General features: G+C 48.8%; 4 protein-coding genes across 7 annotated transcripts; all 4 read right to left on the bottom strand.

Moving 5' to 3' along the window:
- Positions 1–21,135: 21,135 nt before the first annotated feature.
- On the bottom strand, positions 21,136–25,353 carry LOC135806425 (uncharacterized protein K02A2.6-like). Its single transcript, XM_065320607.1, has one exon. It carries the CDS (start codon positions 25,351–25,353, stop codon positions 21,136–21,138), a length of 4,218 nt encoding a protein of 1,405 aa, XP_065176679.1.
- Positions 25,354–27,147: 1,794 nt separating this feature from the next.
- On the bottom strand, positions 27,148–29,112 carry LOC135804856 (homeobox protein Nkx-2.2-like). Of its 2 annotated transcripts, none has more exons than XM_065318825.1 (2): positions 28,768–29,112; positions 27,148–28,468 (listed from the first exon to the last, which is right to left on the bottom strand). In XM_065318825.1, the coding sequence occupies exons 1-2, from the start codon at positions 29,060–29,062 to the stop codon at positions 27,726–27,728; spliced, it is 1,038 nt and encodes a 345-aa protein (XP_065174897.1). In that variant the 5' UTR covers positions 29,063–29,112; the 3' UTR covers positions 27,148–27,725. The 2 variants fall into 2 exon arrangements, with proteins under 2 accessions (XP_065174897.1, XP_065174898.1); XM_065318826.1 differs by having other exon boundaries at positions 27,148–28,465.
- Positions 29,113–45,915: 16,803 nt separating this feature from the next.
- On the bottom strand, positions 45,916–47,841 carry LOC135804854 (homeobox protein Nkx-2.2-like). 2 transcript variants are annotated; one of them, XM_065318821.1, is made up of 2 exons: positions 47,496–47,841; positions 45,916–47,196 (listed from the first exon to the last, which is right to left on the bottom strand). In XM_065318821.1, exons 1-2 carry the CDS (start codon positions 47,788–47,790, stop codon positions 46,454–46,456), a joined length of 1,038 nt encoding a protein of 345 aa, XP_065174893.1. In that variant the 5' UTR covers positions 47,791–47,841; the 3' UTR covers positions 45,916–46,453. The 2 variants fall into 2 exon arrangements, with proteins under 2 accessions (XP_065174893.1, XP_065174894.1); XM_065318822.1 differs by having other exon boundaries at positions 45,916–47,193.
- Positions 47,842–61,724: 13,883 nt separating this feature from the next.
- LOC135804852 (homeobox protein Nkx-2.2-like) lies at positions 61,725–63,693 on the bottom strand. 2 transcript variants are annotated; one of them, XM_065318816.1, is made up of 2 exons: positions 63,342–63,693; positions 61,725–63,042 (listed from the first exon to the last, which is right to left on the bottom strand). In XM_065318816.1, exons 1-2 carry the CDS (start codon positions 63,637–63,639, stop codon positions 62,300–62,302), a joined length of 1,041 nt encoding a protein of 346 aa, XP_065174888.1. In that variant the 5' UTR covers positions 63,640–63,693; the 3' UTR covers positions 61,725–62,299. The 2 variants fall into 2 exon arrangements, with proteins under 2 accessions (XP_065174888.1, XP_065174889.1); XM_065318817.1 differs by having other exon boundaries at positions 61,725–63,039.
- Positions 63,694–71,545: the final 7,852 nt, after the last annotated feature.

The raw sequence follows: 71,545 nt of genomic DNA, 5'->3' as shown, positions 1-71,545 counted from the left end.
AAGGTTTTTACTGCTCTAGATCGTCACGCCCCCTTACAACCTCCTCGTAAGCCGAGGCGCCGACCTTGCCCATGGTTGTATCCTGAACTTGTATCTGCTGTGCGTCAACGAAACAAGGCCCACCGACTTCTTTCACGCTCTCCAAACGATGTCCGCCTGCGAGAGCAACACCGCACTCTCCGCGCAGCCGCGCGCAAGCTAGATCGGAGGCTAAGGGATCAGTATTTTCAAGCTCGCCTACAGTCGGCCGGAAAGGATGGACGGAAGCTCTGGAATACGATAAACGTGGTGACTGGACGAGCGAAAAGTTCAAGCCCACCACAAGTACCTGTTGGAATCCTCTCCCGAACTTTTGGCGAAGTTGTACATGACCCTGGACGACCAGACGCGCTGTGCGCCAACGCACCAGCCGAACGTGAAGCACCAGCATTCACGGAATTTGCGCCTGTTTCGACGGAGGACATTACGGCCCTTCTCCAGTCCGTTTACGCGTCAAAAGCAACTGGACATGATGACTTGCCGGGTATTGTCCTTAGAAACTCGGCATCAATACTGGCTCCCTCACTCAGCATCATTTTCAGTACTTCGTTATGTCAGGGGTGTGTTCCCCGTCAGTTTAAAATTGCTAATGTGTCGCCGCTATTCAAAGGTGGCGGCCTTGACCCTTGTCAGCCTACTGCGTATCGACCTATTTCTCTACTACCAGTCGTTTCTCGCCTCCTCGAGAAGATCGTCAAAGCTCAGCTTACATCCTTTCTGACCGATCACAGTATTCTCCCTGACTCGCAGTTCGCGTACAGGAAGAACCACAGTATGGAGGACGCTCTTGTGCTAGCTGTCAATCGCTGGCTGAAAGCGAAGTATGAGCGCAAACTCACAGGTGTGATATTCGTGGATATGTCGAAGGCTTTCGACTGTGTCAAACACACCATCTTGGCACAGGAGCTATCCGACATTGGGGTCGGCGGTACTGTCCAGCTATGGTTCACTAGTTACCTGAGTGAGCGGCTTCAACGCGTTGTCGTGGGCGGAAATTGCTCGGAATACGTCGCATGCAGTCGAGGGGTGCCGGAAGGATCCGTCCTGGGCCCCCTTCTGTTCACACTATACATCCATACATCGATAGCCTGCGTCCCAGGATATCGCCAAGACCTGCCATACTGAATATTGGAGGGACAGCCTACACGACTGTCGATATGTCCATACCTTGCGAAACAGCATACATGGACGACGTTAACCTGTACTCCACGGACCGTCAACATCTAGCGTGCGCACTAACAGAGGCAGAGGTAGTGTTCAAAGAGTGGAACCTCAACATCAACCCTACCAAGACCGAGTGGACCCATCTATACCAAGAAGAGGATGTTGCAAGAAGAGGTGAGGAACGATGGAGGTCCACCCGGTTGCTTGGTTCACTGTACGGAGTCACAGAAGACCTCAAGCGCCGGCGCCAGCAAGCCGCAGCTGCCTTCAACACACTTGTCAACCTGTGGATGCGGAGACAAGTTATCTCTGAAGCAACCCGCCTGAGGTTGTTTGATGCATTTGTGCTATCTATTTTGACCTACAACTGCGGCGTGTGGGTGCTTTCATCCCGGGATGCTACAGCAATGGATGCGTTCCACAGAAAGCAGCTCCGCCGTCTATTAGGGATATCTTACCCGGAAATTATCTCCAACACAGACCTATATGCCCGCTGCAATGCCGAGCCAATATCCGTACTAAGCAGAAGAGCACGGTGGAAACTGTTTGGTCATATTCTACGCCTCCCTGAAGCAACTCCAGCGCAGGTGAGCATGACAGCGTATTTCCAGCGACAGAATCGGGGCTGGATCGGACGCCCGCGCATCACCCTACCAGTGGTGATAGACAACGAATTAGCTAAGGCAACGTCCATGCGTCTCCGGAGTCTGAAGGACCTGGAGACACTGCGTTTGGTGGCTCGGAACAGGCAATCATTCAACGATATAATCGCACAGGTCACATTGTAGAGTGCAGATCACCTAGTGCTTTCAACAATAATAACGTACTTCCACATTATGGGAATTTGGTATAACCCCACACCCGTCATTGTTGAATATTCGATAATAGCGTGGATTTCCCAAACAATAATTATATTTTCATTTTTTGTTATCCTCTCCCATGCCGTTGTACATAAGCGGCTTGCCGCGGATATGTCAATACTACTACTACTATACATCCATAACCTTCGATGCTGCTTGCCCCAGCAGGTCACAAACCAGGAATTTGCAGACGACATTGCAATTGAAGCCTCGGGCAGTTGCGAACAAGTGTGCTCTTCTCTAAGCACAGCCATCACTGGCCTGTCGCAGTGGTTGGAGGACCGCGGACTAATGCTGAACCAAAAGAAAACGCAAGTTCTGTTGATTACACCAAGAGGCCCAGCCCCTGACACAGATAACATTCGAATTCGCTGTGGGAATGCAGCCCTTGCAGTTGTGGAACAAGCGCGGTACCTGGGCGTAATGGTAGATGGGCAGCTCTCCTGGGAGCCTCACGTCAATCACACAATCCAGCAGGTGCGGAAGTCAGTAGGTGCGCTGTGGCGGAGCCGCCGAAGCCTCACCCTGGCGTCAAAGATCCTGTTCTACAGGTCGATGATCCAGGGTAGGTTGTCGTACGCTTCCAACGCCTTTTATCCGTCACTTCGAATTGGCAACATGGAGCCCCTCACACGTCTAACGAAGTGCGCTATCCGCGGCTTCTTCGGTCTGCCACCGTGGTCGCGCACGAGCCCGATCTTTGAACAGCTCTGCCTCACCACCCTGGAGGACATGTTTAACATTAAGCTCCTCATCTTTGTCCGTCGTTGTCTGTTCTCCCGAGCTAGCTCCCTCTTCACCAGCTTCTTCGTGAGAGTTACTGGTGACCGCACTCGGGGAGCAGCACATCACCTCGTTCGAGTACCATTTTGGCCCGGTCCTGCGGGTCGAGCGACCATGCAGTTCATCGGCGCAGTCCTGTGGAACCAGCTCCCGCCTGATCTCCGTTCCGAGCCCAGCCACCTTCAGTTCTGTGCCCTGCTAAAAGCACATCATGGCTCCGCTTAAATGCTTTTCGGCTAGTGTGTTTCTGTGGTATAGCGGACTGAAGAATAGTAAACGTGTTTTGCAATATATGTATGAAGCTATTTTGTATATAGTATGTTCCCATTCCGTTTTTGCTTTGGTGTAGCCCTGAGGTTGATTGCTTATTTATTTCTACCCTTCCTCTCTCCATACTTCTGCCCCCCCCCTCTCTCTCTCATTCCTTCTGTCGTCCACATGTATCAAAGGAGGCGAAATCGCCTGTTTGTGGTGCGACGTTAAATAAACTTCTACAACAACAACAACAACAACATGTTATCAAGAAAGTCGTAAACCTACGACTTCCTGGTGCATCTACTTGTACATGTAGTTTTACTTATACCGTAAAGTACCGCCAGAGCGCCCCGTCTCGCGAGAGCGCCCCACCTTGATTTTACAGCCAGAGAAAGGAAAATCGTATGGCAGAGTGCAACGAAGTTTTAAGAAGCTTAGTGTACTAAGGTCACACTTGGCAGGTTTTTGTGTGGAGCTTGTATCCGCTCGAAGGTACGGATTGACTGCAAAACGTGCGTGTACAAGGTTCATGTCGTATGACCTACAGACAGCAGACCACCTCCACAACACGACCACGAAAGGATGAGATGGTGGGGCGCTCTGGCGGTACTTTACGGCACGGTACTAGTTATAGAACATGTACAACTGTATAGAATTATTTGATGCGAACAGGCAGATTATTCCGGCGTAGTAACCACATGTATGATAGTTTCAATAGTTTGTGTATATGTCAGTTATAGTAGTCCGCAATGGTTCTTTTCTAATTCTCATTATGATTAGCATGCAATGTACTACCCGAAGTACTGAATTTACTTCTTTTGTACTCTATAATTCTAATGTACCTTCTACCTCTTCTCCCCTACGAACATACTTTCTCATTTTCCATACTTACTTAGGAGACTCCCTTCGATAGGCATCTATTTGCCTCTGGAGGATCCGTGAAATAAAAATCAATCAATAAAAATCAATCAATTTATGCGATTCGTATGCAATTTGCCTCGAATTATGCGATTATTCGATTTTGTTAGGAATTATGTGAAAAATTATGCTAGCATAATCCGTCAATGAAGAAGGAAGGGAGCATCTCAACTTCACTACACATTCCGTACGCGCGGGGAGTGGAAGCAAACTTTTGAGCTCCGATAGTGATAATAATAATTATTATCTTTTTCTGCAGAGTGCGTGTAGAATTGTTATAACGATGTCTAGAATCTGTTCCATTCAGCTGAATGAAGGGTGGTCCTGGAAGGATCATGCATTTTTCATCAGACTTCTTCTGTCAGGTGGTGTAAGACCTGATGATATCAAGCAGGTGGATCTGAGTGGAAGGCGCGGATTCTGTAAAGTTTCGTTTTCCTGCACTGCCGTTAGGGACGAGGTGTTGTCCAGAGGGTTAGAAGTTGAAGGAAAACAACTAGTATTAGTAGTTGGTGATGGAGCAGTTGTGTCCGTGCATATATTTGGTGTGGCGGATGACACCCCACTGTCCGTCATTACGTCCGCGATGGAGAAATTTGGATCCGTCATTGGTGTTCCGAAGCGGGAAACAAAGGCTGTGGAAGGCTGCACCTTCACAACTGGTACTACATTCGTAAACTTAGTACCCACAGCTATCGTACCCTCCACCATCATGTTGTCTGAGTCCCGTCAGAAACTGCGCGTTTGGCACAGGGGGCAAGTTCCCACGTGCTACAAGTGTGGCTCCAGTACTCATATCGCCAAACTCTGCACCCACAACCAGGCCAGGAGGCCCAGTCCGTACGCTGATGCAGCAGCCAGTGCGCTGAAGGGTACTCAGGGCCAGGCCCAGGGGACACTGGATGACACAGTGGGTGCAAATTCAAAACCAACAGTGAGTACAAGCCAGTCAGCAAGCAGTACAGCTTCAGCACCTGAAACTGGGACACCTCAAGTTTCTTCACCTAGTCAGGAATCAGCCAAACCAGACCAGCTTAACAAGGAGCTGGGAACTGCTCACTGCCCTCCAGATGACAAGGGAGGCTTTATGGTGGCCAAGGGACGGAAAACCTTCAGAGTGCCAAAAAAACTTGTTGACTTTTCAGGAAATGAGCTACTGACCGACTCGGACATGGAACAGGAGGACATGGGTAACAACGAGAGCAACGTGACCTCGAGTGTGAGCTGGAGATGCTGTGGCTGGAGATTCTAGCCCCAGGTCGACCAGGCAATGAGACGGTCTTACTGGGCTGCTGCTATCGACCACCTGGTGAATCTGCGGGCTACTGGGATGGGCTGGAGTCAAACCTAGAGACTGCCTGCAGTGGACCGCAGACCACAACTGTGCTAGTAGGAGACTTCAACGTAATGCTGTGACTCCTTTGCATCATGTACTCAACCAGTTTAACCTTCGCAACCACGTCACGTCTCCTACCCGAGTGACCAGCAGTACTGCCACACTACTGGATCTATTCTTGTCTACCACCCCGATCCAGGGTGTTTGCGAGACTATACATTTGGATATCAGTGACCACTTTGCAATACTTGCCAGGCTGCCAATTTCAGCAAGTCACCACTTGCAGGGACAGCATCAGCGCAAGACTCGCTGTTTGCACAAAGTGGATTGGAATATGTTTACATGTGACCTGGAGAAGACGCTAACTACCTGTGACTCTGTCTGTGTGGATATGCTTGCGTCGTCACTCACTGCGGGAATCCAGACCACTCTGGATAAACATGCTCCACTTCGGGAACGGCGCCGCAAATCTCGACGTCCTTGCCCCTGGATTACAGATGAGTTAGTGGCAAGTGTTCGTGAACGGAACCGGGCGCATCGTCTCTGGCTCCGAGACAAAACCGATCAGAACCTTCAAGAAGCACACCGATCAGCTCGCTCCAAAGCACGGAAGTTGGACAGGAGTCTGCGCAACTTGTACTTCACTAAGAGATGTGATACATCAGATCAACGGCAACTTTGGGCTGTCATGAATGATGTCACAGGCCGACAGAAGACACAGAAAGAACCTGAAGCGCGGCTTGAGTCACTCAGTAAATTGTTTGGAGACATTGTGCATGACCCTATGCGGCCACCTGAGCTGCATATACCACATGGTCCAGCCTCTGCATCTAGCTTCTCAACATTTCAGCTGGTAAGCGTGTCTGATGTTGCACAATGCTTGCAAACTGTGAGTCCTCACCAGGGAGTCGTACTCAAACTAGGGAGGTGACACGGCACAGAAATCCGTGTCACAGGGGTTGACTCGCACCCGTGACCCCTCGTTGTTATTTTTGGAATAGTTCAGTCGAGTCCAGTCCGAAAGGTCATACTCGGATCGACTCGCCTTCTGTACTTCACCTCCCTAGTTTGAGTACGACTCCCTGGTCCTCACAAAGCATCTGGGAGTGAAAACTTTCCTGGAATTGTACTGCAGCAGTGTTCAGACGTCCTGGCACCTCCATTTACCACCCTAGTCAATGCATCCTTGACATCAGGTACTGTGCCAGTGTGTTTTAAAACATCACACATTAGTCCACTGTTCAAGAGTGGCGATGCAACATCCCCTACTAACTATAGACCAGTGTCATTGCTCCCTATTCTGTCCCGGATTTTGGAGTTCTTTGTAAAGAAGCAACTCACAGCATACCTCACGCAACATAGCATATTACCTAGCAGTCAGTTTGCCTACAGGAAAATGCACTCTACCGAAGATGCATTAGTTCTAGCCGCCAACCGTTGGCCGTTGGCCAAACAAGAGCGAAAATACACAGGTATTGTGATGGTTGACATATCAAAAGCGTTTGACCGTGTCCAACATCAACGTCTGATTGATAAACTATTCACCCTGGGAGTCAATGGCAGAGTATTGTTTTGGTTGGCTAGCTATCTGTCTGGTCTTACTCAGCGTGTCAAGGTGTGTGAGGCTCTCTCTGATGCAGTCCTATGCTCAAGAGGTGTGCCCCAAGGCAGTGTTCTTGAGCCGCTTCTCTTTGTCCTTTACACGAGTGACATTTCCGACGTCATACCTTGCACTGTTGTTCATCAGGAGTTCGCGGACGACATCATCCTAGATTATTCTGATTCAGATCTGGACACTGTTTGCAAGACGTTGACTACGGCTGTGACGCGTCTGTCTGACTGGCTCTCCGAAATTGGGCTTCTGCTGAATACCGGCAAAACCCAAGTCATGGTAATTCAACCTCGGGGACTCACTGGCGACATACCAGTCGTGAAATGTAAGGATCAAGCCTTAACTGTTACCTCCACTGCCAAATACCTTGGCGTAACCATTGATGACCAGCTATCCTGGCAGCCACATGTCTCCAGTGTTGTGCAGAAGGCGTCAGTCGCCATCAGCCAGCCATGGTGCCATGGGCGATCTCTGCCCATAAGAGCCCGCAGACTTTGGTACATTGGCATTGTGCAAGCACGACTAACGTACGCATCCAATGCATTCTTCTCGTCGCTGACACAGCAGCTGCAGAGTCGTTTAATCAAATCCAGCAAATCCGGAATTCGTGCAATTTTCCGACTCTCCAGCCGTGCATCCACAGCCCCCCTCCTCGTGCGCTTATCTATTCGATCCCTAACTCACATTTTTAACTACAAGGTTTTGTTTTCCGTTGCCTACATGATCTTGCAAGTCCTCTTTTCTGCACCTACTTTCAGTTGATGGCTAATACAGGCCAAGCATCCCGGGATGATCGCCGAATTACTCGAGGACAGGAACAGTGGCTACTGCAAGTGCCTTTCCTTCCTGGACCTTCCGGTCGTCAGTCATTGACATTTGTGGGAAGCACTCTTTGGAATGCCCTTCCCAGCGATATTCGCCTCCACAGTGCGGCGGTTATTAAGGTGGCAGACTACCCAAAAATTCGCTGAAAAATCGAATTTGTAAATTCATATTGAGTGCTACGTTAGTTGAAAGAGCATGAATAGCTGCAAATTCTCTGAAAAATGTGTCCCTATCTGACCAGCCGTTCAAGAGTTATGGCCGAAAATGTGCCCTTGCAAGGAAAGATTTTTTTGTTGCATGCTGTCATTTGTTGGCAGCACTGTATTTGAATGTGAGCAGACCGTGCGCAACTTGTCGTATAGGGCTTGAAAGTGCTACGTCACAGCATAGCAACAATTTCAAAAATTCAAAAATTGGATCCACTTGGATCCAGTTTTTGTATGGATCCAAGCACATTTCAAGCCGTCTTACTCACAGCAAGGTGATGTAACCAGTGAAACTGACTGATTTGGCTACTGGGGGCGGGGTTACAACTGGTGGCGAAGTAAAAGTCACCCCTGCATACGACATGAGTGGGTTGCTATGCACCCACATACTGAGGCAATAGCAAAGTCACACCTTAGTGGATCCAAAATAGAAATCTGATAGTGTATGGAATCCATCGTGAACCGCAGCCTGTCCAACTTCCTGAAGAAGAATGACATCCTTTCTCACAGGCAGTTTCGCCTTCGCACTGGACTGGGAACCTTTGATCTGCTGATTGCTCTTCAGCATGAGTGAAGCCTTGCAGCTGCCGGTGGAGGCCTCGTCGGGGTACTCGCAGTAGATATTGCCGGGGCCTTCGACAAGGTCTCGCACAACGGCGTCCTCCACAAGGCTGAGCGGTGCGGCATAAGTGGCCCCCTCCTTGCCTGGCTCCGGAGTTACCTGACAGACCGCCACATCCGTGTCGTCATAGGCGGCCAGTCTTCACTCACCCACCGAATCCAATCTGGCGTGCCGCAGGGCAGCATCCTCGGCCCCACCCTCTTCCTTCTGTACGTCAACGACGCAGAAGACCACCTGCCTGATGGGTCGAAGCTGGCTGTATACGCCGACGACACAACTCTCTACAAGTGCATTACCACCCGACTCAGACTGCCAGAAGAGACAGCAATCCTCCAGCAGGCAGTAGACTCACTGGCAGCATGGGGAAGCAGGTGGAGGATCAAGTTCGAGCCCACAAAGTCGCAGGCATTGACCATCAGCAACCACCGCTCGCCAACCCTCCCCCCGAAAGCAACACGCTTCCAAGGAGCAGTCGTGCCAGGAGTAGAAGAGCTCAAGCTTCTTGGCGTCACCTTCGACAGGCAGCTGGCATTCCGCAGCCATATCCGACAGCTTGCAGTATGCGGAGCCCAGCGGCTCGGCTTCCTCCGTAAGGCATTGGCTGTGCTAGAACCAAAGCACCGGGCAATCGTGTACCGTGGCTTTGTCCGCCCTGTGTTAGAGTATGGCATGCTGGTGTGGATGAGCGCAGCCCCCACCACCTTGGCCCGCCTCACTGCCATCCAGCGCTGTGCCCTGCACATAATTGGAGATGGATCATACCTCCCGAGCCTCGACATTCGCCGTACCGTAGCAGGGCTCTGCTTTCTGTACAAGCTGCACTTTGTGGAGGGTCCGGAAATGGTGAAAGCCATTCTGCCACCATCAGCAGCCGCACCGCAATGCCGCATGTCTACTCGTGAGACAACCAGATCTGCAACACATCATCCATCACAACTCACCAGTATTCTTCCTGCTCAGTCACGAAACAGCACGCTCCGCTCATTTCCCCACTCCCTCGTCGCAACGTGGAATCAGCTCCCAACTACCCTTCTGCAGTCTCCCCCTTCTCGCAGAGGTATGCACACGTTCAAGAAAAATATCAACGACCACTTGCGGTGCAGCAAGTGGGAGTGGGCCACAGACAGGCTATGATCTCTCCATCGCAGCCAACACACCAGCCTAATTATACTGACCGCACTCCAGCTCCCTTCTACCCCTCTTCGATCCCCTTCGCTCAGCCTTAAAATCCGATTATCAGTTCTCTCCATCTTCCTATGGTGCACTGCTTTTACTATTGTTTTGTCCTATCTCAATCTCAAATTCTCCCCATTATCGTTTGCAAAGCCGGTGCTTCCCTCTTGGATGCACATGTTTCTTTTCTCCTATGTATCGACGTTCAGAAGTAAGGATGATTCCAAGACCTTGGTCGGAGGAGTTACTTTTGCCCCCCCCCCCACTTCCATCCAATATGCAACCGCCCCCGCTGTGCAGCATCTGATGGTAATGTGGTATTCAGTAAACAAAAAAAAACAAAAAAATGAACTGTCTCACAAAAATATGCGGAAATATGCGCGAGCATATTTCCGCATATTTTGTGAGACAGTTCACATATGGCAAAATGCGCTCAAAAATGCCTTTTATACTACGTTACTTGTTTGACATGTATTTACTGTGTATTTTATAACAAAAATATTATTGAAAACCCATAATCGATTTTCTTGTTCCTATCATCAGTGGGAAAAATACGGAACTAAGGATACAACCAAAGAAACTGAAGTTAAGTACTGTAAATAGAAAGGTGTTAGAAATAACAACAAGATACAAGTGCAATAAAACCACTAGAGGAAACGCAAAAGGTAACAAGATTACGTAACCAAAGGCGAGAAGGCGCTAAACGAAGTGTCAACCTACGAATACAACTTCAGTGCAACAACGTGCTCCTTCTGCTTACACAAAACAGGCTTATGAATACGTATACAAACTGCCTCAAGGACTTTCAACTGTTGGACATAACGCGCACGACACAGTACAGAAAAATGAGAGTCATCATACCCACTAAGACAGTCAGGACGAGATAACAAGTGTAGATACACAGCTGACTTCTTACGATCAACACATTCATCCGCCTCATCTCGCTCCTTCCCACCCGACTCCTCCTCGTCCATCTCATCATCCTCTTCCTCGTTCCGCTCGTCATCCTCACGATCATCATCACTACCATCATCTGCCTCGTCCTCTGTCTCCTCACCAACCGTTTCGTCATCCAATTGCTCTTCCATCCTCTGATCACCTGTCTCATCCTCCGTTTCTGTACAGACCACTTGTCTCCCATTTGCTAGCTGCTCTTCCCGTGAGCGGAGTTGTTCCTCCAGATCCGCTTCACTCACTGACTCATGATCCTGCTCGACCTTCCTTCTGTTGGTATTGTCCACAAAGCGCGGTCCTCAAATTATCATGTTCATCTGTCTTCGTAATCGTCATACTCGTCCAACCGATGTCACCCTCACCCTGCGAAAAATCAGCTCATCTCTCCCGTAGCTCCACCTCTCCTTCCACCATGACCGAACATCAACTATACCTCATTTTTTTAAATAATTAGAACAATAACCATAGCTTGCACAGTCGATGGTCTCGATCCAGCGCGCTTCTCTGCACGCCTTTTCGGAAAAGTCGCCAAGTAGTTTGTGAAAATGAAGAAAGTTGCGATTTCTTGCAAAAGTTGCGATTTCTTGCAAAACAACGGAAAGTTGCGAAAAAGTGGCGAGCATCTTTGGAAAAGGGATACTCTGAACCCTTTACTATGCGGACCACCAGCACTGATCAGGTGCATTATACACAATTGTGTAGCCTACATAAAGGAATTGTGGTAAAACCATGTAGTTATGCTCCTACCTCCGAAAGTATGCCTCATTATGCTCCAAATTTTCAACCTCCAAATTATGCCAATATTAATAATTATGCCAGCCCTCTGGCAAAGCTATTCACCCAGTGTTTCCGGGACGGGGTGCAACCTGCATCCTGGAAGATCGCGAACGTTGTCCCTATTTTCAAGAAAGGCTCCAAGTCTACCCCGAAGAACTACCGTCCGATTTCCCTCCTCTCTATACTCTCTAAGGTGATGGAGGCCATCATCAATCGCAGCATCACTAACTTCCTGGAAAGCAATCAGGTTCTCTCCGGACGGCAATTCGGGTTCCGACGCGGCCTGGGCACGACTGATCTTCTCCTCTCACTTCAGCATGAGTGGAGTCGGACGTCCAATGCTGGGGGTGTGACCCCAGTCCTTGCTGTCGACGTGGCCGGCGCATTTGACAAAGTGTCGCACCGCGGTGTAGTTCACAAGGCCAGATGTCTTGGGCTAACTGGCCACCTGCTCTCATGGTTGAAAAACTACCTAGAGCCGCCAGATCCGGGCCGTAGTTGGTGGACAAACATCAGTCACACACGCCATCCGAGCAGGTGTGCCTCAAGGAAGCATCCTGGGGCCCACTCTCTTCTTGATCTACATTAATGCCGCTGAGGACCACCTTCCCCAATCGACCAGCCTTGCCACGTAGACCTACGCAGACGACACAGCGCTCTACATGACTGTGTATTCGGTATCTCGGCAACCTCGCAGCTGACTGCGATGATCTCCAGACCACCGTCAATGCCCTTGCTGCCTGGGGTGCGACCTGGCGAGTGACATTCGAGCCCGCCAAGTCATACCTACTCCACGTCAGCCACCACCGTCGGCCCTGGGACTGCCCTCCGGTCACATTCCAAGGTGAAATGGTTCCTGAAACCCAGTGCCTGAAGCTACTTGGGATAGCCTTCGACAGTCAAATGACATTCTGCCAGCAGATTCGACAGTCAGCCCTGCGCGCCACACAGCGACTGGGCTTCCTGAAGAAGGCCTCAGCAGTGCTTGACCCTGGCTGCCGACTCACGGTCTACAACGACTTTGTTCGCCCAGTCTTAGAGCATGGCATGCTAGTCTGGATGGGTGCTTCTCAGACGGTGCTGGCCCAACTCGATGCTGTACAGCGGAGAGCCCTGCATCCGATCGGCGAAGGCGCATATCTGCCAAGCCTCGAACTCCGGCGCAAAGTGGCTGCTCTCTGCTATCTCTACAAAATCCACTACCTGAGAGGCCCACAGATGCTAACCCGAATGCTGCCCCCCTCCCAAGCAGTACCAGACCACGACCAACATCCTGCCAACAACAGGCAGCAGGCACGGGTGGCGGCCGGCCACCGCTACCAGCTGCAGTCTGATATCCCAGCCAATTCTCGCAACAACGTCCGCCGGTCGTTCCTTGAAGGAGTGCTGGACACCTGGAACCAGTTGCCTCGCCAACACCTCCTGGATCAGCCCGACCAGAAGAGGTTGCAGTCCTTCAAGTGCAGCGTCCACCGATTCCTGCGCTCGAGCCACTGGGACTGGGCGACCGACCGGCTGTAGGGACTCTGCGTGGTGGTTTTCTGGACGTTACTGTGAGAGAGTGAGTCTGTGCACAAATATTATGTATGATTATGCGTCTGCGTGAGTGTGCACGTGTGTGTGTGTGTGTGTGTGTGTGTGTGTTTGTATGTGTGTGGTGTGTGTGTGTGGTGTGTATGTGTGTGTGTGTGTGTATGTTTGTGTGTGGTGTGTGTATGTGTGTGTGTGTGTGTGTGTGTGTGTGTGTGTGTGTGTGTGTGTGTGTGCGTGTGTGCGTGCATGCGAGCATGTGTGTGTGTGTGCGCGCGTGCGCGCACGTGTGTGTGTGTGGGGGTGGGGGGTGGGTAGGTAGCAGGTGCACATGGTTGGTATGTGGTGTTTATGTGAGTGTATGATAATAATCTCTTCAATAATATTAATATCTTTATTTCAAGATTACCCAACGCCGGTGAACGCCTATCAGGTTGATCTCCTATTTGAACTTGCGCATATGTGTGTGTATGATGTGCCCTAGCTCACTTATAATTATTATTATGTTATACACGTAGATCATGTCCATGATGCCTTTCCTCTGCGCAGGTCGACCGCACTATTGTTTTTAAGATTAACATAATTATTTCTTCTGCATATGCATTACATACTATGATCATGCTGGCTCCATCCCCTATCTCCTGAGCTACCACCCCCCCCCACCCCCCCCCCCCCGGTGCGTCTGCCCAGTGTTGACTCCGAGACCCACGGTCGGATGAGCTGCCCAGGCCTCACCACTACTGCCGTTTCCGTGCTGCCTTCTCGATACATACGTATGTACACTGTATATCATGTGCACATTCACATGTCTGAAGGTTTGTGGTTTTTCAATAAAAAATAAATAAAATAAAAAAGGAACATGTAGGTGTAGGGTTTGAGGAAATGCTCGCCCTCCAGCTATGTAGCACGGGAACGTGTAGTGTATCGCTTGATAGCTCCGAGGCCATTCTGAAATTGGCCACAAACGGGATTCTGGTTCGTGGGAACCGAAATTTCCCAATTCCTGTGGAAAGCCCTACTCTGCAGTTACATATCCATGACACACCTGTCTGGGTGGCAGACTCCGCCATCACTATCTCGACATCAAGTCGGTCAGTTACACTCCGTGTTTTTGGTTTTTCAACAGGGATCTTTTTCCCGCAGATCTATCTGTAACATATTCAGTTACCTTCAGTGACTTCCTTCACTTGTGATTTTTTCTCCTCTCCTCCCCATTACTATTATTATTAAATTTGTCATGTCGCTCGCATGTATAAAAGAAGGCGCCATTGCCTGTTTGTGTTGCGACGTTAAATAAAATTCGACAACAACAACAACAACAACAACAACAACAACAAAAACAACATAATATGTTGTAGTCTTTTGGACACTGAGTCAACTGGGTTTGATCCGAAAAGGATGCGATGCAGCGTTCGGCCCTTATTCCCAATCGAACAGGGTTGAACAAGCGGTCACGTGCTCCTGCGTACACCAGTCACCTGGTCACCACGCCAGCAGGCGACAACTACATACTGTAAAAGCAGAAAGTTTCGGTGGTGTTTTATTTTCGGTAACCTCGGCACCGACAATTCTTACCGAAAATAAAACGCACCGAAAATTTCGGTACAACCGGTACTGTATACATGTAGAGTCAAATCTGTCATAAGCGACCGTCCCGTGGTGCAAGAAAAAGCGGTGTCTTACGGCAGATGCATGGTAAATCTGGCATACCTGGCTGAAGGTAGTTCCGAACTGCATGGATGCAAATTCCGTTGCTCCTCATTAATCGGACTTTCAGAGCATGACTAAGCTGTTGTTTTTCCACTAGTTTCCACGTATGGTAATTCCGAAGTAGTGGACATAGTATGTCTGAGGATCTATCTAATGCCGACCTTGCCATCCTCGGCTTTGACGAACTTCGTGACCTGGCCAAGAAAAATGAAATCTCGGTCACCAGCAATATTAACCGTGCTGCCATGGTCCGCCTGCTACGCCAACACGGGATCGGTAATGCAGGTCAGTCACATGTACATACTAGTAGTAATAGTCAAGCAAGTGCTGGCATTGATGAGTTGGCCAAGACAGTGCAGGAACTAGTTCGCCAGATGTCCGCCATTGTAGACCTGAAAGCGGAAGTTGAGTCTCTCCGTTGCCAGCTAGCAGACGTTAGTTTAAAATCACAAACCCATGCACCTATCCCGCCCACCCAACCTACCGGTATGCCTTTTGATCACCATGAACCTACATGTACGAGTAGTTCCCCATCCGATCCACAGCATTTGAATTCCACCGTAGCACCAGCCCCACGTTCACAGCAGCAGCATTTGAATCCCAACGCACCCGTACAGTTTGAACAGAGGCTCACAAACACTCGTCCGCTCTACAGCGCCCAACTGATGAGCCTGCCACACCGTAGTACTCCACCGCCATCATTCCAACGTCCAGCTGACCAAACACCCACACCGTACACGCACAGTTCAGTCACATCATACTTCCACAAGACAAAGAAGTCAACACAGGGTCTCCTACGCGGTGGTTCCCGTGTAAGGTGCAAAGCGCTCCACGTCAGCAACATAGACAGCGGCTGCCATGCTGAGGCAATAGCTAAGTGGTGCGCAAACAAAGATGTTCACATCATCAAATGCTCCGTGGCTGAAACACGCTATTTTGGACTGGCTTATGCCCATGTTGTGATTCCTGAAGAGCACTTCACCACGGTCCAACGTGATGATTTCTGGCCTGCCTCCGTACGTGTTCGCGAATGGCGCTTCTCCTCTGACAGTGTAGGTAAATGAGCAGTACTTGCATCCTAAATCCCAACGCTCTCCCCTTCAACCCACACCCTCCAACTACTTCAACCGTTTCCTCGAGCCTGGACTCTACACTAAATGTTTTTGCACAGCCCTTCCAACCTAACTCCAGCTCCTCTAACCATTCTACTCAATCTTCTTCCCACGTGTCTGTTGCGGTGATAAATGCACGCTCAATAAACAACAAACTCGGTGAACTCTCCATCCTTTGTAATGCCAAGAAGCCTGACATTATCTGCATCACCGAAACTTGGCTCACCACCAACCATACCTTACACTTGCCGAACTATGCAGTATTCCGCCGTGACCGACCGCAAACTCCCTCTAACCCTGACCCCTTCAGAGGCTATGGGGGTGTTGCCATCCTGGTGCTCACTACCGCCTTCAGCAAATTGAGAGAGATTCACTCATTTCGGCAACAGAACTTTGAAGCAATTGCTATTGAAGCTACTCCCATAGGTTCATCCCAACCACTGTCGTTTGCCTGCTTGTATAGACCCCCTAACCAGCCCGCTGCTGACCTACAATATTTTGTAGATACTCTGCGGACTGCTCTCATTAAGCTACCTGATCCATCATCTACCATTGTAACTGGTGATTTTAATGCCCATTGCCAGAGCTGGTGTGCCTCCGACTCAACATCTGCTGCAGGCTCTGCCTTGTGTAACCTTTTTCGCTCCATAGCACTGTCTCAACTTTTTACGTTCCCCACCCATCTTACATCCAATGGGCCCCGTGGCTGCCTGGACCTAGTCGCCACAAACATTCCCGAGAGGTTCACATCCATTGAATCCCTGAGCCCCCTGGGTGCCTCCGATCACTTAATCGTCCTCGGCAGGCTCTCCATAGCTAAAGACATAGCACAGTCTCGAGAGTCCACATCTGACACTGCACCGCCTCGCTTCAGCCATCACTTGCTCACTCAATCGCAATGGGAAGGCGTCAATGCTGAAATTGCCGCAACTCACTGGAGTGACCTTTTATGCGGCCTTGACATTGATACAGCCGTTTCTAACTTCTCGTCTGTCCTCGAATCGTCTCTCTCAGTCTGCTCTTCTCACCGCGATCACCAGTCAACCACCAGAAACCGAAGCCGCCCTTCACGCCAGGATCCACCATGGATGACACCAGTGCTCAGGGCAGGCATTAAGAGAAAGCATGACCTCTACAGCATCTATAAAAAATACCCTACCCCGTCCAATGCAACGCAGTACAAACGTCAGCGGAATATAGCAAAAACGTTATCACGTGTAGCCCATAAAGAATACATCCAGTCCATTACTACTTCTCTCACCGACAGCCAGCGTCCATCACTTCACTCATTTATAAGAACTCTTCGTAAATCAGCATCGTCATTGGGCTCTAGTCCAACAGCAATCACACGGTCTGACCAAAGTTCCGCCACTGCGCCTCTTGATATCGCGGATGCTCTGAATGAGCAGTTTACCAGCTTCTGCGTTAAGGATAGACCTGAATGGTTAGTTCCTCCTATCCACCAAATACCTGTAGAGTCAACGTTTACATCGCTGACGATTTCATCCCGTACTGTAACCAGATATATACGTAGTCTCCCCAATAAGAAGTCTCCTGGTTACGGCGAGGGGACTCCACAGCTCTGCACCTAGTCCACCTAATCCAAAACATCATGCAGTCCCGACATTTGAAAGAACATACTGGCATGTGCTTCTTTGACCTGGCGAAAGCCTTTGACACTGTTTGGCATAGAGGCCTGATTGCCAAGTTGGGTGCCTATGGCATTGGTGGCAACCTGCTTTGTTTCTTTGAAAGCTACCTAACTGACAGGCTACAGGCTGTACGCGTCGGCAACACCCTCTCGTCTCCCCAGGCAATTAATTCTGGTGTGCCACAGGGGTCAATCCTGGGGCCACTATTCTTTTTAGTCTACGTCAATGATCTACCGATGTCTGTCCCTAATGTTTCACTGTTCGCCGATGACACCACAGTTTCCGCTTCAAGTAGTTGCAAGCAATTGCTAGTCAATGACCTCCAGAAAAAGATAAACTCCACCATTTCTTGGATGTCGACTTGGAAGCTGAGACCGAACACTAGTAAGACCAAAGTGATGTTCTTCTGTAGCGGTGCTAGTGATCAGTTCTGCAATGTGTCTTTATCATGTCCTGGCAGCTCATCGACCATAGAAATTGTCCATGAACATAAGCACCTTGGTATAATTATTGACGACTGTCTAACATGGGCTCCTCATGTAGACTATATTTGCAAGAAAACTAGTAGTGTTCTCGGCATACTATATCCTCATCGTTCTCATTTGCCAAATACATGCCGTTCTATGTTTTATCGCTCGTATCTATTACCTATTTTCCAGTATGCATGTCAGTCTTGGTGTAGTCTAAGTCAACATCTTGTGAACAAACTTGAAATCCAACATAAATCTCTTCTTAAAATATTGTTTAACAAGCAGCGTTTATTTCCTAGTCTTGAGCTCTATTGTATCAGCAATACTCAGCCACTGCAAGATAATCGCAAACAGCAGCTTTGCGTTTTGATCCACAGAATTCGCCTAGGTAAAATTCCCATTCATCTCTCCGTATTCAATTGGTTTTCTCTGTCCCGGTCCACTCGTAATAGTCTCTCACTTCCCTGTGCTAATTCAGCCGCATTTACCAACTCTCCTCTGTTTTTGTCCTACAGCCTTTGGCTGCAACTTCCCCAGCATGTTAAGACATCAAAATGTCTTTCCAGCTTTAAAAATGCACTCCGATCGCATAATGTAGTACGATAGGATCTCATTGCTGGATTCTTGTCTATCCTTCTTTCTTCTCTTTTTCTATATTCCTTTCTTTTCTTTTCTTGCCGTGGTTGGCTATCACCCCTCTCTCGCACTTTGCGTGCCAATTGGTCATGAACCACGAGTTGAGTGAAATAAATAAATAAATAAAATACCGGGCATGCATATATGCTTCCATGTACTTAAATCGACGAGTATAATTATTGTAATTTTTAATATTATTTTATTGGATATTCAATAGAATATAGGGGTGCACAAACCCAAGAATAGTGCCCATACCAGGGCTAATCTTTTACATGTTCAGCCAGCTGTCAAGGCTTCCCTGCTCAAGTTCGGACTTGCGACGCATCTCCTCCTTGTAAATAATGTCAGTCGCCTGTGTGACCAGATCCAGTATGTTGTCAAGGCCTCTCTGCAAGGCATACTTCTTGAGTCCGTCAATGTGCTGAACTGCCTGCTTACCAGAGATGGCGGTAGCGACCACTCCATCCTCTGTGTCGCTTTTGTCACCAACATCATCGTCATCATCTTGCTGCGCTACATCCTTCAATGTACTACTACATGTAGTACATGTATACTGGAAAACGGGTTTTACCGAAAATTTCCCTCTACCGAACCGCCGATTTTGGAGAATACCGAAAAGTTCTGCTTTTGCAGTAGTTACTTTCACACCAAGGTTCAACTCAAAGGTTCAAAGGTTCAACTCAAGGGACAGAAACTCACCCAAACATGCTGTAAGTTAGTTGTAGCCTGCAGGCACGGTGACCTGGTGACTGGTGTACGCAGAAGCACGTGACCGCTTGTTCAGCCATGTTCGATTGGAATAAGGCCCGAACGCTACATCGCAGCCTTTTCGGACCAAAACCAGTCGACTCAGCGTCCAAAAGTCTACAAAATATGGGCCAATCGCGGTCATCGGTGCTTTTATAAGAACGATATGGCGCTTTTAGTGACTTTTTGCATACAAACCCCCATCTAGTAGGGCGCAGTCACCTAGTTTCGTTGCAAGAGCGCGAGTTCGATTGGGAATGAAGAAGGAAGGGAGCGTCTCAACTTCCTCGGAGCAAGACCATTCGACTCAGCACCCCGAAGACTACAACTGGTGAAAAATTGATTTTAGTCTTAACTTCCCCTTCATAAGTAGGCCTTGACGGATTATGCTAATATTTTCGTGAAATTATGCTTTTCGCATTGCTGAAAAAATTGCAGAATTATGCTATTTTTATGCTAAAAGTTATCATACTATGCCGCATATGTATGCTCACATATGCTGCTAATGTACATGTATATGATGGTTATGTGCAAAATAACAGGGGAATTTTTTTGTAAAGGGCGTTGTACTGTAGTAGCAAAAGTTCACCGGGGTCAACTCACCGTCCGACCTAGCTTCGACCGTCACTGATTGTAGCGGACTGGACATGTTATCAAGGGAGTCGTAAACCTACGACTTCCTGGTGCATCTACTTTTACTTGTACCTGTAGAACATGTACAACCAAGAGTACATAACCCCCCAGAGTGTGCAACTCCACTATGGGTGCTGTCCCGACAGAATTTCAAGTTGACGTCATTTTGATGATGCAATGCGCACTGTACACGGATTATCAGACGAATCCGGAACCTGTGGTTGACCGAAGCCGATCGATCCTGTACAAATTATTGCAAAGAAAAACGTGTGATGCGTTGACACCCGTACACATGTTGTAAATCACTGCTGCAAGGAGCATTGCGTCATAAATAATGACGTCAACTTGAAATTCTGTCGGGACAACAGGGTATGTGGGAGTTGCACACTCTGGGGGGTTATGTACTCTTGGTACAACTAACTGTATGGAATTTGATGCGAACAGGCGGATTATTCCAATTTATGCGATTCGTATACAATTTGCCTCGAATTATGCGATTATTCGATTTTGGTAGGAATTACGCGGGAAATTATGCTAGCATAATCCGTCAAGGCCTATTCATAAGAAAGGGTTCTCTCCCCACACTGGGGCTCGCGCTATTCCGCCGACTTGACTTCTTCAGCCTACTCAAGCTCAACTGATGAGGGGTGAATTCCCCGAAACACTGTGTATTGAGCAGGGAGTTGTGGTGTCAGATAGAGTTTATTCACAACTAGCCAGGAGGACAACAAGCGAAGAACAACATTCCAAGCAGTGTGCGAACACAAAAGGGAAGTGTGTACGAACACCAAGGAAAGTGTGTACAAGCGCATATGGAAGCAGGAGCTCTAGGCGGGTGCATACGGTACGGGGTGAGGGAGCTGCACCATATACGGAAGTATGCCATATACATCATGCCCCTCCTAAGATAAAAACGTACAAGTGTTTATCTAATCAACAAAAAATAATGTGAAAATTGCATGTGCGTAGCAAATGACATGTCGCGGAGCAGCAGCAACTTCCAACAGACTTGTAAAAGGGATAATTGCAAAAATTATATACATGAAGGTTTTCAACTGCGAAACAATGGGAATGACAATTGAATAGGTACAATGGACATCAACAACTGAACAGAGCGAGTGTTAATTGTACGATTGTCCACGCGTTGAAATAATGTTAAAGGGGACATTCTGTCGCCGGGGACGTTGGCTTGTTCGAGGTGGTACCTGAACAGTTGACTGTGGCGACGACTGAGTCACAGGGACTGCTTGTGGTGCAGCGTCGGGTGCGGGAGACGATGTAGGCATGGCTGTTGAAGCTGGAGTAGGAGGACGGTACGGGCGGAGGTAGCGACGGTTGCGCCAATATACGCGTCCACTCGGTAGCTTGACGTAGTAGTCGCGGTGGTCACCGATAGCCACGACAACGCCGCGGGAAGACCACCGTTTTGTCTTCGGGTGCTGAATGTCAACGTGCGTCCCGATAGACAAGTGGGGAAGCTCTCGGTGAGGCTGACTGGGAGGCTGGTCTACTCGATCAACATCATCCATGTCAGATGCGGTGTCTTGCCAGTGGGAGTCGAACTGGCTCCATTGGGCGAGAACGAAGGAGACGAGTGGGCGACCATACAGTAACTGGGCAGGACTCTTTCCCGAAGTGCCAGGAGTATTGCGCCACTCGAGAAGGCCACGCTGGAAAGCATCGGTGTCTAGATTACCGTCATTGGTAGTCTTTTCCACCAGGTACTTCATTGCCTTTACGGCTGCTTCCGCATGTCCGTTCGACTGTGGGTAGTGAGGGGACGACTTGATATGACGGATTCCCCAGCGCTCGCAAAATTCAGCAAATCTGTGAGACGCAAACTGAGGACCGCCGTCCGTTGAAATGACCTGTGGTACGCCTACATCTGGGAACCACCTGCGGAAATGACGAATGACGTCAGCTGACGTGGCTGAGTGACCAAGCTTGGCTATGCATGGCCATCCGGTTAAGCGGTCGACGAATACCAAATACTCGCAACCTTGGCAACTGAAAAGGTCAGCACTAACACTTTCGAATGGCAAAGTGGGCTTGCGGTCAGAAATGGGCGGTTCGGCAGACTGAGACGGCTGAAATTCACGGCATGCATCACAGCTGCGGACTAGCGTGTCTAACTCACTGTTCATTCCGGGCCAATACACGGTCTGACGAGCACGTCGTTTGGTACGGGTCAGACCTTGGTGGGCTGCGTGAAGGTCGATCAGCGTTGACGCACGCAGAGAGGCTGGGACGACTATGCGTAGACCTTTCAGGACTATGCCATTGTCGGTGGACAAATGTTCACGCACGTTCCAATACGCACGAAGGGGCTCGGGCAGCTGCTTTTGTGCTGAGGGAAATCCGTTCTGGATATACCCGAGTAGCATCTGGTAGTCAGGATCAGATGCTGCTGCGGCACGGAGCTTAGCGAACTGGAGACTCTGGGGACCATCTTGGAGTAGACAGATGCGGATACTGCGGCAGGACAGTGCTGGATCTTCTCCAAGTTCATCATCACTAGTCGGGATTGATACAGGATGTCGTGAGAGGGCGTCTGCGAATACGTGCTCTGAACCCTTACGCCACGATGCTTTCACTTGATACGGACGAAGTTTCATGATCAATCGGAGTAGACGAGAGTTCTCAATCTGGTCAAGGGTGTAGCTGTTGATAATCGGTACAAGCGGACGATGGTCGGTGATTAGTGAGAACTGTGCACCAGATAGATACAAGCGGCACTTGTGCACTGCCCAGACGACTGCGAGGCACTCGAGCTCGATTACAGCGTACCTTGTTTCAGCGTCAGATAAGAAACGACTTCCACACTGGATGAGGTGCCATTTCTGGTCATCATGCTGTTGCCATAGGGCAAATCCGAGGCCATTCTTCACAGGTGCATCAGTCTCGAGACGGAGAGGCTTGCCAGGTTGGAAGAAAGCTAACACTGGTGACTCAGTCAGGATGGCTTTGACGGCTTCGAATGCTATGGTGTGCTGCTGATCCCAGGCGAACTCATTGCTGGTTTTCAGGAGTGGGCGAAGCGGCTCACTTAGTTCAGCAATGCGTGGTGTGAAGTCGCTGCATTGGTTGACCAAACCGAAGAACGAGCGGAGGTCAGTGCGGTTGCAGGGCACTTCGAACTGGCGAATGGCAGATGTCTTGCCACCATCAACGGCATAACCATCAGCGTTGATAACGAATCCGCAGAACTGTACTTCACTAGCACCGAATACAAACTTGTGTGGGCTGAGCGTAATGTGATGCTCACGGGCACGGTGAAGGACGTCACGAACGTGGGTGACGTGGTCTTGAAAATCGACGTCATGTACTAGGCCGTCATCAACGACTTTGACGAAGTTAGCGAGGCGGTCAAATGCTGCGTCTGTGCGGCAGTTGAATTCGTCACCTGCTGAGGACAGACCTTGAGGGTTGCGGCAATAGCGATACCGACCCCAGGGCGTGATGAATGTCGTGAGCGGCTTCGAGTCGTCGGACAGGGGTATTTGCCAGTACCCATGACGAGCGTCGAGTGTGGTGAAGAAACGGGCTTTACCAATAGCTGTCACGGCGTCACGCTGAGTACGAGCTGGGTGTGTTGGTCGGCAGACTTGGTCGTTGAGTTTACGCAAATCAACGGTGAGGCGCTTCTCGTTAGAAGACTTCTTATCTGCGATGACGATCGGGTGGCACCAGTCTGACGGTTCAGTGACTGGCTCAATAATTCCATTGATCACCATATCGTCCAGTTGAGATTTTATCTGGTCTCGGAATGCGAATGGGATTGCGCGGGCACCATTAACACGAGTTGGTGTGGCGTCAGATTGAAGCTTTATCTCCATGGGAGGACCAGCCATGGGCTTCAATTGGGAGTCGTCGAATACATCAGCAAACTCTTGCATCAGCTGAGCCTTAACATCAGCAATATCTGCACTACTGGGTTCGGACTTCACACGGGAGATCCGCGGCCAGGACTCAGGGAGAATGCCAAGAGCACGGAGAGATTGGCATGACAGCAACGCCTCATCGAGGTCTTCATAAACATGAAGTACCGTGGTGTGCTGGGCTGAGCCAATGGAGAGCGTGGCAGAAATCTTTCCCAGGCTAACCAGAGAGGTGCCGTTTGCTGCTGAAACAGTGTCGGAATCGACGGCAAGGTTCTCAGGGAAGCCACCTAGCTGGGAAAGATGTGCTGGCCCAATGGCGTCAACATCGCTGCCGGTGTCTGGAATCCATGTCATGGCTTCGGCGGTCGGTTCTGTGTTGAGCTGCGTGTGGACACTGAGTTCTAGACCATGTCGAACAGAGGCACGTTGCAACTTAAGTTGGCCGACTTTGCCGGATGCTGTTGGTTTGCCTTTGTGCGGGCACATGGACTGGAAATGTCCGACACGTTGACATCCGTTACATTTGCGTGACTTCGCAGGACATGTGCCTTTGGTGTGGGGACTGCGACCACAGCTGGGACACTTGTCACCTGCGGGCTTGTCTGGTGTAGACTTCACGGGTGCGGGCCGGCTCTCCTTCTGCTGTTTATAAGATGATTTCTTAGCTGCGTGCACGTGACCACTGGAGGGAATGCCAGAGGAAGTTTGGCAGGCTGCTTCCTCAGCACGGCAGAGCTTCACGGTTGCCTCCAGATCCAAGTTCTGGAGGGCCAGCAGCTTGTGACGCACGTCGTCCTCAAATACGCCTGTCACAATGCGGTCACGTAGTATGTCGTTGTTGAATTTCAACAGGCCTGCCTTGCAGGGGTTGCACATCGCCTGGTTGCAGTTATGACATACTGAACACCCAGAAAAGTCACACGCGTGAAACAGTTCACGGAGGGCCATATAAAAGGAGTCAAATGATTCCCCACGCTGCTGCCGTCTCTTGTAAAATTCGATTCGGTCGAGCAGCGGGTTCGTCTGCCGCCGGATGTACTGCTGGAGGACCGGGATGGCATAAGCAATGTCAGCGTCTTCCGGGAAGGCGATAATGCCTTCTCGAATGAAACGGCGCAGGTCCTCATCTAGGGCCTGGCGGAACGCTGACATACGTGTATGGCGGTCGTGGCTGGCGAGACATTGGCATTGCGCATAGTCACGCCAGGCCTCCTCCCAAGCGGTAAATTCTGCCATTGTGGCAGTAGATAACAATACTGGTCGTTCTGCGGACACAGACTTGGGTGCAGGTGGGGTTGTAGAACTAGTACTGGTCTGGTTGGACATCCTTTCCATCAGGGTCTGAAACTGTTGATCTCGCAGTGCAGACGCCTGTGCCTGAGTTGTCAGGAGCTGCAGGAGCGTGGCGACGTCAGGCACTCCATTACCAGAAGGTGCTGCGGGATCGCTGCTCGCCATGCTGATCACAAATGCTCGTTGTGACAGCTCACACGACTACGTCCTACGAAATAAATTGAACAACACTCTAATCTAAAACGAACTAACAAACTAACTGCAGGGTAATCTAATCCAAATCCAACGGAGTGCTACACTGCTACTGGGCCAGGTAAGACACTACAAACTAGGTTGGTGTGGACAGAATGGAAACTACAGGACGAAATGTTCACTGCGCCATGTGGTGTCAGATAGAGTTTATTCACAACTAGCCAGGAGGACAACAAGCGAAGAACAACATTCCAAGCAGTGTGCGAACACAAAAGGGAAGTGTGTACGAACACCAAGGAAAGTGTGTACAAGCGCATATGGAAGCAGGAGCTCTAGGCGGGTGCATACGGTACGGGGTGAGGGAGCTGCACCATATACGGAAGTATGCCATATACATCAGGAGTGGTGCTTTCTTGCAGGTTTGCGGAGTCGAAAGTTCGATGGAGTTCTCGTGTTCTCTGGATGGCAGTCGTGAGTCAGTCATGTGTCAAGTCAAGTCGGCGGAATAGCGCGAGCTCCGGTGTGGGGAGCGAACCCGTTCTTACAAATCATCGCCGAAGTCCAACCACTATTTTAGCCAACCACGGCAAGGAAGGGAGAAGGGGAGGAGAAGAAAAAAAGGAACCGGCATGGATAAGTAGTGATTGCAACAAAATGAGAAACACAAAATCAAAGCTTTCTGTACAAGCTGCACTTTGTGGAGGGTCCGGAAATGGTGAAAGCCATTCTGCCACCATCAGCAGCCGCACCGCAATGCCGCATGTCTACTCGTGAGACAACCAGATCTGCAACACATCATTAAACATACCTACACCAAGTAGGTATGTTTAAGTCAGGTGGAGTCATATGATGCCTCCAGTAGTTCTAGGGTAAAAAAATTGAGGTATAGTTGATGTTCGGTCATAATGGAAGAAGAGGTGGAGCTACGGGAGAGATGAGCTGATTATTCGCAGGGTGAGGGTGAGATCGGTGGGACGAGTATGACGATTACGAAGACAGTTGTTGAACATGATAATTTTCAAAGGTAACTCGAACTAATTTGGCAATGAAAAATCTTTTTACAAACGAAGTCAACGAATGAATAGAAGAAGTGATGTTTTCTCTTTTCCATGTTGATCTCTAGCATGCATGGACACCTTGATATCGGGATACTCATGTAACATTTTGTTGTACTTATGGTTACTTTCAAGTACGAAAAAGGCCTAATTTTCCGAACTTTGAGGCTCCATAAGTTTTTGAAGTACAACAAAGTGAATATGTATCCCCGCGTGCCCAAGTATAATAATTATGAGGATTTTGTGAGCATATTGCGAGAATCCATGAAAGCATAATTCCATATCGCGAGCATAATCCGCCGGAGCCTATCTCGGGTGTGTATTCCCTGGGTCTATAGGCTCCTGGGTGTGTATTCCCTGGCTCTCTTCGCTAGTTATGCAATCCATTTCTCACCCTCTACGAGGCAGCTTCAGTAAATGTCCATCTACTTCGATGTACAAAAAATAGCTTACCTATGCTTGCATGTGTGTACATATTGCAAATAAAGGCTAGGCGTACATTGTTTTTAGACCTGTATCATTCTGCCATAGGAGGGTGACTTATTAAAAGTCACAAGATTTTTTGGAATAGGTACTCAAAATTGTAGGGTGCTGGTCTCGCTAACCCATCCCCCGCGCTCCCAGTATTGAGAATGTAACCAAGCTTACGAGCGCCAGTGAAGCATAATCTCATCCAGTCTTCACTGGCCGCCAGGCACAATAACCAAATTGATTTATATTTAGAATCTTTTCCACTTTGGGCTCAAAGGAAATGATCATGAAAGCAGCGTAGGGGTTTGTAAAGCTTTTCAACAGCATGTAAATCAAGACAAACAATCATTATGTACATCAAGGCACACATTATGTAGACTGACTTGAACAAGAAGGATAAATTAATACTACTTCAACGGCTAAGAAATCAGAGAGCACCAAGAATATACACAGCCATTGGATGCCTGGCTATGCAGCAAGAAAGCGATGAAGTATTCCATAATCAACAATTGTATACAGCTTTGAATTTGAAAAAATAAGGACTGCACAAGACCTGCCATCGTGTATCTCCATGGCAATACTTCTAACGTAACAAAATTTGTGTTTTGTACTACAGCAGCTATTGCACCGTTTTAGTTTGTGTTGCAGAAAGTTAGTTACTACCGACTGTACATATGGACGAGACAGACAACATGACAAGTACCTTCGTAACTGACACATAGTGACGCAGTGCCAGAGACTTGATGCCCAGATTCTATTTCAGCATAACTACTTCTAGTACTTTTCTTTTCTTACATGTAGTGATGTACTGCTGCGACGCTAGTAGTACGGAGCAGAGTACCAAGAGGGACCTTGCATGGGTGGTGGTGCACCAGGCGTTCTTGGAGCTTGCATCTGCATGGCCTGCTGCTGTTGCTGCATTGTGGTAGAGGGTGGAGCGCCGCTAGCGGCAGCCATAGCTGATGCCTGGAACTGCATTAGCTGCTGTTCTGGCATTTGCATTTGCGGGATTGCTCCTGCCATAGAGACGCCAGTCTGTCCTTGAGCTACAGCAGCTTGTGCTGCTTGCAGTTGCGCCTGGCTGAACTGGTCCCCATAGAACATAGGATTTAGTCCATATGGTGCAACTGGCCGGGGCACCAGCGGTTGTCCATGATACGGGTTGGCAAGAGCAGCTGATCCGCCCATTCCTGTTGTAGGGGCAATGTGCTGACCATTGGCTGCAGCCTCCGTGGAGATTCGCTTCCACTTGTATCGTCGATTCTGGAACCAGACCTTGATCTGGGTCTCAGTCAGTCTCAGTATGGCTGACAATTCCTGTCGCTCCGGTGCGGATACATATGGATTGACTCTGAAGCGTCGCTCCAACTCGATGACTTGTTGGCGTGTGAACACAGCTCTTTGTTTCCGCTTTTTCATGTTACCCGCATCGCCATTGGGTCCATCCTCTGTGGGAGTGGATGCAGTCGAATGGCTCTGTCCACCCTCCACCTTGACATCAGTTCCGGGTGTGACTGGCGTTGCCAGGGGAGTTTCTGTGGCATTGACAGGAGGGGAAGCTGCTGGACACAGAGAATTAAGAGGGAAAAACATGAAATCAAAAAATCGGATAAGCGTTTCTGCTACAGAAAAACCTGTTAAATTCAATCTCATGATTTTATCACCTTCCGCTTGGCAATATCTCATGTTTGAACATATAGTTCGTTACCACAACAACAACATCACCACCAATAATACCGACAGAGTGAACCATGCATCGGTGCAGCTGGTAGTGCTCGCCTACAGAAGGCAAAGTACTAGTAGTTTGCATCTAAACAACTAGAGACGAAACACGGAAACAGAAGTCAAAGCGATGCCTCACCAGCTAGTTGAAACCCATTCCTGGCGGCGTCGGCACTAATGGGCGTCTCAGCATCGCCATTGGACGGGGAGGGCAGCTCCGGTGCGGAACCAAGCGGGTATGGCGGCGGAAGGAAGGTGCCCTTGTTGTCCGTAATCGGCGTTAAGCTAGTAATGCCTTGGGAAGGTGGAGCAATGTTCATGACGGGCGGCATTGACATGGTAGACGGGGGCTGGGCTATCCGGCCAGCGTTTCTGATACTAGACATGTGGAATGAAGTGCTGTTCTCCATATTGGACAGATCAAACAATGCCATGGCTGAAAAGTGAAGTCAAGACGCACTTGATCAAATTCAGCTTCAGGACTTAGGGCCTCTTGGAAGGAAGTGAGTGGTTCGAAAAGGACTTCTACATTATATAATTATGTTAGACCTGCAACTCTGATCTGGTCGTAGAAGGGGCTATCGGCGTAAGCGAATTGACATCAGCGTGGCGAAAGGCTGCCTAGAAAGGAGGCAGGCTGCCCTCAAACACATCTAGCACGTGCTTACCTATACCCGCTAGGCTGGCTTTATCGCGCGGCTGCCTTATACTAGTTATAGCCTACCAATGATCGCGCGCTCGGGCTGCCACGTCCACGGGGTAGGTTATTGCCCGGTGTTTGTGCCACGCGGCGTACGTAGAGTGAATTGCGAATACGTGTAGCTAAGTAAGTAGGGGATAGACAGAGCACAACACTTACATGTAGGGCCACATACTGCGAGGTAGCAAAAGTTCAACGGGGTCAACGCACCGTCCGACCTAGCTAGGAATGTCACTGATTGTAGTGGACTGGACATGTTCTCATTGGTCCGCCATCACACGGCAAGATCAGCTTCGAAGGCACGCGAGCGACCATGCATCATCGGCGCAGTCTTGTGGAACCAGCTCCCGCCTGATCTCCGTTCCGAGCCCAGCCACCTTCAGTTCTGTGCCCTGCTAAAAGCGCATCATGGCTCCGTTTAAATGCTTTTCGGCTAGTGTGTTTCTGTGGTATAGCGGACTGAAGAATAGTAAACGTGTTTTGCAATATATGTATGAAGCTATTTTGTATATAGTATGTTCCCATTCCATTTTTGCTTTGGTGTAGCCCTGAGGTTGATTGCTTATTTATTTCTACCCTTCCTCTCTCCATACTTCTGTCCCCCCCCTCTCTCTCATTCCTTCTGTCGTCCACATGTATCAAAGGAGGCGAAATCGCCTGTTTGTGGTGCGACGTTAAATAAAGTTCTACAACAACAACACGTCCTTCAAGACAGGAATCAGGTACGTCAATATCGTACTGTCTAAACCCGTACCGTCGTGTGTGACCGTTGGGAAGAGAAAGTTGCGGGTGTGGCACAGGGGGCAGACCCAGACGTGCTGGCGCTGTGGCACAACGGGTCATGAAGCACGAGAGTGTAAAGTAAGGGCGGGCAGAGAGCCTGAAAGTTCAAGTCGTACTAACAGTAACTCTAGTTCTGAACCTTCAGATTCTGTACCTCAGTTGACCTGCGAACGTGGGAGTACCCGTACGAATTGCGTAGGTTCGAACTCTGAAGTGAACTCCAACACATCCCAGCACGGTGACAGTGTATCTAGCATACCCACTACACGCACAAAAGCACAGCAACCTACATCTACGCTGAGTATGGCCAGTGCTACTGCGGGCCCAAGCACGGAGGACGTCATCCAGGTACCTGAGGCAGTGACAGTACGAGCTTCAGAACACCATGACACCGCCGTACCAGTCCCACCTGCCGCGGGACACGTAACTGAACCCGGTGGTAAAGGAGACAACACAACTCCCCGGAAACCTTTTGTGGCTGCATCTTCTAACGACCACGTGCAACACAACAATAGCCTTGCGTCCAATACAAATGCAGTACATGTAACCGGTACTGAAGCAGCTGTAACTTCCACTCCAGCTCCTGGATCTTCTGTCCCTACCCCGGTGCAAGATTGGCACGTCGCAGCGGTGGAAAGTGTTCTACTTTTTCTCCAATAGTCTTGCAACAAACCGCCTCCGCTTTTCCCTCTGTCGCCAACCGCTTTAGTGCGCTGGAGCACTCCATGGAGAGGAAGCGTCAGCGAGGAGCCAGGAGTGACGCATCATCCAGTGCCGACTTGTCCGCGAAGGCTGTCTGCCCGACCACCAAGACAGACGACTTCTATAGTACCGGGTCGGACTGGGAGGAAGAGTGTGAGGGTGACGACGGCCGCGGTAGGAGCCGTCATGAAGTGGTGCAGTTAACTGCACCTTGAAATAGTATGCTTGAACTGCCTGTGTATTTTTTGTTTTAGGTTTTGGATTAATTTCTAGATGTAGTTCTTCCTTATAGATCTATTAAATGAATCCACAATTACATAGAGCTACTGTCGGTCGACAGAAGTCTTGTAAACTTGCTTTTCTGAATGTATGCAGCCTTAGAAAGAAGTTAGGAGAAATCCAAAACTTCATAAACAACCACAATGTAGATATCTTCGGCATTGCTGAAACTTGGCTTGATTGTTCGATTTCTGACTCATCCATTCATATACCTCATTATAGACTCTTTAGGCGCGATCGCGGGCACAGACCTGGTGGCGGTATAGCTGTATACAGTCGAGATACCCTGGCTGTTTCTAGACACGCTGAACTCGAGAGTGACACAATCGAAAATCTGATACTCACCTTGAAGACAGAATCCGGTGAACCCATCACCCTCGCTACGTTCTACCTTCCGCCTTCCACTACTGCTGCAGTATGCCAAGACCTAGAAACGAAACAACCGCGTGGTCGCCATTGGTGACTTCAATGTGGACATGTGCTCGGGACACAGCCGGATGCACACCATGCTCCAGCGGTTTGATCTGGAAAACCACATCCGGACACCGACAAGAGTAACGGCATCAACTTCCACCCTAATAAATCTGCTCCTCGCCCCTAACTCTCTAGTTGGAACATGCACGGTCATCAAGTGTGACATCAGCGACCACTACGAATTTGTGGCCAACATTATCGTCGCCACCCGGCAGTCCGAACGAGTCGTATCTCGAAAGAGGCGAGTGTGGAGGATAAACTGGGAGCACTTTAACGCTGACTTGCAGGACTGCAATCTTGAGATTTTCAGCAAGTCGAATGATGTTGATGCAATGATAAGCGAATGGTACGCAAAGGTTTTTACTGCTCTAGATCGTCACGCCCCCTTACAACCTCCTCGTAAGCCGAGGCGCCGACCTTGCCCATGGTTGTATCCTGAACTTGTATCTGCTGTGCGTCAACGAAACAAGGCCCACCGACTTCTTTCACGCTCTCCAAACGATGTCCGCCTGCGAGAGCAACACCGCACTCTCCGCGCAGCCGCGCGCAAGCTAGATCGGAGGCTAAGGGATCAGTATTTTCAAGCTCGCCTACAGTCGGGCGGAAAGGATGGACGGAAGCTCTGGAATACGATAAACGTGGTGACTGGACGAGCGAAAAGTTCAAGCCCACCACAAGTACCTGTTGGAATCCTCTCCCGAACTTTTGGCGAAGTTGTACATGACCCTGGACGACCAGACGCGCTGTGCGCCAACGCACCAGCCGAACGTGAAGCACCAGCATTCACGGAATTTGCGCCTGTTTCGACGGAGGACATTACGGCCCTTCTCCAGTCCGTTGACGCGTCAAAAGCAACTGGACATGATGACTTGCCGGGTATTGTCCTTAGAAACTCGGCATCAATACTGGCTCCCTCGCTCAGCATCATTTTCAGTACTTCGTTATGTCAGGGGTGTGTTCCCCGTCAGTTTAAAATTGCTAATGTGTCGCCGCTATTCGAAGGTGGCGGCCTTGACCCTTGTCAGCCTACTGCGTATCGACCTATTTCTCTACTACCAGTCGTTTCTCGCCTCCTCGAGAAGATCGTCAAAGCTCAGCTTACATCCTTTCTGACCGATCACAGTATTCTCCCTGACTCGCAGCTCGCGTACAGGAAGAACCACAGTACGGAGGACGCTCTTGTGCTAGCTGTCAATCGCTGGCTGAAAGCGAAGTATGAGCGCAAACTCACAGGTGTGATATTCGTGGATATGTCGAAGGCTTTCGACTGTGTCAAACACACCATCTTGGCACAGGAGCTATCCGACATTGGGGTCGGCGGTACTGTCCAGCTATGGTTCACTAGTTACCTGAGTGAGCGGCTTCAACGCGTTGTCGTGGGCGGAAATTGCTCGGAATACGTCGCATGCAGTCGAGGGGTGCCGCAAGGATCCATCCTGGGCCCCCTTCTGTTCACACTATACATCCGTAACCTTTGATGCTGCTTGCCCCAGCAGGTCACAAACCAGGAATTTGCAGACGACATTGCAATTGAAGCCTCGGGCAGTTGCGAACAAGTGTGCTCTTCTCTAAGCACAGCCATCACTGGCCTGTCGCAGTGGTTGGAGGACCGCGGACTAATGCTGAACCAAAAGAAAACGCAAGTTCTGTTGATTACACCAAGAGGCCCAGCCCCTGACACAGATAACATTCGAATTCGCTGTGGGAATGCCGGCCTCGCAGTTGTGGAACAAGCGCGGTACCTGGGCGTAATGGTAGATGGGCAGCTCTCCTGGGAGCCTCACGTCAATCACACAATCCAGCAGGTGCGGAAGTTAGTAGGTGCGCTGTGGCGGAGCCGCCGAAGCCTCACCCTGGCGTCAAAGATCCTGTTTTACAGGTCGATGATCCAGGGTAGGTTGTCGTACGCTTCCAACGCCTTTTATCCGTCACTTCGAATTGGCAACATGGAGCCCCTCACACGTCTAACGAAGTGCGCTATCCGCGGCTTCTTCGGTCTGCCACCGTGGTCGCGCACGAGCCCAATCTTTGAACAGCTCTGCCTCACCACCCTGGAGGACATGTTTAACATTAAGCTCCTCATCTTTGTCCGTCGTTGTCTGTTCTCCCGAGCTAGCTCCCTCTTCACCAGCTTCTTCGTGAGAGTTACTGGTGACCGCACTCGGGGAGCAGCACATCACCTCGTTCGAGTACCATTTTGGCCCGGTCCTGCGGGTCGAGCGACCATGCAGTTCATCGGCGCAGTCCTGTGGAACCAGCTCCCGCCTGATCTCCGTTCCGAGCCCAGCCACCTTCAGTTCTGTGCCCTGCTAAAAGCACATCATGGCTCCGCTTAAATGCTTTTCGGCTAGTGTGTTTCTGTGGTATAGCGGACTGAAGAATAGTAAACGTGTTTTGCAATATATGTATGAAGCTATTTTGTATATAGTATGTTCCCATTCCGTTTTTGCTTTGGTGTAGCCCTGAGGTTGATTGCTTATTTATTTCTACCCTTCCTCTCTCCATACTTCTGCCCCCCCCCCCCCCTCTCTCTCATTCCTTCTGTCGTCCACATGTATCAAAGGAGGCGGAATCGCCTGTTTGTGGTGCGACGTTAAATAAACTTCTACAACAACAACAACAACAACAACATGTTATCAAGAAAGTCGTAAACCTACGACTTCCTGGTGCATCTACTTGTACATGTAGTTTTACTTATACCGTAAAGTACCGCCAGAGTGCCCCGTCTCGCGAGAGCGCCCCACCTTGATTTTACAGCCAGAGAAAGGAAAATCGTATATATATATGGCAGAGTGCAACGAAGTTTATGTAAGAAGCGTACTAAGGTCACACTTGGCAGGTTTTTATGTGGAGCTTGTGTCCGCTCGAAGGTACGGATTGACTGCAAAACGTGCTATATGTGTACAAGGTTCATGTCGTATGACCTACAGACAGCAGACCACCTCCACAATACGACCACGAAAGGATGAGATGGTGGGGCGCTCTGGCGGTACTTTACGGCACGGTACTAGTTATAGAACATGTACAACCAAGAGTACATAAACCAGAGTGTGCAACTGTGCATATCAGATCTGAAACAGCGCAGTTCGTGCACTACGTCACCCTGATGAGATCAGCCAAGCCGCGACTTGCGTAGAGCTCATATTTTCATGTTTCATAGCCCGGAAATCAGCCAAATTTGCTTGATTTTAGACGTCCTGTTTCAGGATTTCGGTGTTTTGTGTGACTGTGTACGCTGCGTACATCCACCGACAAGTAAAGTCACCAGGCTATCCGTCTCAAAAAACCGAAATCAGGACAAACTCAGTGAACTGCACCACCGCGACTGGTTACGCAACTTTTCACCGTACCTGTGGCTTACCATGCCGTCAGAAATGACGTAGTGCACGAATTACGCTCCCACAGGAACCATCCCGAGTTGCACACTCTGGTTTATGTACTCTTGGTACAACTGTATAGAATTATTTGATGCGAACAGGCGGATTATTCCAATTTATGTGGCGTAGTAACCACATGTATGATAGTTTCAATAGTTTGTGTATATGTCAGTTATAGTAGTCCGCAATGGTTCTTTTCTAATTCTCATTATGAGTAGCATGCAATGTACTACCCGAAGTACTGAATTTACTTCTTTTGTACTCTATAATTCTAATGTACCTTCTACCTCTTCTCCCCTACGAACATACTTTCTCATTTTCCATACTTACTTAGGAGACTCCCTTCGATAGGCATCTATTTGCCTCTGGAGGATCCGTGAAATAAAAATCAATCAATAAAAATCAATCAATTTATGCGATTCGTATGCAATTTGCCTCGAATTATGCGATTATTCGATTTTGTTAGGAATTATGTGAAAAATTATGCTAGCATAATCCGTCAATGAAGAAGGAAGGGAGCATCTCAACTTCACTACACATTCCGTACGCGCGGGGAGTGGAAGCAAACTTTTGAGCTCCGATAGTGATAATAATAATTATTATCTTTTTCTGCAGAGTGCGTGTAGAATTGTTATAACGATGTCTAGAATCTGTTCCATTCAGCTGAATGAAGGGTGGTCCTGGAAGGATCATGCATTTTTCATCAGACTTCTTCTGTCAGGTGGTGTAAGACCTGATGATATCAAGCAGGTGGATCTGAGTGGAAGGCGCGGATTCTGTAAAGTTTCGTTTTCCTGCACTGCCGTTAGGGACGAGGTGTTGTCCAGAGGGTTAGAAGTTGAAGGAAAACAACTAGTATTAGTAGTTGGTGATGGAGCAGTTGTGTCCGTGCATATATTTGGTGTGGCGGATGACACCCCACTGTCCGTCATTACGTCCGCGATGGAGAAATTTGGATCCGTCATTGGTGTTCCGAAGCGGGAAACAAAGGCTGTGGAAGGCTGCACCTTCACAACTGGTACTACATTCGTAAACTTAGTACCCACAGCTATCGTACCCTCCACCATCATGTTGTCTGAGTCCCGTCAGAAACTGCGCGTTTGGCACAGGGGGCAAGTTCCCACGTGCTACAAGTGTGGCTCCAGTACTCATATCGCCAAACTCTGCACCCACAACCAGGCCAGGAGGCCCAGTCCGTAGGCTAATGCAGCAGCCAGTGCGCTGAAGGGTACTCAGGGCCAGGCCCAGGGGACACTGGATGACACAGTGGGTGCAAATTCAGAACCAACAGTGAGTACAAGCCAGTCAGCAAGCAGTACAGCTTCAGCACCTGAAACTGGGACACCTCAAGTTTCTTCACCTAGTCAGGAATCAGCCAAACCAGACCAGCTTAACAAGGAGCTGGGAACTGCTCACTGCCCTCCAGATGACAAGGGAGGCTTTATGGTGGCCAAGGGACGGAAAACCTTCAGAGTGCCAAAAAAACTTGTTGACTTTTCAGGAAATGAGCTACTGACCGACTCGGACATGGAACATGAGGACATGGGTAACAACGAGAGCAACGTGACCTCGAGTGTGAGCTGGAGATGCTGTGGCTGGAGATTCTAGCCCCAGGTCGACCAGGCAATGAGACGGTCTTACTGGGCTGCTGCTATCGACCACCTTGTGAATCTGCGGGCTACTGGGATGGGCTGGAGTCAAACCTAGAGACTGCCTGCAGTGGACCGCAGACCACAACTGTGCTAGTAGGAGACTTCAACGTAATGCTGTGACTCCTTTGCATCATGTACTCAACCAGTTTAACCTTCGCAACCACGTCACGTCTCCTACCCGAGTGACCAGCAGTACTGCCACACTACTGGATCTATTCTTGTCTACCACCCCGATCCAGGGTGTTTGCGAGACTATACATTTGGATATCAGTGACCACTTTGCAATACTTGCCAGGCTGCCAATTTCAGCAAGTCACCACTTGCAGGGACAGCATCAGCGCAAGACTCGCTGTTTGCACAAAGTGGATTGGAATATGTTTACATGTGACCTGGAGAAGACGCTAACTACCTGTGACTCTGTCTGTGTGGATATGCTTGCGTCGTCACTCACTGCGGGAATCCAGACCACTCTGGACAAACATGCTCCACTTCGGAAACGGCGCCGCAAATCTCGACGTCCTTGCCCCTGGATTACAGATGAGTTAGTGGCAAGTGTTCGTGAACGGACCGGGCGCATCGTCTCTGGCTCCGAGACAAAACCGATCAGAACCTTCAAGAAGCACACCGATCAGCTCGCTCCAAAGCACGGAAGTTGGACAGGAGTCTGCGCAACTTGTACTTCACTAAGAGATGTGATACATCAGATCAACGGCAACTTTGGGCTGTCATGAACGATGTCACAGGCCGACAGAAGACACAGAAAGAACCTGAAGCGCGGCTTGAGTCACTCAGTAAATTGTTTGGAGACATTGTGCATGACCCTTTGCGGCCACCTGAGCTGCATATACCACATGGTCCAGCCTCTGCATCTAGCTTCTCAACATTTCAGCTGGTAAGCGTGTCTGATGTTGCACAATGCTTGCAAACTGTGAGTCCTCACCAGGGAGTCGTACTCAAACTAGGGAGGTGACACGGCACAGAAATCCGTGTCACAGGGGTTGACTCGCACCCGTGACCCCTCGTTGTTATTTTTGGAATAGTTCAGTCGAGTCCAGTCCGAAAGGTCATACTCGGATCGACTCGCCTTCTGTACTTCACCTCCAAGCATGCCGCATGGGTGTCTAGTTTTTGAAATTATTGAGGCAGCACATTTCGTTTACAGCCCATCACTCGCCAGTATTCTTTGAAAGACTACCAGCAATTGTTTTAGCTCCTGCCATGTCCCAACTACTTGATAGCAGTGATGGCAACAGCAGCAGTTATGAGACGGCGTGTAGTGTTGCGGTAACTGTTCAGAACTGTTCAGAGTCGTATCCTAGGTTAATCCGAATACTAAAAATTGACCCAACTATTAATTAATTGCACATAACACGAAGCTGGTTTTTGAAAATTGCAAGTCGTGTATCTGCCCCATTTCTTCTTTATTACTTGCACAATACACCAGTCTTCCTAAACAACACATTCATAGCACGTACAGCCAGTGATATTGTCATGTTGAAATACTACAATTTAAGTCAATTTTGACACAAATTAGGCATAACACGAAGCCAGGTTTTGAAAAATGTAAGTCGTGTATCTGCCCCATTTCTTCTTTATGACTTGCACAATACACCAGTCTTCCTAAACAACACATTTATAGCAGGGGTTAAGTACCATACAAGAGAGCTACATTGTACATCTAGTCATAATGTCATAAACAGCCAGCATTTTTCCTGCAGCAGTCACATCACCATCATCATTATTTCCAGGGAAATCCTCTTACATTGTCAGCTCCTACGTCGTTAGATACAATGTAGGGGGCTGTAGGACCGGCTCGTCAAAAATAGCGAACCTGAACAAGCGTGCTCGGGACGTCTCAGCAATCGTAGTATGCCTGAGCACTCCAATAAAAACTTGATCAATGGCAAAATCGTTCGCCACAGAAAAATCATACTTTGCGGGTCTTGCGTTGCACGCTTGGAGGTGAAGTACAGAAGGCGAGTCGATCCGAGTATGACCTTTCGGACTGGACTGGACTGAACTATTCCAAAAATAACAACGAGGGGTCACGGGTGCGAGTCAACCCCTGCGGCACGGATTTCTGTGCCGTGTTACCTCCCTAGTTTGAGTACGACTCCCTGGTCCTCACAAAGCATCTGGGAGTGAAAACTTTCCTGGAATTGTACTGCAGCAGTGTTCAGACGTCCTAGCACCTCCATTTACCACCCTAGTCAATGCATCCTTGACATCAGGTACTGTGCCAGTGTGTTTTAAAACATCACACATTAGTCCACTGTTCAAGAGTGGCGATGCAACATCCCCTACTAACTATAGACCAGTGTCATTGCTCCCTATTCTGTCCCGGATTTTGGAGTTCTTTGTAAAGAAGCAACTCACAGCATACCTCACGCAACATAGCATATTACCTAGCAGTCAGTTTGCCTACAGGAAAATGCACTCTACCGAAGATGCATTAGTTCTAGCCGCCAACCGTTGGCTGTTGGCCAAACAAGAGCGAAAATACACAGGTATTGTGATGGTTGACATATCAAAAGCGTTTGACCGTGTCCAACATCAACGTCTGATTGATAAACTATTCACCCTGGGAGTCAATGGCAGAGTATTGTTTTGGTTGGCTAGCTATCTGTCTGGTCTTACTCAGCGTGTCAAGGTGTGTGAGGCTCTCTCTGATGCAGTCCTATGCTCAAGAGGTGTGCCCCAAGGCAGTGTTCTTGAGCCGCTTCTCTTTGTCCTTTACACGAGTGACATTTCCGACGTCATACCTTGCACTGTTGTTCATCAGGAGTTCGCGGACGACATCATCCTAGATTATTCTGATTCAGATCTGGACACTGTTTGCAAGACGACTACGGCTGTGACACGTCTGTCTGACTGGCTCTCCGAAATTGGGCTTCTGCTGAATACCGGCAAAACCCAAGTCATGGTAATTCAACCTCGGGGACTCACTGGCGACATACCAGTCGTGAAATGTAAGGATCAAGCCTTAACTGTTACCTCCACTGCCAAATACCTTGGCGTAACCATTGATGACCAGCTATCCTGGCAGCCACATGTCTCCAGTGTTGTGCAGAAGGCGTCAGTCGCCATCAGCCAGCTATGGTGCCATGGGCGATCTCTGCCCATAAGAGCCCGCAGACTTTGGTACATTGGCATTGTGCAAGCACGACTAACGTACGCATCCAATGCATTCTTCTCGTCGCTGACACAGCAGCTGCAGAGTGGTTTAATCAAATCCAGCAAATCCGGAATTCGTGCAATTTTCCGACTCTCCAGCCGTGCATCCACAGCCCCCCCTCCTCGTGCGCTTATCTATTCGATCCCTAACTCACATTTTTAACTACAATGTTTTGTTTTTTTGTTTTCCGTTGCCTACATGATCTTGCAAGTCCTCTTTTCTGCACCTACTTTCAGTTGATGGCTAATACAGGCCAAGCATCCCGGGATGATCGCCGAATTACTCGAGGACAGGAACAGCAGCTACTGCAAGTGCCTTTCCTTCCTGGACCTTCCGGTCGTCAGTCATTGACATTAATTTGTGGGAAGCACTCTTTGGAATGCCCTTCCCAGCGATATTCGCCTTCACAGTGCGGCGGTTGCCTTTAAGGTGGCAGACTACCCAAAAATTCGCTGAAAAATCGAATTTGTAAATTCATATTGAGTGCTACGTCAGTTGAAAGAGCATGAATAGCTGAAAATTCTCTGAAAAATGTGTCCCTATCTGACCAGCCGTTCAAAAGTTATGGCCGAAAATGTGCCCTTGCAAGGAAAGATTTTTTTGTTGCATGCTGTCATTTGTTGGCAGCACTGTATTTGACTGTGAGCAGACCGTGCGCAACTTGTCGTATAGGGCTTGAAAGTGCTACGTTACAGCATAGCAACAATTTCAAAAATTCAAAAATTGGATCCACTTGGATCCAGTTTTTGTATGGATCCAAGCACATTTCAAGCCGTCTTACTCACAGCAAGGTGATGTAACCAGTGAAACTGACTGATTTGGCTACTGGGGGCGGGGTTACAACTGGTGGCGAAGTAAAAGTCACCCCTGCATACGACATGAGTGGGTTGCTATGCACCCACATACTGAGGCAATAGCAAAGTCACGCCTTAGTGGATCCAAAATAGAAATCTGATAGTGTATGGAATCCATCCTGATTCGCAGCCTGTCAAACTTCCTGAAGAAGAATGACATCCTTTCTCACAGGCAGTTTCGCCTTCGCACTGAACTGGGAACCTCTGATTTGCTGATTGCTCTTCAGCATGAGTGAAGCCTTGCAGCTGCCGGTGGAGGCCTCGTCAGGGTACTCGCAGTAGATATTGCCGGGGCCTTCGACAAGGTCTCGCACAACGGCGTCCTCCACAAGGCTGAGCGGTGCGGCATAAGTGGCCCCCTCCTTGCCTGGCTCCGGAGTTACCTGACAGACCGCCACATCCGTGTCGTCATAAGCGGCCAGTCTTCACTCACCCACCGAATCCAATCTGGCGTGCCGCAGGGCAGCATCCTCGGCCCCACCCTCTTCCTTCTGTACGTCAACGACGCAGAAGACCACCTGCCTGATGGGGCGAAGCTGGCTGTATACGCCGACGACACAACTCTCTACAAGTGCATCACCACCCGACTCAGACTGCCAGAAGAGACAGCAATCCTCCAGCAGGCAGTAGACTCACTGGCAGCATGGGGAAGCAGGTGGAGGATCAAGTTCGAGCCCACAAAGTCGCAGGCATTGACCATCAGCAACCACCGCTCACCAACCCCCCCACCCCCCCCCCCCCCCCCCCCCGAAAGCAACACGCTTCCAAGGAGCAGTCGTGCCAGAGGTAGAGGAGCTCAAGCTTCCTGGCGTCACCTTCGACAGGCAGCTGGCATTCCGCAGCCATATCCGACAGCTTGCAGTATGCGGAGCCCAGCGGCTCGGCTTCCTCCGTAAGGCATTGGCTGTGCTAGAACCAAAGCACCGGGCAATCGTGTACCGTGGCTTTGTCCGCCCTGTGTTAGAGTATGGCATGCTGGTGTGGATGAGCGCAGCCCCCACCACCTTGGCCCGCCTCACTGCCATCCAGCGCCGTGCCCTGCACATAATTGGAGATGGATCATACCTCCCGAGCCTCGACATTCGCCGTACCGTAGCAGGGCTCTGCTTTCTGTACAAGCTGCACTTTGTGGAGGGTCCGAAATGGTGAAAGCCATTCTGCCACCATCAGCAGCCGCACCGCAATGCCGCATGTCTACTCGTGAGACAACCAGATCTGCAACACATCATCCATCACAACTCACCAGTATTCTTCCTCCTCAGTCACGAAACAACACGCTCCGCTCATTTCCCCACTCCCTCATCACAACGTGGAATCAGCTCCCAACTACCCTTCTGCAGTCTCCCCCTTCTCGCAGAGGTATGCACACGTTCAAGAAAAATATCAACGACCACTTGCGGTGCAGCAAGTGGGAGTGGGCCACAGACAGGCTATGATCTCTCCATCGCAGCCAACACACCAGCCTAATTATACTGACCGCACTCCAGCTCCCTTCTACCCCTCTTCGATCCCCTTCGCTCAGCCTTAAAATCCGATTATCAGTTCTCTCCATCTTCCTATGGTGCACTGCTTTTACTATTGTTTTGTCCTATCTCAATCTCAAATTCTCCCCATTATCGTTTGCAAAGCCGGTGCTTCCCTCTTGGATGCACATGTTTCTTTTCTCCTATGTATCGACGTTCAGAAGTAAGGATGATTCAAGACCTTGGTCGGAGGAGTTACTTTTGCCCCCCCCCCCCCCACTTCCATCCAATATGCCACCGCCCCCGCTGTGCAGCATCTGATGGTACTGTGGTATTCAGTAAACAAAAAAAACAAAAAAATGAACTGTCTCACAAAAATATGCGGAAATATGCGCGAGCATATTTCCGCATATTTTGTGAGACAGTTCACATATGGCATATTGAGCGACAAAGGGAATATTGGAATGAAGCCAGCATATAATTCAAATATTCTGAAGAAAATGAGGACAAAACATTCATATTATGGACAAAATGCGTTCAAAAATGTCTTTTATGGATGAATTTGGAATGGTTGAGGCGTTTGCTACATTTCCCATGGATGAAGACTATCGCTACGGTTGCTGGGGACACGCTGCAGCCATACTATTCCGGATATGTTTTGATTTGCACCATAAGCATGATAGCCGTGAAGCCAATGAATATTCCAAGGTTGTAATTTCACTGAAATGATCTACACTTTCTGTTTATGTCGAGCATATTTTGGCATATCTTTTTGCATATCTTGCTAAGCCTTTGGCATATTATGGACGTTTTCTCTGATATGCGACGAGCATAATATGCTCTTTTTTTAGCATATTTGGTCGAGGCCTAGCCGAGGCCTACTACAAAAGCTCAACTGATGAGGGGTGAATTCCCCGAAACACTATGTATTGAGCAGGGTGTGGTGCTTTCTTACAGGTTTGCCGACTCGAAGGTTTGATGGACTTCTCGTGTTCTCTGGATGGCAGTCGTGAGAAGGTGCTCCTGACTTTTGTGTCTAGGCTAACCATATCTATGATAGTTTCAATAGTTTGTGTATATGTCAGTTATAGTAGTCCGCAATGCTGCTTTTCTAATTCTCATTATGATTAGCATGCAATGTACTACCTGAAGTACTGAATTTACTTCTTTTGTATCCTATAGTCTAATGTATCTTCTACCTCTTCTCCCTTACGAACATACTTTCTCATTTTCCATACTTACTTAGGAGACTCCCTTCGATAGGCATCTATTTGCCTCTGGAGGATCCGTGAAATAAAAATCAATCAAAATCAATCAAGTGAGTCAGTCAAGTGTCAAGTCAAGTCGGCGGAATAGCGCGAGCTCTGGTGTGGGGAGCGAAACCTTTCTTACAAATCATCGCCGAAGTCGCAACCACTATTTCGTACTGTTGTGGCCAGCGCGGGCTTGCGACCAGCTGGTTTGGAGGTGACAGCGTTGTGAATGACCGAGGGTCCTTGACGTCTGTTCTCACCGTCCACGAGCGACACTGACTCACGCTGCTATCTGGTGTTCCCGAGGTGTTTGTCGCGCTGGAAACGGAGCGTCTCTGTAAGTTTGTATCCCTGGAGAGCACTATATAAGTGGTGCTCTTCAGGCACGATCTTCCTCAGCCTACTCAAGCTCAACTGATGAGGGGTGAATTCCCCGAAACACTGTGTATTGACAAGGGAGTGGTGCTTTCTTGCAGGTTTGCGGAGTCGAAGGTTCGATGGACTTCTCGTGTTCTCTGGATGGCAGTCGTGAGTCAGTCAAGTGTCAAGTCAAGTCGGCGGAATAGCGCGAGCACCGGTGTGGAGAGCGAACCCGTTCTTACAAATCATCGCCGGAGTCGCAACCACTATTTTAACTTCCCCTTTAATTATCCCTAGAACTACCGGAGGGTGGAGGCATCATATGATGCATTTGCGAATTTCAAAATGGGATTGCTGTGATATGGTGGGTTAGAATCTCCCCACATTTTGTGACTTACATTATTTTATTTTGTATTTTGTCAGTGGCAGTGGGCTGTATCTGCAAAATCTTAGTTGAGTTCCGAAATGCCATGGAGGGGGTGCTACCTAGAACTACCGCGCGGCATCATATGACTCCACATTCTACAGGCATCAATAAGAGGACGAATTTGGCTTTGGACCACACATGAATAACGTACAAACTCCAAAACTCGGGCAGGACTTCCTTCATGAAATTGTGTTCTCTGGCAAAGTTGGTAGACAGTGGGAAATGTGTTGCGGCACCAAGCCGCAAGCCCGAACACATGCAACCGGTTGTTGCTTCGGAAGTTTGCGGGCTTTACCGGGATATTCACAATTTTGAAGATGGGGCAGATGCATTATTCGCACTTATTGACCAGAATCGGAATGTGATCCATGTCATTATTAAGTGGCCAAGACAGGAAGAAAAACAGAAAATTGGAGAGGACTCTACTTTGAGTGAAGGCAATATCATTTCGCAAGAGGCGTCCTCTGTACCCGCAATAATCTGCTGACGGCCCTTGGGCTGGATAGGAATCGACGCCATTTCATATAATCAGGTAGTATCCCTAGAAATTGTTTCCAAGAACTACTCTGCTACTTGAGGTTTGATCACAAAGGTGGTCCCCGCTCACGACGGCGAACGGAAATTATATATTTGCTATGAGTCGCGACACCACTTTCTACTTTCGCTCGTAGAATCGTAGATGTATTTATCACATCAGTGACAGAATGACCAACCTTGCTCAAAAATATCCAGCAAGATGGCGAATCAGCAGCCATTTCATATAATCAGGTAATATCCCTAGAAATTGTTTCCAAGAACTACTCTGCAACTTGACGTTTGATCACAAAGGTGGTCCCCGCTCACGACGGCGAACGGAAATTATATATTTGCTATGAGTCGCGACACCTCTTTCTACTTTCACTCGTAGAATCGTAGATGTATTTATCACATCAGTGACAGAATGACCAACCTTGCTCAAATATATCCAGCAAGATGGCGAATCAGCAGCCATTTCCGGGGTAATAGACTGAAATGTAGAGTTTGCAGGAGGATCATGGCAAACAAATCCTCTTTTATTTTTCCATAAACCGACAAGAGGTCGCCCTTTCGCTGCACGCAATGCCAGTTGCTGGCCTCCAAGGTAGTGCACCTGTAATTGGTTCTTCCTTAAGGAACCCTTTACACCAAGGACTTCCATTTCCACACATATTGCCAAAAATAATACCAAGTAGGTATGTTTAAGTCCGGTGGAGTCATATGATGCCTCCAGTAGTTTTATTGTCGTTGAAAAATTTTGGTAGTTCTGAGGGTAAAACTCTATGTCTCTTAGCTCCCGGGCGTGTATCCCTGGGTTTCTTTGCTCTCGGGGCGGGTGTGTATTCCCTGGGTCTATAGGCTCCTGGGTGTGTATTCCCTGGCTCTCTTCGCTAGTTATGCAATCCATTTCTCACCCTCTACGAGGCAGCTTCAGTAAATGTCCATCTACTTCGATGTACAAAAAATAGCTTACCTATGCTTGCATGTGTGTACATATTGCAAATAAAGGCTAGGCGTACATTGTTTTTAGACCTGTATCATTCTGACATAGGAGGGTGACTTATTAAACTGAGTCACAAGATTTTTTGGAATAGGTGCTCAAAATTGTAGGGTGCTGGTCTCGCTAACCCATCCCCACGCTCTCAGTATTGAGAATGTAACCAAGCTTACGAGCGCCAGTGAAGCATAATCTCATCCAGTCTTCACTGGCCGCCAGGCACAATAACCAAATTGATTTAGATTTAGAATCTTTTCCACTTTGGGCTCAAAGGAAATGATCATGAAAGCAGCGTAGGGGTTTGTAAAGCCTTTTCAACAGCATGTAAATCAAGACAAACAATCATTATGTACATCAAAGCACACATTATGTAGACTGACTTGAACAAGAAGGATATTAATACTACTTCAACGGCTAAGAAATCAGAGAGCACCAAGAATGTACACAGCCATTGGATGCCTGGCTATGCAGCAAGAAAGCGATGAAGTATTCCATAATCAAAAATTGTATACAGCTTTGAATTTGACAAATAAGGACTGCACAAGACCTGCCATCGTGTATCTCCATGGCAATACTTCTAACGTAACAAAATTTGTGTTTTGTACTACAGCAGCTATTGCACCGTTTTAGTTTGTGTTGCAGAAAGTTAGTTACTACCGACTGTACATATGGACGACACAGACAACATGACAAGGACCTTCGTAACTGACACATAGTGACGCAGTGCCAGAGACTTGATGCCCAGATTCTATTTCAGCATAACTACTTCTAGTACTTTTCTTTTCTTACATGTAGTGATGTACTGCTGCGACGCTAGTAGTACGGAGCAGAGTACCAAGAGGAACCTTGCATGGGTGGTGGTGCACCAGGCGTTCTTGGAGCTTGCATCTGCATGGCCTGCTGCTGTTGCTGCATTGTGGTAGAGGGTGGAGCGCCGCTAGCGGCAGCCATAGCTGATGCCTGGAACTGCATTAGCTGCTGTTCTGGCATTTGCATTTGCGGGATTGCTCCTGCCATAGAGACGCCAGTCTGTCCTTGAGCTACAGCAGCTTGTGCTGCTTGCAGTTGCGCCTGGCTGAACTGGTCCCCATAGAACATAGGATTTAGTCCATATGGTGCAACTGGCCGGGGCACCAGCGGTTGTCCATGATACGGGTTGGCAAGAGCAGCTGATCCGCCCATTCCTGTTGTAGGGGCAATGTGCTGACCATTGGCTGCAGCCTCCGTGGAGATTCGCTTCCACTTGTATCGTCGATTCTGGAACCAGACCTTGATCTGGGTCTCAGTCAGTCTCAGTATGGCTGACAATTCCTGTCGCTCCGGTGCGGATACATATGGATTGACTCTGAAGCGTCGCTCCAACTCGATGACTTGTTGGCGTGTGAACACAGCTCTTTGTTTCCGCTTTTTCATGTTACCCGCATCGCCATTGGGTCCATCCTCTGTGGGAGTGGATGCAGTCGAATGGCTCTGTCCACCCTCCACCTTGACATCAGTTCCGGGTGTGACTGGCGTTGCCAGGGGAGTTTCTGTGGCATTGACAGGAGGGGAAGCTGCTGGACACAGAGAATTAAGAGGGAAAAACATGAAATCAAAAAATCGGATAAGCGTTTCTGCTACAGAAAAACCTGTTAAATTCAATCTCATGATTTTATCACCTTCCGCTTGGCAATATCTCATGTTTGAACATATAGTTCGTTACCACAACAACAACATCACCACCAATAATACCGACAGAGTGAACCATGCATCGGTGCAGCTGGTAGTGCTCGCCTACAGAAGGCAAAGTACTAGTAGTTTGCATCTAAACAACTAGAGACGAAACACGGAAACAGAAGTCAAAGCGATGCCTCACCAGCTAGTTGAAACCCATTCCTGGCGGCGTCGGCACTAACGGGCGTCTCAGCATCGCCATTGGACGGGGAGGGCAGCTCCGGTGCGGAACCAAGCGGGTATGGCGGCGGAAGGAAGGTGCCCTTGTTGTCCGTAATCGGCGTTAAGCTAGTAATGCCTTGGGAAGGTGGAGCAATGTTCATGACGGGCGGCATTGACATGGTAGACGGGGGCTGGGCTATCCGGCCAGCGTTTCTGATACTAGACATGTGGAACGAAGTGCTGTTCTCCATATTGGACAGATCAAACAATGCCATGGCTGAAAAGTGAAGTCAAGACGCACTTGATCAAATTCAGCTTCAGGACTTAGGGCCTCTTGGAAGGAAGTGAGTGGTTCGAAAAGGACTTCTACATTATATAATTATGTTAGACCTGCAACTCTGATCTGGTCGTAGAAGGGGCTATCGGCGTAAGCGAATTGACATCAGCGTGGCGAAAGGCTGCCTAGAAAGGAGGCAGGCTGCCCTCAAACACATCTAGCACGTGCTTACCTATACCGTGCTCGCTAGGCTGGCTAGGCTGGCTCTATCGCGCCGCTGCCTTATACTTTATAGCCTACCAATGATCGCGCGCTCGGGCTGCCACGTCCACGGGGAAGGTTATTGCCCGGTGTTTGTGCCACGCGGCGTACGTAGAGTGAATTGCGTATACGTGTAGCTAAGTAAGTAGGGGATAGACAGAGCACAACACTTACATGTAGGGCCACATACTGCGAGGTAGCAAAAGTTCAACGGGGTCAACGCACCGTCCGACCTAGCTAGGACCGTCACTGATTGTAGTGGACTGGACATGTTCTCATTGGTCCGCCATCACACGGCAAGATCAGCTTCGAAGGCACGTCCTTCAAGACAGGAATCAGGTACGTCAATATCGTACTGTCTAAACCCGTACCGTCGTGTGTGACCGTTGTTGTTGTTGTTGTTGTAGAAGTTTATTTAACGTCGCACCACAAACAGGCGATTTCGCCTCCTTTGATACATGTGGACGACAGAAGGAATGAGAAAGAGGGGGGGGGGGGACAGAAGTATGGAGAGAGGAAGGGTAGAAATAAATAAGCAATCAACCTCAGGGCTACACCAAAGCAAAAACGGAATGGGAACATACTATATACAAAATAGCTTCATACATATATTGCAAAACACGTTTACTGTTCTTCAGTCCGCTACACCACAGAAACACACTAGCCGAAAAGCATTTAAACGGAGCCATGATGCGCTTTTAGCAGGGCACAGAACTGAAGGTGGCAGGGCTCGGAACGGAGATCAGGCGGGAGCTGGTTGGGAAGAGAAAGTTGCGGGTGTGGCACAGGGGGCAGACCCAGACGTGCTGGCGCTGTGGCACAACGGGTCATGAAGCACGAGAGTGTAAAGTAAGGGCGGGCAGAGAGCCTGAAAGTTCAAGTCGTACTAAGTATAGGATATTACCCAAGTACGAGGGTGTTACCTCCCGAATACGCAGGAGGGATGATATGAGGGTACGGTAACACCCGAGTACGCGGGTCAATATCCTACTTATCCCAGGTACATCTACGCATTTTGGAGATCGACGCAACTGCGTTCTGAATACAATAACCAAGGTACAGCTATACCAAAAACAAGATGCTGCCTTTCTTTTCAATCCAGTCAAGGTTTGAGAGCAATGGAGCTCGGGAGACAAGTTGCATTTTAGTAGTTGGACTAGAGAATTGACGAAGATTGCACTGTTATGATACATAGTCATTTGGTTCAAAGTAAGGGCCATACTTCAAGTCACGGCGAGATACCACGTCATTATGGAGGCTGGTGCTGACTTCCTTGTCATTGGATCGGCGTGGAACTTTCAACGGTTTGGGATCCTTGCTGAACACTGTCCGTGCAGGCAGTAACCACATTGCACATATCGTCGGACATTGGCACCAGTGAGTAAAGTGCATTTCGTTGTACCAAGACTCTTCGTTGTATCACTCTCGGACACTATGCAATCAGAAGAACGTTGATCTTGTTATATTATAGGCATACTGGATGTGTAGCAGCATCTACGTTTTAGATTGTCTTGTGGTAATCGTACTGGATACAATGTCATGAAAATCACTGCGGGTCGCATCTTGCATCCATATCTTATCTACATCATACATGGATTGCTGACCTCTTCTTCTTTCACACTGTTGAATATTCTGTACAAGATTTTTCCTCTCACTTTCACGTCTTGTACTTTTCGAGTTGTTACGGTATCTCTCCTTGCAATTAGTAATTTTCACTCGGATGTTGATACTTTGTGTAGTTTTTGTGATTTTACAAAGAGTGAATGAGAACAGATGCACTTCGAAGGTCTCCTTTGTGTCGTAGTGTTGAGTTGAATAGTGATTGGAGTTCGTTGTTTGTTTGTGTGGAATCTGGTTTTGGACGTAGTCGCGGAGGTAAGTTCTCTCCGTTCACTTTTACTGTACTGACGGTGCACTCTGCATTGGCATGCTCCCACCCTCTCACGGTTCTGTGTAGTGCATTTTGTCGCTGGGTTCTGATCGAAAGGCTCCAGTGGCAAGATGCATTGCATCGAATCGAGAGGGGGTGGGGGCATGCCAATACAGGGTGCACCGTAGTAGGTACGGTAAAAGTGAACCCAGTTAATAATGAATATCATCCCGCGCGGGATTGTATTGGCTATTATTTCCCGGTCAGCAAGGCTCCTGATTGGCTGAAACAGGCCTATAGTACCGTACCATGGGATAACAGTAACTCTAGTTCTGAACCTTCAGATTCTGTACCTCAGTTGACCTGCGAACGTGGGAGTACCCGTACGAATTGCGTAGGTTCGAACTCTGAAGTGAACTCCAACACATCCCAGCACGGTGACAGTGTATCTAGCATACCCACTACACGCACAAAAGCACAGCAACCTACATCTACGCTGAGTATGGCCAGTGCTACTGCGGGCCCAAGCACGGAGGACGTCATCCAGGTACCTGAGGCAGTGACAGTACGAGCTTCAGAACACCATGACACCGCCGTACCAGTCCCACCTGCCGCGGGACACGTAACTGAACCAGGTGGTAAAGGAGACAACACAACTCCCCGGAAACCTTTTGTGGCTGCATCTTCTAACGACCACGTGCAACACAACAATAGCCTTGCGTCCAATACAAATGCAGTACATGTAACCGGTACTGAAGCAGCTGTAACTTCCACTCCAGCTCCTGGATCTTCTGTCCCTACCCCGGTGCAAGATTGGCACGTCGCAGCGGTGGAAAGTGTTCTACTTTTTCTCCAATAGTCTTGCAACAAACCGCCTCCGCTTTTCCCTCTGTCGCCAACCGCTTTAGTGCGCTGGAGCACTCCATGGAGAGGAAGCGTCAGCGAGGAGCCAGGAGTGACGCATCATCCAGTGCCGACTTGTCCGCGAAGGCTGTCTGCCCGACCACCAAGACAGACGACTTCTATAGTACCGGGTCGGACTGGGAGGAAGAGTGTGAGGGTGACGACGGCCGCGGTAGGAGCCGTCATGAAGTGGTGCAGTGAACTGCACCTTGAAATAGTATGCATGAACTGCCTGTGTATTTTTTGTTTTAGGTTTTGGATTAATTTCTAGATGTAGTTCTTCCTTATAGATCTATTAAATGAATCCACAATTACATAGAGCTACTGTCGGTCGACAGAAGTCTTGTAAACTTGCTTTTCTGAATGTATGCAGCCTTAGAAAGAAGTTAGGAGAAATCCAAAACTTCATAAACAACCACAATGTAGATATCTTCGGCATTGCTGAAACTTGGCTTGATTGTTCGATTTCTGACTCATCCATTCATATACCTCATTATAGACTCTTTAGGCGCGATCGCGGGCACAGACCTGGTGGCGGTATAGCTGTATACAGTCGAGATACCCTGGCTGTTTCTAGACACGCTGAACTCGAGAGTGACACAATCGAAAATCTGATACTCACCTTGAAGACAGAATCCGGTGAACCCATCACCCTCGCTACGTTCTACCTTCCGCCTTCCACTACTGCTGCAGTATGGCAAGACCTAGAAATCAGTCTGAACAATCTAACCTTGCGACGAAACAACCGCGTGGTCGCCATTGGTGACATCAATGTGGACATGTGCTCGGGACACAGCCGGATGCACACCAGGCTCCAGCGGTTTGATCTGGAAAACCACATCCGGACACCGACAAGAGTAACGGCATCAACTTCCACCCTAATAGATCTGCTCCTCGCCCCTAACTCTCTAGTTGGAACATGCACGGTCATCAAGTTTGACATCAGCGACCACTACGCATTTGTGGCCAACATTATCGTCGCCACCCGGCAGTCCGAACGAGTCGTATCTCGAAAGAGGCGAGTGTGGAGGATAAACTGGGAGCACTTTAACGCTGACTTGCAGGACTGCAATCTTGAGATTTTCAGCAAGTCGAATGATGTTGATGCAGTGATAAGCGAATGGTACGCAAAGGTTTTTACTGCTCTAGATCGTCACGCCCCCTTACAACCTCCTCGTAAGCCGAAGCGCCGACCTTGCCCATGGTTGTGTCCAGAACTTGTATCTGCTGTGCGTCAACGAAACAAGGCCCACCGACTTCTTTCACGCTCTCCAAACGATGTCCGCCTGCGAGAGCAACACCGCACTCTCCGCGCAGCCGCGCGCAAGCTAGATCGGAGGCTAAGGGATCAGTATTTTCAAGCTCGCCTACAGTCGGCCGGAAAGGATGGACGGAAGCTCTGGAATGCCGGTTCTCCATTGACATTGTAGTTTTAGGCTGCCCTCCCGTTTCTTGAAGCTGGGTAGCTGTGTGTAGCCTTCCTCGTCGGCCGGGTGTGCTTTGGAGACGCTAGTTGCCACACCGACTACGTTGTTGTCACGGACAAGCCCAGTGTGCTGTTTGCTGTTTGCGCACCTGGCTTGGCATTCACACTTCTGTTCGATGCTGGGACTAGTGTAGTAGTGAGAGGCGTGAGGGGCGCGCGCTGTTGAAACCACGTCAACACAGCTACAGAGCAATCATGTCGTTCGAGGGGATGGTGCGGGCCTTGGAGGCTCTAGCTGGAACGCCAGCAAGTGCTGCCTCTCTGGAACGGAGGCATGTTCGTGCGAGTGCTGTCAGGGATTGCGCACATGTACAGCCTCGACCTGTGTTTGAGCTGGGAGAGCTGTCGGAGTCACCTGAGAGTGTTGCTTCCAGCGTTGGCGTTGGTACCGGTCGAAAGTCGCCGACACAGCTCCCCGCACCGGACTCTGTTGGCATCGTAAATGCAGACCACCTCATGAAACAGTTCCGCACCTGTATGAGCGATCTTTTAGAAGAGCGCATGGAAACGGTCCTAGATTCCATTGCTCGTATCCGTGAGGTGTCAGCCGTCAGTAACTCGTTCAATGGCTTGGATACTCGACTCAATATTCTTGAAAGAAGGCTTGAGAAGACGGATACCGGACCCTTGGAGCAAGCGATCAGGTCGCAAGGCGAAGAAATCCGACGTGTGGCTGCTAGCACGGACGTAACTTGCAGTCGAGTAAGGAAGCTGGAGGAGTGCCTGGCCGGCACCCAACCAGCCTGTACCAGTCCTTCACCGCGGGTGCATCCACGGCCCGCGCAGGCTGTGGGTGCGTGCCAGGCGCAGATGCACCCCCACTCCTACTCCAGGGCTGCGGCTGCGCCGGCTACCGATGGCTTTCGTGCCAAGGCTGCCCAGGCTGCACCAGACAGGACGAATGCAGGCTCAGTAACGGAGCCCGCACTTCAGGCAACGGTGACATCTTGCGATGATCTCCAGACCACCGTCAATGCCCTTGCTGCCTGGGGTGCGACCTGGCGAGTGACATTCGAGCCCGCCAAGTCATACCTACTCCACTTCAGCCACCACCGTCAGCCCTGGGACTGCCCTCCGGTCACATTCCAAGGTGAAATGGTTCCTGAAACCCAGTGCCTGAAGCTACTTGGGATAGCCTTCGACAGTCAAATGACATTCTGCCAGCAGATTCGACAGTCAGCCCTGCGCGCCACACAGCGACTGGGCTTCCTGAAGAAGGCCTCAGCAGTGCTTGACCCTGGCTGCTGACTCACGGTCTACAACGACTTTGTTCGCCCAGTCTTAGAGCATGGCATGCTAGTCTGGATGGGTGCTTCTCAGACGGTGCTGGCCCAACTCGATGCTGTACAGCGGAGAGCCCTGCATCTGATCGGCGAAGGCGCATATCTGCCAAGCCTCGAACTCCGGCGCAAAGTGGCTGCTCTCTGCTATATCTACAAAATCCACTACCTGACAGGCCCACAGATGCTAACCCGAATGCTGCCCCCCTCCCAAGCAGTACCAGACCACGACCAACATCTTGCCAACAACAGGCAGCAGGCACGGGTGGCGGCCGGCCACCGCTACCAGCTGCAGTCTGATATCCCAGCCAATTCTCGCAACAACGTCCGCCGGTCGTTCCCTGAAGGAGTGCTGGACACCTGGAACCAGTTGCCTCGCCAACACCTCCTGGATCAGCCCGACCAGAAGAGGTTGCAGTCCTTCAAGTGCAGCGTCCACCGATTCCTGCGCTCGAGCCACTGGGACTGGGCGACCGACCGGCTGTAGGGACTCTGCGTGGTGGTTTTCTGGACGTTACTGTGAGAGAGTGAGTCTGTGCACAAATATTATATATGATTATGCGTCTGCGTGAGTGTGCACGTGTGTGTGTGTGTGTGTGCGTATGTGTGTGTGTGTGTGTGTGTGTTTGTATGTGTGTGGTGTGTGTGTGGTGTGTATGTGTGTGTGTGTGTGTGTGTGTGTGTGTGTGTGTGTGTGTGTGTGTGCGTGCATGCGAGCATGTGTGTGTGTGTGCGCGCGTGCGCGCGCGTGTGTGTGTGTGTGTGGGGGGGGGGGGGGGGGGGTGGGTGGGTAGGTAGCAGGTGCACATGGTTGGTATGTGGTGTTTATGTGAGTGTATGATAATAATCTCTTCAATAATATTAATATCTTTATTTCAAGATTACCCAACGCCGGTGAACGCCTATCAGGTTGATCTCCTATTTGAACTTGCGCATATGTGTGTGTATGATGTGCCCTAGCTCACTTATAATTATTATTATTATGTTATACACGTAGATCATGTCCATGATGCCTTTCCTCTGCGCAGGTCGACCGCACTATTGTTTTTAAGATTAACATAATTATTTCTTCTGCATATGCATTACATACTATGATCATGCTGGCTCCATCCCCTATCTCCTGAGCTACCACCCCCCCCCCCCACCCCCCCCCCCCCCCCCCCGGTGCGTCTGCCCAGTGTTGACTCCGAGACCCACGGTCGGATGAGCTGCCCAGGCCTCACCACTACTGCCGTTTCCGTGCTGCCTTCTCGATACATACGTATGTACACTGTATATCATGTGCACATTCACATGTCTGAAGGTTTGTGGTTTTTCAATAAAAAATAAATAAAATAAAAAAGGAACATGTAGGTGTAGGGTTTGAGGAAATGCTCGCCCTCCAGCTATGTAGCACGGGAACGTGTAGTGTATCGCTTGATAGCTCCGAGGCCATTCTGAAATTGGCCACAAACGGGATTCTGGTTCGTGGGAACCGAAATTTCCCAATTCCTGTGGAAAGCCCTACTCTGCAGTTACATATCCATGACACACCTGTCTGGGTGGCAGACTCCGCCATCACTATCTCGACATCAAGTCGGTCAGTTACACTCCGTGTTTTTGGTTTTTCAACAGGGATCTTTTTCCCGCAGATCTATCTGTAACATATTCAGTTACCTTCAGTGACTTCTTTCACCTGTGATTTTTTCTCCTCTCCTCCCCATTACTATTATTATTAAATTTGTCATGTCGCTCGCATGTATAAAAGAAGGCGCCATTGCCTGTTTGTGTTGCGACGTTAAATAAAATTCGACAACAACAACAACAACAACAACAACAACAACAACAACAACAACAACAACAACAACAACAACAACAACAACAACAACAACAACAACATAATATGTTGTAGTCTTTTGGACACTGAGTCAACTGGGTTTGATCCGAAAAGGATGCGATGCAGCGTTCGGCCCTTATTCCCAATCGAACAGGGTTGAACAAGCGGTCACGTGCTCCTGCGTACACCAGTCACCTGGTCACCACGCCAGCAGGCGACAACTACTGTAAAAGCAGAAAGTTTCGGTGGTGTTTTATTTTCGGTAACCTCGGCACCGACAATTCTTACCGAAAATAAAACGCACCGAAAAATTCGGTACAACCGGTACTGTATACATGTAGAGTCAAATCTGTCGTAAGCGACCGTCCCGTGGTGCAAGAAAAAGCGGTGTTTTACGGCAGATGCATGGTAAATCTGGCATACCGGGCATGCATATATGCTTCCATGTACTCAAATCGACGAGTATAATTATTGTAATTTTTAACCTTAATTTGGCCGTCACAAAAATTCAGCGTATTCTTGCAGTTTTTTTCTTTTGTTTCGGCTTGTATTGGACCAATTAAGCATGTTTATAAGTTTGACCTCAATATGTCCATGCATTATGGAAATATTTATATGTTCCCAAAGGGGAACGTTGGCCGGATCGCGTACCGAAAAGACCCTGGTTTTTATGAAGGGAAGATTCAATATGATATGTATATGTTATCGCATGGTTGCAAGGGCCTTATGGCATATTATTGCCCCGAGAGGTTAGCCCGAGGGCCGTAGGCCCGAGGGCTAACCTCGAGGGGCAATAATATGCCATAAGGCCCGCAGCAACCATGCGATAACGAATTTATCACATGGCCCACAGAGCAGACCATTGGGCTGCTGTTGAAATTGGCCCAAATGCCAACACATTTTGACCACAATGTATATTGATGTGCTATCATTATCAAAGCAGGAAAAATGAAGATATTTCTCCTACACCCTAACAAAAAGTCTGCTACAGGCCATCAGAGAGTATACAGTACTGAAAGACGGAGACAGAAAAAAGTGCCGGCACCGCATCGTCATAGCAATAGACATGGCAACGACAATAAATTCAGCAGAATCATAATTTCAGTTGAAAAATTAAGAGTGCTACCACAAAGAGTTTCTTCATGTTTACATGTGTATCAGGAAGTTGTCAAATACAGTACTGCAACAAGTGCAAGTATTTGACGACTCCCTGGTGTGTAATTCTGAGGACAATTTTTCTTCTTCTTTTTTCAGCTCCAGATAGCTGTATTTTTCATTGCAAAACATTCCTGAATTGTTGTATTTGTTGTTCAAGCAAAGGTGAACCGTGAAGGCAGAGGACAAATGAGCCTGGTAAGAGTTTTGCGTGGCACATGAAGACCACACACAGGCAGTGACTTTGCGAGGATCTGAAAACGCACGACGCTGAGTTGAATTTGTGGTATTTCAAATAATTGTTTGTGATCACAGTGCCACTTCGAGCAGAACTGAATCTTATCCAAAAGCTTACCGACGGTCAGGCTGCCAACATGACTGAACAAATGATCCCTGCAAGCACCACACGGCAGACGTCCGAGGCCATGTCCATTGCCGGGATGTCCATCTCCAAAAATAATTCCATCTTCGTCTCAATGCTACACTGCGACTCGTCGTAGAGTCGTACATTCTACAGAGTCGTCGTAGTCACGCGAGGAAAGCTGAGATCGCCACTTTCGACCACGCGTTCACATGCCACCCTGCGCCGTACAGTCACCATGCCCACCATGTTCACATCCCGTAGATTTCACGCGTACAGTCTCAGTCAGGGTTGTCACTGACGACGGGCTTTGGACGCGGGCGTTGGACTGATTTATTGCCCGCTCATACAGACCAGTGATTGGCCCGATCCAAGGAAACACTCACGTGACATGTGATAAAATGGATTATGTTGCCTTCTAAGTGTTTGTGGAGCAATGCAAACATGACCAAGCAGTAATGGAGAAGAAAAAATATGTAATAGTCGTCAAGGAGTGTCCAGCAATGTTTCTTAGTGTTTTCGTGTGCAACCGTTCGCGTCTCGTATACACCGTGGTATTCGATCCACGATCGAAATGCAGTCGAACTCCACACTTAGAACAGTAACATATCGTGGTTTGTCTGCACCATTTACAACGACATTGTGTTGTCCACATTCTGTGTTGTCAAACGCCCTTATATTGCACATCAACAGCAAGACACTGGTGGTTCTGGGCGGGGTCGGCTATAATAAAATAGGCCGGCAATCTCGGGATGAAACTGGATGTAGGACGTCGGCTTGGGGCTCGCCGCTGCTTGAAAAATTGGCACTCTCAGATCAGTTGTAAGACTGTGGAGCCAGACAAAAAGAATTACAATGAATCTCTCAAGATTGTCGGTCTCCGAGCTAATGTGGGCCTTGTCCGTATCGCGGGTATCGCGCGGTACTTACTCGTCTAATATTGTTTAGAGATGTACAGGGTGTGTATACCTCGCGATTGGCAAGTGGGTGATGCTGTAATGATCTCGTGGTGATCGGGAAGGGATTTGTCCAGTTCAATTTCAGGACGCCTATCGTAAACACCAGCCTATTTCACCCAAAGCGTTTCTCCAGCGGTTTTTTTGCCGTCGTACTCACTATCAACAGGACAGGCACCAACATCATCATCCTCTCCATTCGTCACCTGGTAGTTGTCTAGGTCCATATATCTTGCAAGTTCGATGAAATCCTTATCATCCGTTGAATCATCTGATTACTACTCTATTTCATCGTCCATGTTCAGATCAACGAGAGTGGTGAGCACACATGCTCTTTCCCTGGGCACAGCAAATTCACTGCATCAGAATCACTGAATCATTAGCACCATGCAGTGAACTGAGTTGTGAATTTGCAGTGCTCAGGGAAGGAGCAAGTGTGCTCACCACTTCTTTTCGAGTTATGAAGCTGCAGGATGCCTTACCCCTATAGCGCTTACGTTCAGATTGCCAGTAATCGGTGGCACTATGACTAGGTCCTGAAGTGTGTTGGAGTTCTCAACAATGTCCTTAGCTTCCATTGGAATCACTTTTGAGTCCCTTTCCAGAAAGGACTCTGCTACTGTAAAAATTTCCCTCTGCCATACCTAATTACAGTTAAAGCGATATTTTCTGACAAAAATCATCGAAAGTCCAGGAGAACGGCATGAAGCATCCATACTTTGCTGAATATTGTTCAAGTGAATCTTGTTACACAAAAGAAAACCTACTTCAGAAGTATATCCCTTTGGAGACTGTTTAGCAATCTTTACTTTGGCAAATGTCAGGCTCGCAAAGCATTGCTGTATTCCGCATGCCAGTGAATCACGAATATATCACAAAATTTGGTTACCATGGAGACGGTCCAATCACCATCAAAAAGGCTCCATCAGTTATATATCCACGTTTACGGATGTTACAAACAAGACATATGCCCTAGATATACTGTTTCCTGAAATCTGGTGAAAATGAGGTATATCTGGGTCTCGGATCAGGCCAATGTTCCCTTTTGGAACATCGAAGAAAGACGGCGGGTTTCTATGTGCCATGACCAAATTTCCGGTGAATCTTCAGGCCAGTTGGGTGGCCATAGTAGCAGAGTGCACTTCTTACGTTTTGAATAGTCTGATAAAGACTGTTTTTCACACCAGAATTCTCAATTTCTGAAGTACGGCCGAATACCGAAAATTCACGACATTTCGCGTTATATACCGATACTTGAAAATTTCAAAAGCCTGACAAATATTCCAAGATTCATGATCATCAGCCTTCTAGATATGTATATAAACAGAAAATGCGGAGAAAAAATGAATTTCCCTTGACCAAATCGCATGCGGAAAGATATGTTCTCTTTTGGGAACATTGGCCTGATTAAGGTTAATATTATTTTATTGGATATTCAATAGAATATAGGGGTGCACAAACCCAAGAATAGTGCCCATACCAGGGCTAATCTTTTACATGTTCAGCCAGCTGTCAAGGCTTCCCTGCTCAAGTTCGGACTTGTGACGCATCTCCTCCTTGTAAATAATGTCAGTCGCCTGTGTGACCAGATCCAGTATGTTGTCAAGGCCTCTCTGCAAGGCATACTTCTTGAGTCCGTCAATGTGCTGAACTGCCTGCTTACCAGAGATGGCGGTAGCGACCACTCCATCCTCTGTGTCGCTTTTGTCACCAACATCATCGTCATCATCTTGCTGCGCTACATCCTTCAATGTACTACTACAGTTGAACATCGATTATCCGACCACCTCTGGGCAGACAACTGTCAGGCGGTGTTCAGATAAGGCAAATGTTCCGGATAAGAAAAAACTGTCACTCACACACTTTCAGTGGTTATTACTAGCCGCACGACCTTTTTACTTTTTACTTTTCAAAATTTTCGTATTTTTTGAATGGCTCACTACATGCACTAGCGCACAGTGCGCCCAAAAAAACTGTTACGGATAATCGAATGGTCGGATAGTCGATGTGCGGATAATCGATGTTCAACTGTAGTACATGTATACTGGAAAACGGGTTTTACCGAAAATTTCCCTCTACCGAACCGCCGATTTTGGAGAATACCGAAAAGTTCTGCTTTTGCAGTAGTTCCTTTCACACCAAGGTTCAACTCAAAGGTTCAAAGGTTCAACTCAAGGGACAGAAACTCGCCCAAACATGCTGTAAGTTAGTTGTAGCCTGCAGAGTGCAGGCACGGTGACCTGGTGACTGGTGTACGCAGAAGCACGTGACCGCTTGTTCAGCCATGTTCGATTGGAATAAGGCCCGAACGCTACATCGCAGCCTTTTCGGACCAAAACCAGTCGACTCAGCGTCCAAAAGTCTACAAAGTGTGGGCCAATCGCGGTCATCCGTGCTTTTATAAGAACGATATGGCGCTTTTAGTGACTTTTTGCATACAAACCCCCATCTAGTAGGGCGCAGTCACCTAGTTTCGTTGCAAGAGCGCGAGTTCGATTGGGAATGAAGAAGGAAGGGAGCGTCTCAACTTCCTCGGAGCAAGACCATTCGACTCAGCACCCCGAAGACTACAACTGGTGAAAAATTGATTTTAGTCTTAACTTCCCCTTCATAAGTAGGCCTTGACGGATTATGCTAATATTTTCGTGAAATTATGCTTTTCGCATTGCTGAAAAAATTGCAGAATTATGCTATTTTTATGCTAAAAGTTATCATACTATGCCGCATATAAAATAAAATAAAATAAATTTCACGGTTCGCGTGAGACTCGGCTGGAAGCCGAGTTTTCCGCATCCGCCGTGGGAACGCCACCACCCTCTAGGATCAAAGCCGCATATGTATGCTCACATATGCTGCTAATGTACATGTAAATGATGGTTATGTGCAAAATAACAGGGGAATTTTTTTGTAAAGGGCGTTGTACTGTAGTAGCAAAAGTTCACCGGGGTCAACTCACCGTCCGACCTAGCTTAATTAGGCTAGCTACGACCGTCACTGATTGTAGCGGACTGGACATGTTATCAAGGGAGTCGTAAACCTACGACTTCCTGGTGCATCTAATTTTACTTGTACCTGTAGAACATGTACAACTAACTGTATGGAATTTGATGCGAACTAATTTGGCAATGAAAAATCTTTTTACAAGCGAAGTCAACGAATGAATGGAAGAAGTAATGTTTTCTCTTTTCCATGTTGATCTCTAGCATGCATGGACACCTTGATATCGGGATACTCATGTAACATTTTGTTGTACTTATGGTTACTTTCAAGTACGAAAAAGGCCTAATTTTCCGAACTTTGAGGCTCCATAAGTTTTTGAAGTACAACAAAGTGAATATGTATCCCCGCGTGCCCAAGTATAATAATTATGAGGATTTTGTGAGCATATTGCGAGAATCCATGAAAGCATAATTCCATATCGCGAGCATAATCCGCCGGAGCCTATCTCGGGTGTGTATTCCCTGGGTCTATAGGCTCCTGGGTGTGTATTCCCTGGCTCTCATCGCTAGTTATGCAATCCATTTCTCACCCTCTACGAGGCAGCTTCAGTAAATGTCCATCTACTTCGATGTACAAATAGCTTATCTATGCTTGCATGTGTGTACATATTGCAAATAAAGGCTAGGCGTACATTGTTTTTAGACCTGTATCATTCTGCCATAGGAGGGTGACTTATTAAAAGTCACAAGATTTTTTGGAATAGGTACTCAAAATTGTAGGGTGCTGGTCTCGCTAACCCATCCCCCGCGCTCCCAGTATTGAGAATGTAACCAAGCTTACGAGCGCCAGTGAAGCATAATCTCATCCAGTCTTCACTGGCCGCCAGGCACAATAACCAAATTGATTTAGATTTAGAATCTTTTCCACTTTGGGCTCAAAGGAAATGATCATGAAAGCAGCGTAGGGGTTTGTAAAGCTTTTCAACAGCATGTAAATCAAGACAAACAATCATTATGTACATCAAGGCACACAATGTAGACTGACTTGAACAAGAAGGATAAATTAATACTACTTCAACGGCTAAGAAATCAGAGAGCACCAAGAATGTACACAGCCATTGGATGCCTGGCTATGCAGCAAGAAAGCGATGAAGTATTCCATAATCAACAATTGTATACAGCTTTGAATTTGACAAATAAGGACTGCACAAGACCTGCCATCGTGTATCTCCATGGCAATACTTCTAACGTAACAAAATTTGTGTTTTGTACTACAGCAGCTATTGCGCCGTTTTAGCTTGTGTTGCAGAAAGTTAGTTACTACCGACTTTACATATGGACGACACAGACAACATGACAAGTACCTTCGTAACTGACACATAGTGACGCAGTGCCAGAGACTTGATGCCCAGATTCTATTTCAGCATAACTACTTCTAGTACTTTTCTTTTCTTACATGTAGTGATGTACTGCTGCGACGCTAGTAGTACGGAGCAGAGTACCAAGAGGGACCTTGCATGGGTGGTGGTGCACCAGGCGTTCTTGGAGCTTGCATCTGCATGGCCTGCTGCTGTTGCTGCATTATGGTAGAGGGTGGAGCGCCGCTAGCGGCAGCCATAGCTGATGCCTGGAACTGCATTAGCTGCTGTTCTGGCATTTGCATTTGCGGGATTGCTCCTGCCATAGAGACGCCAGTCTGTCCTTGAGCTACAGCAGCTTGTGCTGGTTGCAGTTGCGCCTGGCTGAACTGGTCCCCATAGTCCATAGGATTTAGTCCATATGGTGCAACTGGCCGGGGCACCAGCGGTTGTCCATGATACGGGTTGGCAAGAGCAGCTGATCCGCCCATTCCTGTTGTAGGGGCAATGTGCTGACCATTGGCTGCAGCCTCCATGGAGATTCGCTTCCACTTGTATCGTCGATTCTGGAACCAGACCTTGATCTGGGTCTCAGTCAGTCTCAGTCTGGCTGACAATTCCTGTCGCTCCGGTGCGGATACATATGGATTGACTCTGAAGCGTCGCTCCAACTCGATGACTTGTTGGCGTGTGAACACAGCTCTTTGTTTCCGCTTTTTCATGTTACCCGCATCGCCATTGGGTCCATCCTCTGTGGGAGTGGATGCAGTCGAATGGCTCTGTCCACCCTCCACCTTGACATCAGTTCCGGCTGTGACTGGCGTTGCCAGGGGAGTTTCTGTGGCATTGACAGGAGGGGAAGCTGCTGGACACAGAGAATTAAGAGGGAAAAACATGAAATCAAAAAATCGGATAAGCGTTTCTGCTACAGAAAAACCTGTTAAATTCAATCTCATGATTTTATCACCTTCCGCTTGGCAATATCTCATGTTTGAACATATAGTTCGTTACCACAACAACAACATCACCACCAATAATACCGACAGAGTGAACCATGCATCGGTGCAGCTGGTGGTGCTCGCCTACAGAAGGCAAAGTACTAGTAGTTTGCATCTAAACAACTAGAGACGAAACACGGAAACAGAGGTCAAAGCGATGCCTCACCAACTAGTTGAAACCCATTCCTGGCGGCGTCGGCACTAACGGGCGTCTCAGCATCGCCATTGGACGGGAAGGGCAGCTCCGGTGCGGAACCAAGCGGGTATGGCGGCGGAAGGAAGGTGCCCTTGTTGCCCGTAATCGGCGTTAAGCTAGTAATGCCTTGGGAAGGTGGAGCAATGTTCATGACGGGCGGCATTGACATGGTAGACGGGGGCTGGGCTATCCGGCCAGCGTTTCTGATACTACTAGACATGTGGAACGAAGTGCTGTTCTCCATATTGGACAGATCAAACAATGCCATGGCTGAAAAGTGAAGTCAAGACGCACTTGATCAAATTCAGCTTCAGGACTTAGGGCCTCTTGGAAGGAAGTGAGTGGTTCGAAAAGGACTTCTACATTTTATATGTTAGACCTGCAACTCTGATCTGGTCGTAGAAGGGGCTATCGGCGTAAGCGAATTGACATCAGCGTGGCGAAAGGCTGCCTAGAAAGGAGGCAGGCTGCCCTCAAACACATCTAGCACGTGCTTACCTATACCGTGCCCGCTAGGCTGGCTTTATCGCGCGGCTGCCTTATAGCCTACCAATGATCGCGCGCTCGGGCTGCCACGTCCACGGGGTAGGTTATTGCCCGGTGTTTGTGCCACGCGGCGTACGTAGAGTGAATTGCGAATACGTGTAGCTAAGTAAGTAGGGGATAGACAGAGGACAACACTTACATGTAGGGCCACATACTGCGAGGTAGCAAAAGTTCAACGGGGTCAACGCACCGTCCGACCTAGCTAGGACCGTCACTGATTGTAGTGGACTGGACATGTTCTCATTGGTCCGCCATCACACGGCAAGATCAGCTTCGAAGGCACGTCCTTCAAGACAGGAATCAGGTATGTCAATATCGTACTGTCTAAACCCGTACCGTCGTGTGTGACCGTTGGGAAGAGAAAGTTGCGGGTGTGGCACAGGGGGCAGACCCAGACGTGCTGGCGCTGTGGCACAACGGGTCATGAAGCACGAGAGTGTAAAGTAAGGGCGGGCAGAGAGCCTGAAAGTTCAAGTCGTACTAACAGTAACTCTAGTTCTGAACCTTCAGATTCTGTACCTCAGTTGACCTGCGAACGTGGGAGTACCCGTACGAATTGCGTAGGTTCGAACTCTGAAGTGAACTCCAACACATCCCAGCACGGTGACAGTGTATCTAGCATACCCACTACACGCACAAAAGCACAGCAACCTACATCTACGCTGAGTATGGCCAGTGCTACTGCGGGCCCAAGCACGGAGGACGTCATCCAGGTACCTGAGGCAGTGACAGTACGAGCTTCAGAACACCATGACACCGCCGTACCAGTCCCACCTGCCGCGGGACACGTAACTGAACCCGGTGGTAAAGGAGACAACACAACTCCCCGGAAACCTTTTGTGGCTGCATCTTCTAACGACCACGTGCAACACAACAATAGCCTTGCGTCCAATACAAATGCAGTACATGTAACCGGTACTGAAGCAGCTGTAACTTCCACTCCAGCTCCTGGATCTTCTGTCCCTACCCCGGTGCAAGATTGGCACGTCGCAGGGGTGGAAAGTGTTCTACTTTTTCTCCAATAGTCTTGCAACAAACCGCCTCCGCTTTTCCCTCTGTCGCCAACCGCTTTAGTGCGCTGGAGCACTCCATGGAGAGGAAGCGTCAGCGAGGAGCCAGGAGTGACGCATCATCCAGTGCCGACTTGTCCGCGAAGGCTGTCTGCCCGACCACCAAGACAGACGACTTCTATAGTACCGGGTCGGACTGGGAGGAAGAGTGTGAGGGTGACGACGGCCGCGGTAGGAGCCGTCATGAAGTGGTGCAGTGAACTGCACCTTGAAATAGTATGCATGAACTGCCTGTGTATTTTTTGTTTTAGGTTTTGGATTAATTTCTAGATGTAGTTCTTCCTTATAGATCTATTAAATGAATCCACAATTACATAGAGCTACTGTCGGTCGACAGAAGTCTTGTAAACTTGCTTTTCTGAATGTATGCAGCCTTAGAAAGAAGTTAGGAGAAATCCAAAACTTCATAAACAACCACAATGTAGATATCTTCGGCATTGCTGAAACTTGGCTTGATTGTTCGATTTCTGACTCATCCATTCATATACCTCATTATAGACTCTTTAGGCGCGATCGCGGGCACAGACCTGGTGGCGGTATAGCTGTATACAGTCGAGATACCCTGGCTGTTTCTAGACACGCTGAACTCGAGAGTGACACAATCGAAAATCTGATACTCACCTTGAAGACAGAATCCGGTGAACCCATCACCCTCGCTACGTTCTACCTTCCGCCTTCCACTACTGCTGCAGTATGGCAAGACCTAGAAATCAGTCTGAACAATCTAACCTTGCGACGAAACAACCGCGTGGTCGCCATTGGTGACATCAATGTGGACATGTGCTCGGGACACAGCCGGATGCACACCATGCTCCAGCGGTTTGATCTGGAAAACCACATCCGGACACCGACAAGAGTAACGGCATCAACTTCCACCCTAATAGATCTGCTCCTCGCCCCTAACTCTCTAGTTGGAACATGCACGGTCATCAAGTTTGACATCAGCGACCACTACGCATTTGTGGCCAACATTATCGTCGCCACCCGGCAGTCCGAACGAGTCGTATCTCGAAAGAGGCGAGTGTGGAGGATAAACTGGGAGCACTTTAACGCTGACTTGCAGGACTGCAATCTTGAGATTTTCAGCAAGTCGAATGATGTTGATGCAGTGATAAGCGAATGGTACGCAAAGGTTTTTACTGCTCTAGATCGTCACGCCCCCTTACAACCTCCTCGTAAGCCGAAGCGCCGACCTTGCCCATGGTTGTGTCCAGAACTTGTATCTGCTGTGCGTCAACGAAACAAGGCCCACCGACTTCTTTCACGCTCTCCAAACGATGTCCGCCTGCGAGAGCAACACCGCACTCTCCGCGCAGCCGCGCGCAAGCTAGATCGGAGGCTAAGGGATCAGTATTTTCAAGCTCGCCTACAGTCGGCCGGAAAGGATGGACGGAAGCTCTGGAATGCCGGTTCTCCATTGACATTGTAGTTTTAGGCTGCCCTCCCGTTTCTTGAAGCTGGGTAGCTGTGTGTAGCCTTCCTCGTCGGCCGGGTGTGCTTTGGAGACGCTAGTTGCCACACCGACTACGTTGTTGTCACGGACAAGCCCAGTGTGCTGTTTGCTGTTTGCGCACCTGGCTTGGCATTCACACTTCTGTTCGATGCTGGGACTAGTGTAGTAGTGAGAGGCGTGAGGGGCGCGCGCTGTTGAAACCACGTCAACACAGCTACAGAGCAATCATGTCGTTCGAGGGGATGGTGCGGGCCTTGGAGGCTCTAGCTGGAACGCCAGCAAGTGCTGCCTCTCTGGAACGGAGGCATGTTCGTGCGAGTGCTGTCAGGGATTGCGCACATGTACAGCCTCGACCTGTGTTTGAGCTGGGAGAGCTGTCGGAGTCACCTGAGAGTGTTGCTTCCAGCGTTGGCGTTGGTACCGGTCGAAAGTCGCCGACACAGCTCCCCGCACCGGACTCTGTTGGCATCGTAAATGCAGACCACCTCATGAAACAGTTCCGCACCTGTATGAGCGATCTTTTAGAAGAGCGCATGGAAACGGTCCTAGATTCCATTGCTCGTATCCGTGAGGAGGTGTCAGCCGTCAGTAACTCGTTCAATGGCTTGGATACTCGACTCAATATTCTTGAAAGAAGGCTTGAGAAGACGGATACCGGACCCTTGGAGCAAGCGATCAGGTCGCAAGGCGAAGAAATCCGACGTGTGGCTGCTAGCACGGACGTAACTTGCAGTCGAGTAAGGAAGCTGGAGGAGTGCCTGGCCGGCACCCAACCAGCCTGTACCAGTCCTTCACCGCGGGTGCATCCACGGCCCGCGCAGGCTGTGGGTGCGTGCCAGGCGCAGATGCACCCCCACTCCTACTCCAGGGCTGCGGCTGCGCCGGCTACCGATGGCTTTCGTGCCAAGGCTGCCCAGGCTGCACCAGACAGGACGAATGCAGGCTCAGTAACGGAGCCCGCACTTCAGGCAACGGTGACATCTTGCGATGATCTCCAGACCACCGTCAATGCCCTTGCTGCCTGGGGTGCGACCTGGCGAGTGACATTCGAGCCCGCCAAGTCATACCTACTCCACTTCAGCCACCACCGTCAGCCCTGGGACTGCCCTCCGGTCACATTCCAAGGTGAAATGGTTCCTGAAACCCAGTGCCTGAAGCTACTTGGGATAGCCTTCGACAGTCAAATGACATTCTGCCAGCAGATTCGACAGTCAGCCCTGCGCGCCACACAGCGACTGGGCTTCCTGAAGAAGGCCTCAGCAGTGCTTGACCCTGGCTGCTGACTCACGGTCTACAACGACTTTGTTCGCCCAGTCTTAGAGCATGGCATGCTAGTCTGGATGGGTGCTTCTCAGACGGTGCTGGCCCAACTCGATGCTGTACAGCGGAGAGCCCTGCATCTGATCGGCGAAGGCGCATATCTGCCAAGCCTCGAACTCCGGCGCAAAGTGGCTGCTCTCTGCTATATCTACAAAATCCACTACCTGACAGGCCCACAGATGCTAACCCGAATGCTGCCCCCCTCCCAAGCAGTACCAGACCACGACCAACATCTTGCCAACAACAGGCAGCAGGCACGGGTGGCGGCCGGCCACCGCTACCAGCTGCAGTCTGATATCCCAGCCAATTCTCGCAACAACGTCCGCCGGTCGTTCCCTGAAGGAGTGCTGGACACCTGGAACCAGTTGCCTCGCCAACACCTCCTGGATCAGCCCGACCAGAAGAGGTTGCAGTCCTTCAAGTGCAGCGTCCACCGATTCCTGCGCTCGAGCCACTGGGACTGGGCGACCGACCGGCTGTAGGGACTCTGCGTGGTGGTTTTCTGGACGTTACTGTGAGAGAGTGAGTCTGTGCACAAATATTATAATTATGCGTCTGCGTGAGTGTGCACGTGTGTGTGTGTGTGTGCGTATGTGTGTGTGTGTGTGTTTGTATGTGTGTGGTGTGTGTGTGGTGTGTATGTGTGTGTGTGTGTGTGTGTGTGTGCGTGTGTGCGTGCATGCGAGCATGTTATTATTATTATTATTATATATTTGAGGATTTCCCAAAGACGTAGTCTAAATTGAAGGGAGTTCCATTATAATGGGAGGCTGTAGGGTTGAGATAGCAGACAGTGGAGGGCTAATAATTCGTAATGTGTGTGTGTGTGTGTGCGCGCGTGCGCGCGCGCGTGTGTGTGTGTGTGTGTGTGGGGGTGGGTGGGTGGGTAGGTAGCAGGTGCACATGGTTGGTATGTGGTGTTTATGTGAGTGTATGATAATAATCTCTTCAATAATATTAATATCTTTATTTCAAGATTACCCAACGCCGGTGAACGCCTATCAGGTTGATCTCCTATTTGAACTTGCGCATATGTGTGTGTATGATGTGCCCTAGCTCACTTATAATTATTATTATTATGTTATACACGTAGATCATGTCCATGATGCCTTTCCTCTGCGCAGGTCGACCGCACTATTGTTTTTAAGATTAACATAATTATTTCTTCTGCATATGCATTACATACTATGATCATGCTGGCTCCATCCCCTATCTCCTGAGCTACCACCCCCCCCCCCCCCCCCCCCCCGGTGCGTCTGCCCAGTGTTGACTCCGAGACCCACGGTCGGATGAGCTGCCCAGGCCTCACCACTACTGCCGTTTCCGTGCTGCCTTCTCGATACATACGTATGTACACTGTATATCATGTGCACATTCACATGTCTGAAGGTTTGTGGTTTTTCAATAAAAAATAAATAAAATAAAAAAGGAACATGTAGGTGTAGGGTTTGAGGAAATGCTCGCCCTCCAGCTATGTAGCACGGGAACGTGTAGTGTATCGCTTGATAGCTCCGAGGCCATTCTGAAATTGGCCACAAACGGGATTCTGGTTCGTGGGAACCGAAATTTCCCAATTCCTGTGGAAAGCCCTACTCTGCAGTTACATATCCATGACACACCTGTCTGGGTGGCAGACTCCGCCATCACTATCTCGACATCAAGTCGGTCAGTTACACTCCGTGTTTTTGGTTTTTCAACAGGGATCTTTTTCCCGCAGATCTATCTGTAACATATTCAGTTACCTTCAGTGACTTCTTTCACCTGTGATTTTTTCTCCTCTCCTCCCCATTACTATTATTATTAAATTTGTCATGTCGCTCGCATGTATAAAAGAAGGCGCCATTGCCTGTTTGTGTTGCGACGTTAAATAAAATTCGACAACAACAACAACAACAACAACAACAACAACAACAACAACAACAACAACAACAACAACAACAACAACAACAACAACAACAACAACAACAACAACATAATATGTTGTAGTCTTTTGGACACTGAGTCAACTGGGTTTGATCCGAAAAGGATGCGATGCAGCGTTCGGCCCTTATTCCCAATCGAACAGGGTTGAACAAGCGGTCACGTGCTCCTGCGTACACCAGTCACCTGGTCACCACGCCAGCAGGCGACAACTACTGTAAAAGCAGAAAGTTTCGGTGGTGTTTTATTTTCGGTAACCTCGGCACCGACAATTCTTACCGAAAATAAAACGCACCGAAAAATTCGGTACAACCGGTACTGTATACATGTAGAGTCAAATCTGTCGTAAGCGACCGTCCCGTGGTGCAAGAAAAAGCGGTGTTTTACGGCAGATGCATGGTAAATCTGGCATACCGGGCATGCATATATGCTTCCATGTACTCAAATCGACGAGTATAATTATTGTAATTTTTAACCTTAATTTGGCCGTCACAAAAATTCAGCGTATTCTTGCAGTTTTTTTCTTTTGTTTCGGCTTGTATTGGACCAATTAAGCATGTTTATAAGTTTGACCTCAATATGTCCATGCATTATGGAAATATTTATATGTTCCCAAAAGGGAACGTTGGCCGGATCGCGTACCGAAAGGACCCTGGTTTTTATGAAGGGAAGATTCAATATGATATGTATATGTTATCGCATGGTTGCAAGGGCCTTATGGCATATTATTGCCCCGAGAGGTTAGCCCGAGGGCCGTAGGCCCGAGGGCTAACCTCGAGGGGCAATAATATGCCATAAGGCCCGCAGCAACCATGCGATAACGAATTTATCACATGGCCCACAGAGCAGACCATTGGGCTGCTGTTGAAATTGGCCCAAATGCCAACACATTTTGACCACAATGTATATTGATGTGCTATCATTATCAAAGCAGGAAAAATGAAGATATTTCTCCTACACCCTAACAAAAAGTCTGCTACAGGCCATCAGAGAGTATACAGTACTGAAAGACGGAGACAGAAAAAAGTGCCGGCACCGCATCGTCATAGCAATAGACATGGCAACGACAATAAATTCAGCAGAATCATAATTTCAGTTGAAAAATTAAGAGTGCTACCACAAAGAGTTTCTTCATGTTTACATGTGTATCAGGAAGTTGTCAAATACAGTACTGCAACAAGTGCAAGTATTTGACGACTCCCTGGTGTGTAATTCTGAGGACAATTTTTCTTCTTCTTTTTTCAGCTCCAGATAGCTGTATTTTTCATTGCAAAACATTCCTGAATTGTTGTATTTGTTGTTCAAGCAAAGGTGAACCGTGAAGGCAGAGGACAAATGAGCCTGGTAAGAGTTTTGCGTGGCACATGAAGACCACACACAGGCAGTGACTTTGCGAGGATCTGAAAACGCACGACGCTGAGTTGAATTTGTGGTATTTCAAATAATTGTTTGTGATCACAGTGCCACTTCGAGCAGAACTGAATCTTATCCAAAAGCTTACCGACGGTCAGGCTGCCAACATGACTGAACAAATGATCCCTGCAAGCACCACACGGCAGACGTCCGAGGCCATGTCCATTGCCGGGATGTCCATCTCCAAAAATAATTCCATCTTCGTCTCAATGCTACACTGCGACTCGTCGTAGAGTCGTACATTCTACAGAGTCGTCGTAGTCACGCGAGGAAAGCTGAGATCGCCACTTTCGACCACGCGTTCACATGCCACCCTGCGCCGTACAGTCACCATGCCCACCATGTTCACATCCCGTAGATTTCACGCGTACGGTCTCAGTCAGGGTTGTCACTGACGACGGGCTTTGGACGCGGGCGTTGGACTGATTTATTGCCCGCTCATACAGACCAGT

This window comes from Sycon ciliatum, chromosome 1 (assembly GCF_964019385.1).
Source record: "Sycon ciliatum chromosome 1, ocSycCili1.1, whole genome shotgun sequence".
NCBI lineage: Eukaryota > Metazoa > Porifera > Calcarea > Leucosolenida > Sycettidae > Sycon > Sycon ciliatum.
This window is presented reverse-complemented; position numbering and strand designations above follow the sequence as displayed.

Coding starts and splice junctions, on each gene's coding strand:
- LOC135806425 (XM_065320607.1), bottom strand. CDS start 25,353: ATGGCGAGCAGCGATCCCGCAGCACCTTCTGGTAATGGAGTGCCTGAC.
- LOC135804856 (XM_065318825.1), bottom strand. CDS start 29,062: ATGGCATTGTTTGATCTGTCCAATATGGAGAACAGCACTTCATTCCAC. Junction 28,469..28,767: donor GAATGGGTTTCAACTAGCTG/GTGAGGCATCGC, acceptor CTCTGTGTCCAG/CAGCTTCCCCTCCTGTCAAT.
- LOC135804854 (XM_065318821.1), bottom strand. CDS start 47,790: ATGGCATTGTTTGATCTGTCCAATATGGAGAACAGCACTTCGTTCCAC. Junction 47,197..47,495: donor GAATGGGTTTCAACTAGCTG/GTGAGGCATCGC, acceptor CTCTGTGTCCAG/CAGCTTCCCCTCCTGTCAAT.
- LOC135804852 (XM_065318816.1), bottom strand. CDS start 63,639: ATGGCATTGTTTGATCTGTCCAATATGGAGAACAGCACTTCGTTCCAC. Junction 63,043..63,341: donor GAATGGGTTTCAACTAGTTG/GTGAGGCATCGC, acceptor CTCTGTGTCCAG/CAGCTTCCCCTCCTGTCAAT.